A 57,392-nucleotide genomic window follows, 5' to 3' on the forward strand; every position below is an offset into this window, starting at 1 on the left:
TGCAGTGATGGCCTCCCACGATGCATTCTGCCTGCCACCATTTGCAACAGCTTCCACTTCTGTTTTGCCTCCAACAGCCTCTTGCCATGAGCGGACAAGCTCCTGACGGCCACCAAGCCCCAGCAGTGGGAGCACCCCATGTCTGGGAGCAGCTTCCCACTCGGGTCACTAGCCAGAGCTTCAGCTGGCCCCATTTATAGAGAAGCTGCTGACTGCAGCCGACCAATCACATAGACTCTATCCATATATGGCCATCAAACTGTCCTATAGCTATCCAAACGTCCATATATGGCCATCAGGTATGGTGACCATTGATTGTTCACATTTGGACAACTCCTCCCCAAATAATACAGGTGAGAAAATGGGGAAAGCCCAGGTGCATCCCACACCCGTCTTTCACCCTTGCAAAATCAGGACTCTGGCTGCAACCAACACTTGTAATCATAAATGTCCTTGTCTTTGGCTTTCTCCTCTTTGGGGTTTCCTGCTGTGCTCCAGACACGTGGGGCACAGCCCCCACTCCTCATTGGCAGCGCGGTTCTGCCACAATCACAGGCCTCCAGGAGCTGGGGCTTGAAAGGAAACACCCACTCCCAGGAGAGTCACGCTAAAATCCCACTTGGCCGTATTCATTTCATCCTCCCCCTCAGCTTGTGGGGACATCCCTTCCCTCCGGGATCGTGCCTGGGCCCACGAGCTCTTCTTTCCCTAAACCCCCTCCTCTCTGGGCACAAACCGACTTGGGACTGAGCACGAAGCTCCAACTCTTTGGTCTCTCTCAAGTCAAGGGGAGAGCTGGCATTGAGCCGTCACTGCCTCCCTCCTCTTCCTGCTCCTATATGTCAGTGGTATGTGAGCTGTTTTACTGAGACTTATACTTGAATGTAGTTATGAGAGTCCTGAGGAAATCAGTCCGTCCGTCAGTCCTTAGTGAGACACCTCACAAGTTTGTCTGTTATGAGATCACCCTGGCAGTTTCCTCACAAAGCCTAGTCTGACATCAGACCCCTAAGTCAAGACACAGGGCCAGTGACTTCATAGACACTTGGGTCTTCGGGCCAGCTGAGTACAACAGAGGAGCTCACTTATGTACGTCACAAAGCATCCCAGCTCAGTAAAGCAACCTCACGCAGCTCTCTGCAGTGACCTCCCTCAAGGCTTTTCCCTCACAACCCCTTTTAGCATTAGTTCTTCCAAGAGACACTTGGCCAACTTCTCAAGTCAGATTTGGGGATCAGGCTGAGCCTGAGAAGAGCACAACATGGCATGTCTAGGGAGACAGGGACAAGCAGAGGGTAGTAGTGTGGATTTGCTAAGGTGGGGTTGGCGGCTGCCACGTTGTGGCAGGGGGACGTCCTGTGCTTCCGGTAAGGACAGACCTCAGCGTGAGATAGGGGTAAAGGGAGAGCTCAGATGCAAGCAAGAGATGAGCGCGTAGGTGAACCACACTTGGTGACAACAGGGAACGTCATTTCGGTCCTTTTGTGACGGGGATCATTCAAGTGGCAGCAGGCTTCTTGCCCGTGAGAAGTCAGCACTGACCATGGCCACAGAAAGCATGTGGATTTGCTGAGATCAGAACGGAGAGGAGCGATGACTGAACAGAAGAGGACATCTCAGGGGATCCACTGACTCCCCCACTTCTCCGATTCAGGAGGCTGAATGCAGTGCTCCTCCAGTGAAAGGAGGGGATCTGATATTTCTCCAGAGCACCAGACCACTGTCTCCACTGCTCCCATGTCCTAGTCCCAGGCATCCACACGGCTTTTGGCCATCTTTGGCCATATAAGAAAACACACATACATGGCCAAACATGGCCATAAAAACCACTCAGGAGTCCCATGCCCATGTAAGGGAAATGCCCACAGTCATAATAGCTGTGTGTTCCCTATATGGGCGCTTGGACTGGATGGGGACCCTTCTGATGGCCATATATGGACAAGCCGAGTCTGGTTGGCCCCCGGTGAGTGATGACGTGGGACCGGGCTGGCCAGCAGCTCCCTTATAAAAGGGCCCAAGCGCTAAGCCCCTCTCTGAAGCCAAGCGCTTCCCGTCAAAGCGAGAAGCTCCTCGACAGTAGTGTTGTCACGAGAGAAACCACATGCGAATGGCTCGGGGGAAACGAGGCAGAAGGACCGGTGCAGAGAGGGGCCGCCACAGCTGCGGAGGGCAGAGCATAGGCTTGGAGAGAAGAAATGACGAAGAAGGATCTGGCTGGAGAAGAGGCCAAGGCAGGCACTCCTAAAGGAGGAGGTGGTGGAAGAGAGGCTGGACCTCTGTGTTTGGGACATAGATGAGGGGGCCTGTGGAGACAACAAAGCTCCTGCTTGGGCAGAAGCTGAATATCCTAACGAGGCACACCCCCGAAAAATGACCTGGAGGATACTGCAGCTATGAGAGTCTATTAGATGGACTGTGTGTGCTGGGGGAGGAGAAGGGGAGGAGACATTGCCTTTACACTCAGGGTCTGTGTGAAATAGGAAAATGCTAGAAAGAAAGAAGCCTCTCCATGCTCAGGGCAGGGAGCCAAACGGCGATACATCCTGCTGAGACAGGGCAATCAGGAACGGACCCAAGAGCTTGGAAAAGTCACTGGCACTAAATCTAACAGCAGAAACCCTCTTCCTGCTACCACGCAGCCACAAGAAGAGTGGCTCAAGACCAAGGCAGCACACCCAGGCTGCGTTTCCCGAGACAAAGTGGTCTTTGGTGGAAACTCAGAGTCTCCTGGACCTCCAAAGAGAAGATCAGATCCTTCTTGCAAATGTGTTCCCTGTCTGATCCTGCCAGCAGCTCCTGGTCCTTTCTGACCGATATCCCCAGAGCCTTTTCGTTTCATTAAATAAAGAGCATTTTCTCAGGATTGTGATCTTCTCCTTATCTTGTGTGATCATTCCTTGTTTTAATAAGAGAAATACAAATCAATAGACGAACTGTTCAGTTCCACTGTTTGGAGCAATTCTTGATAAGAGAGTGTCCTCCCGTGTGTCAGGCACAACTCGTGACATGGGTGCTTGTGCAATCGTGTCTGTCTTGTGGCACGGGGTGGGGGGACTACTGCAGTCCTGGCTGCTAAGCTACTGCCTTACCAGTTACCAATCAATCATGATTCACTCAGGGACCAGCTCAATACACAGGACCTGGCTACTAGTAGCTACTAGATAATTAGTCAGTTAGCAACCATTAACACCTACAAAACCACAGACTAAGGAGAGGGAATAATCAATACAATCAACTGCCCCTAGACTGAGACAGTCAGTCCCACAAGCACCCACGGCATGAGTTTTGCCTGTCCGCAGCTGGGGGTGCAGGGTCCCAGAAGCCCCTGCCCCTACCTCCTCCACAGCTGGCAGACGTTGTGGCCGCAGCAGGGGCTCGCAGGCTTGCAGCTATCGCCCTGCTGCGCCTTCACACACACACTGTCACCCATGGCATGAGTTTGGCTTGTCTGCAGCTCGAGGTGCAGTTCCCCCAAACCCCTGCACCGATCTTCTTGAAACTTGGCAGGCTTTGTGGCCTCCCCAGGGGCCACCACCCCTGCACTTTTCACTGCCCTGTGGTGCAACACATACACATGACAGGAGTTTGCTTTCATGAATTTGGGGTGCAGTTCCCCTCAAACCCCTGCACCTACCTCCTTGAAATGTAGCAGGCTTTATGGTCCTAGCAGAGGCTACTGTCCCTGCACATTACATCCAAATCAGACAAAAAAACAACAGCGTTATAGATATTTCATTGATTCCCCATGATACCCTATGGCCGGATCTCCAAAGCTTTTCCGAAGTGCTTTGGAAAGCCTAACGAACCCAGCGCTTTGATCCGGACATGCTGCTTCGGATGCCGAAGCAGCCAAAGCTTCTCCAGATCTGAAGCATGGTCCGAAGCCTCGCACAGCCCTAAGCCAACCTGTAACACAAGTGTCCCACTTGGAGGCAAGGCCCTACGAGGAGAGCCGGAGAGACCGAATCTCGTCGGCCGGCACCAGAGCAGGCTGAGAGGTGATCTTGTGGCTGCCTATCATTTCATCAGGGAAGCACAGCAGGGACTAGGAGCTGCTCAATTCACTAGGGCACCCCCTCCAGTAACTAGGAACAATGGCCACAAATCGAAGGAGAGCAGGTTTAGGTTGGACATTAGAAAGAGCTTTTTCATGGTGAGGGTTGCCAGAATCTGGAAAGGGCTCCCAAGGGAGGTGATGCTCTCCCCTACCCTGGGGGGCTTCAAGCGGAGACGGGACCAGACTTTATATGTGCAGTGAAATCCTCTGCAAGGCCCTGGGGATCCCTCCACTCCTGTGACACGATTTCGTCTGCTCCAGTGTATTCCAGGCTCAGCCCATACCTGAAAGGTCTTCCCTTGGCAATAAAATCCTCAATAAGGGCCTGGGGGTGGTTTTTAAAAGCCATTTACCATGTTGCACATAAGACAGGATGGTCCCTGCAGGATCCCAGGTACCATCCCTGTCCCAGATGACGTGATGTCCAGGAATCAGAGGGATCTTCAGGCCCCAAGGCTGCAGCAAGAATGATTATAACAACCCTGGCGACTGCCCTGTCCTCAGCACAAAGAGGACTTCCAGCCCCAGCCCCTTTCCCTCAGGGTACCTGGAAAGAGCTCCACATTTAAGGCCTGTGGAGGGGCACGTTTAACTCCATGGCTGTCTCTGGAGCAGCCAGCAGGGCCCTTGTTCATCATAAGAGTCACTTTACTGCATCCAGAAATCTTCTTGTGGCAGATCGAGTGACTTCAGCCACAATCCTGGAACAGGCACCCCCAAAATAGACCGAGTAGCATCCTCCCTTCTCTGTGCTCTCCCACAGTGATGACCACCCAGCTGAGCAGCACATCACCCCCATGCCTGCAGCAATGCCCAGGGGGGGTTTATTTAACAGACAGCAGCTGCACTCTGGGCAGAGAAGAAATCTGTCTGACGCCAATGATATCTACTGGCCTCGGTTGGGTGTAAATGGTGTGTTGACCCCATGGCTCTCAGACCATGGACTGGGGAGGACAAGGAAACATGGGACTGGAAGGGACCTCTTGGTTCTTGGCCATATCCTTGCCAGTGCAGGCAATCCCACTATATGATCCCGTGCTCAAATCCGTCAATCTGTATTTTAAAACTACTTGTTCCCTCCCACCGGGAACCTGCTCCAGAGCCTCCTGCTCTGATGGTTACAATCCTTCTTCTGAGCTTCAGCCTATTTGTATGTGTGACCCCTATTTCCTCACTTCTCCTGGGGCTGGCGTTGTCTTGTCTCTTGTGTGGCTCTTCTCCCTCTCAGCAGTATTTCCAGAGAGCGGTCAGCTCCCTTCTCAGCCTGCCTCTCCCTAGGATGAACAAGCCACTTCATCCCAGAGAGTCTCTGCTGCTCTTGTTCCACTTCTGGCACGTGGGGGCTCCGATCGCACACGGCCGACTTCCTTCCACAAACAGATGTCTCACATCTGCCTGCACTGCTGCCTCTGCTTTTGTGCGCATGCTTTTCAGCTGTACATTCCCAATGCTGGGAACCCAGGCCTATGCTGTGTGTGAAGGGGAGCTATGACATCACTTGCATGTATATGTAGCATGTACACACGGCAGGTATATCTAGCTAGCACATCACTTGCATGTATATGTAGCATGTACATACAGCAGGTACATCGAGCTAGCACATCACTTGCAGGCACATATAGCAATACCTCTTCTCCCCTGGTCCCAGGGTGTCCTGGATCTGGCAATGGGGGTTTTCCAAGAGACTGGAGGCAAATCGGATAGGAGACCGCTCACAGACACCAGCTCTGATCTCTCCCTCAGCTACTGAGGAGGTTGCGTGGAGCCACAGCCCCCAGAAGACCAGGGTGGCAGAGCCATGCTGACAGCCCGCTCTGCCTCTCCCCCCACTCCCTGCATCGGGCAGAGCTGGAGGTCGCTGCATCCCACAATTGCATCCTGGTCCAGAGAGCAAGTCACTGCAGGGAGACCGAGTGACTTCAAACTCTCCAGCTGGGAGGCACAACAGGGCTCATACCTCTGTTCACTTCAGAAACACCCTGGTTTTGAAGGCCTTCAGTGTACACATGTACGGGGAAATGCTTCAAATGTTACATCTGCCTGCACCCACAACGTGATGGCTGGAGAGCACTGTCTATAAGACAAAGCCAGGACAGCAAGAAACTCTTCATGAACGACAGCCAGCATTGACTTTGGCAGCACAGGGCATCTCTGTCTGAACTACCAGTCCCTTCCATTTTACATCACCTGGGGTGGAAGCATGACGGATGAGCAATGATCCTCCTTATACCCAGTAGTCTCACGCTGGGATCTTTTTGTGCTCACTGATGGGTCCCTGAGTTCCAGCTCTTGGCACGCAAGCAGATCTTAAATTTTGCATCAAGGGAACACATGTCTCAGGGAATAAGAGCAAAGAAGGTTTTGGCAAGGTTTGGTCCACGCAGAGATGACTCTTGAATCTGAGTTGTGTCTCTCTGTATCACAAACCCATCTGTGGCTTGTTGATACAAGTATTCCTGATCCTGCTCACTGGCTGCTGCAGCCAGTCCCTCCCACTCTGACTCCTAAATATGCACAAACAATTCAAGAAGTCTGTAAAAGCAGGAAAAGCTCATGTGTCAGTGACATAGGCCATGCAAACACCAGCCAGGTAGCTAGAGACATACTAGATCTGTAGTACATCTTCTGTGGAAGGTGGTGATTCGCAACCAGGTGCACAGACAGGCTCTGAAGCGTGCCCTCAGGGCACCTGGAAAGAGCTGCATATTTAATGGCTATGGAGAGGAAGGTTTAACTCTATTGGTGTCACTGAGGCAACCAGCAGGACCCTTTCCCATCGTCATAGGTGGTGGAAGGCTGGGGCTAACATAGCTTAGCTCTCACAAACGTGGCTCCAGCTGTGCCACCGCCACGTCCCACCACCACAGCACTGAGCCCAGTGGCATTGGCCTTTCACTTGCATGGCTCGCCTCCCTCTCAGATGGCTTTACAGAGAGCAGTCAGCTCCCTTCTCAGCCTGCCTCTCACTAGGATGAACAAGCCAGTACCTTCACTCTTTCTGTTCAGCAAGCTCCGCATTTCCCTGATCAGCCCAGGAAGTCTTGTCTGGACTCGTTCCACTTCTGGCACACGGGGGGCTCCAGTCGCACACGGCTGCCATACTTCCAGAAGTGATGCCTCCTGTCCCCTGGTCCCCTGGTCTCCTAGATCTGGCAATGGGGGTTTCCCAAGACAGTGGAGGCAAAGCAGATAGGAGTCTGCTCACAGACATCAGCTCTATGATCCCCCTCAGCCACTGAGCAGGCTGCACAGAGCCACTGTCCCCAGGACACCAGCGGTGGCAGAGCCACAACGACAGGCCACTCTGCTTCTCCCCCATTCCCTGCATTGGACAGAGCCAGAGGTCGCTCCATCCCATGGCTGCATCCCAGTGCAGACAGCAAGCCGCTGCAGGGCACCTGAGACATTTTAAAGCACAGCAGGGGCTCTGCCTCTGTTCCCAGCAGAAACTCCCCTTTTTTTAGAGTATTTTAGAGTGCAGCTACACAGTGAAATGCTTCAAATATTACATCTACCTTCACCCCTATGTGATGGATAGAGAGCACCATAGATAAAAGCCAGTGCCAGGCCTGCAGGTAAGTCTTCTTTAGTGACAGTCAGCATTGACTTCAGGAGCACTGGACATCTCTGCCCAAACCACCAGTCCCTTCAGCGGTACCTCACCTAGTGTGGAAGCAAGATGGATGAGCAATGACCTTCTTTGTACCCAGTAGTCTCGTGCTGGGATTTTTTTGTACTCACAGATGGGTCCCTGAGTTCCAGCTCTTGGCACACAAGCAGATCTTAACTTTTGCATCAAGGGAACTCATGTCTCAGGGAAGAAGAGTGGAGATGGTTTTGGCAATGTTTGGTCCAAGCGGAGATTACTCTTGAATCTGAGCTGTGTCTCTCTGTAACACAAACCCATCTGTGGCTTGTTGATACAAGTATTTTGGAGCCTCCAGATTTCTGCAGGCAAGTTGGCAGAGGACACATCTCCGTAAGGCCCTGACAGACATCTTGGGAGACACAAAAATAATAAGCAGCTCTGCCCGCACGTAGGGAGTGTAACAGCAGACGAGGACATGATGGGCCCTGGGCGGGGTGAGAAGCTGCATGCCAGGATCCAGATACAGCTCCTTTGTGGACACTCGAAGCTCTGCCTGGAGCCCAGCTCTGATGTGAGCACAGCCGCAGGGAGGGCAGGGGAGGTTTTTGTCACAGTGGCACTGTGAAACCCAAAATTGCCACTAATGCTATCATCTACACCACACCAGTAAGCGGCCTCATCAGCTGCTTGGGCGTCAGTGATGGTTAGATAGCGAATGGCACCGGAGCTGGAGACAGTGAATCGATCTGAGGCTCCATCCCCTTTGCTGTCTGAACCGTAGCATAGAAATCGCGGGGCCTGGTCAGGTCTCTGTTGGTACAACCAACACTGTAACTCCTGTACTGACTGCTCAGCATGCAGGGGAGTTTAAAGGTGTTTCCCAGGGACACAGACTCTGAGGGCGCCTGTGTCAGGGTGGGCTGCGAGAAGGAACCTGGAAGGACGACAGCCATTCATCTATTATCATAATTACACCTCTATTATGCAGCACATTACAATAGGATAAAGGCATGAAACAATGAAAATTAATTAAGCAAAGCAATGCAGACATGTGCAGAAGTGTTTTATGGGTTACCCAAGCAGTATATGAGCAGCACGAGGAGGAGCGGGGCCCAGGCCATGGCAGGAATCCAGACTAGCTCGGCTTCCCCAGCCAAGCGGGTTTGTGGCTGGGACCCTCTTCTCATCTGTCAAATCCCCACCGCTGAGATCAGCCCCTTCGTGCAAATCTGCCCCTGCTCACTGGCTCCTGCTGCCAGTCCTTCCTCCCTCTTACTCCTAAAACTACCACCAATACCTCCATGTTACTGTGAAAATAGGAAAAAACTCTGGTATTATGACAGTGTAGGACACAGAATGCAAGAGCTGGTTAGCCAGATGCATACATTATCCAGAGGCTATCCTCTCCCCAAAGACTACCCATAGAGTAAGATCTACCTGCTTCTTTCCTGCACCTTTGCACTGAATTCAAGCACAGGCTCCCAAAACCTTGGCCAACCACAGCCCATTCTCCATCAGGACAAGCTCTCACAGAGGTGTGTTGCACAGGTGTACAACTCAGGGCACCACTGCGTGTTTTAACTGGTTTTTTCTTGGCTTAGAAACAATTTGCCATTCCAGTGCCATGCAGCACCCCACGCCCACCCATTTTACCTCCCTTTAAACCAACTGTGGGCAGAGAAGTGGTTCAGAGAGGGAGTCAGAACAGAAGCATGTCCGATCTGACATGAAACTTCATGCCTCCCCACAGATCTGTTGCTCTGATGTTATGTCCTCATTAATGGGCTCCAGGGATTTGCTTATAGAAAGCTCTCACTCTGCAGAGAAGGGTACATGCATCTGTGGGGATCTGAATGGAGGCAAGATCCCAGCCCTGCACCGTCCTGTGGAGCATGGGAGGATTTTTCCTCTTTATGTAAGTTGCCTGAAGTCTTTTTTGAGAGAGGCGCCATTTACATCTAATAAATTAATAAATACAACATATTAAACAACTGGCCAAACTCACACCTATTCCTGGTAGGAAAAAATCCCAGAGGCAAAGCTCCAGCATGGACCCCACCATGATCCCAGAAAGGGGATGTGCCCCAGCCCTTCGCAGTGGTGAGAGCAAGGGAGACATGCTGGTGCAAGAAGGAATTTAGGAAATGCCATCTTTGAAGGAAGAGGACTTGAGACGGCTCATTCAAATTGAGCCAACAGGGGTGTTATTTGTTCTGATCTTTGGGATGAACTGGCTTTGGTTTTCCATTTCAGACTTCACGGCCCTGGAGTCTACCAATTCTCTCAGACCTGAGTGCATATGTGATGACACCTGGGCATCTTTATATGTGCCCTGGGATAATGGAGTGGTGGGGGAGGAAGGATTTGAATTAGAGCGGCTCTCAAGAGCCACCCTAAATAAAACACCAGCAATGTCTCATGTATTCAGCATCCTGGCCTTTGAAATGGTAACAGGGGCTCTTTAAGTAAACCTTGTTGAAGGAGTTTTAGTGAAAGGGCTCCCACAACCATTTTGAAATGTGGGGACACTACATACATGCGATGCCAAGGCTGCTGGGCTGCTCTCATTCGAACGCTGCAGCAGGCTCCATTTCAGAAGCCATCGATCCCCTTGCACATAGAGAGAGGCGCCCTGTGGGATCGCAGGCACCATACGTGTCCCAGATGGCTTGATCTCTGGGAACCAGATGGGTACCTGCGCACCACGGGTACAGAGAGAATTACTACTGTTGCATTTAGAAAGCAGGTTTTTAGATCAAGTGCCCCAAGAATTGACACAACACCCGGTTGTTCAATAGCAGAAAGGCTTTAATAACAATACCACAAGCAAACTTATCAAACCAAATGACAGAAAAAGACTCCTTCCCAAAATAAAAGGAGCTACTGCACAAAGTCCTAGTACGTATTTAGCAGCAACAGTGTTCTCTCACCAATGCCGGCGAAGGAAGTTGGTCCAGTTTTGCAGCTTTCCCCATGCAGGATCCGTTGCTGGTTAAGCTGGTTGCGATGTAGCAGTGATCTCTCTCTGCTTCTCCTGGAGTGCACACTTTGATGGCAAATTCTGTTAGTTCTTATATTGTTTCATTGTATAACTTCAAAGCATTTTTTCTTGATAGTTGGCCACTTAGAGTCCAGACAAACAGGGAGAAAAGGGTGTTGATCATCATACCACAACTAGTAATTGCCTGGCTCCTGTTCTTGCATTGTCTAGGGGTAAAACTTGTGCATCTCTGCAGACCCTATAATTGTAGGTCTGAGCGTTTGGATGGGCCTGAGCAGTTGGACAGGATACTTAGAGGTGTCACCAAACCTGTCTTGGGGTATCTGTATATCAGCTGGGCACATTTGCAGTAGCGTGTACAGGCGATGGCTTGTTTTTCAAACTCCACACCTGCACTGAATGGTTCAGACATTTTGAACGCCCTACCCCTTAGGATGTTTGTTGGGAGAAGTGTTTGTCACATACAGGACATGTTTTCTGTATCTTTTACAAGTTTCTGTTGAGATGCGTATTTAGCCTTTTGTTCCCTGTAGCTGCTATGTCAATTGAAATGTGTATGTAGCTTTCTTTTTGGGGTTTTAAACTTCATTGCAGAACCAGAAGGAAGTTTTTGTTACTTCCCCACTTGCCATCTGACACCTCCAGGGAAGGAGTCCTACCTGACCAACACAGCAAAGAGCTACTTGGCACAGCTCACAAAGACACTCTCACGGACCCAGAGGGACAGTCTTCCATCTCCAGCTCCCTCCGTGCAAAAATGAAGTTGATTTCCTACTTATAGGGACTCCTTACCATCTTGTACCACCTATACTTTTCCCAGAGCTTGACAAAGGGACTTTGATCCCGAAAGCTTGCAGAAAAGGACAATTTTCTTGTGATTCTCCAGTTGGTGTAACGAAAGATATCATTTTGGAAGGAAGAGCTCTAGTTTTTTGTCCGTCTGTGTAGCTTTCTTGCCTTTACTGGCTTCTGAGACACGCGTACATGTGATGAGCGTGGCAGTTCTCTGTTGACCATTTCCTTGATTTGACATAATCTAGCACAGAGAATAAGACCAATTGGGGGTGCTCTATTTGGCATGGTCCCAGCTGCCACTTGCATTTTTGTGCAAGATGCACTGTTTTTTTAATTTGATCACAAAGGTTTTATGTGTAGGCCTTGCTGTATTCCCATCAACACTACAACAACCCTGGTGGGCGCCCTATAAGGAGCTCCACATTCAAGACACATGGAGAGGGAGCTATAAGTCTATTGCTGTCTTTGGGGCAGCCAGTAGGACCCTTTCCCATCAAAATACTCATGCTCCTGCCTCCAGAAATCTTTTTGGAAGAGATTGAATGGCCTCAGCCAAAACGCTGGAGCAGCCCCCCAGAACAGACCTGGCAGCATCCTGCCTTCTCTGTGCTCCCTGCGATGCCCACCCCCGTCTCCCGCGCCCCTTCCCGGCTGAACAGCACATCGCCCGCACCCTAGCGCCTCCAGCACTGCCCCCCGGACCAGTTTCCTCCTGTGTAACACGCAGGCACAGAGCAGGCAGCCACACTCCGGGCAGGGAAGGGATTTGTGTGACACCAATGACCTCTCGTGGCCTCTTCCGTGTGCAACGGGTGGGTCATCTTTCTCTGAAGATGGACTGGAGCGGACAGGGCAACACGGGCCTGGACAGGACCTCCTGGCTCATGCCCACACCCTTGCCAGCACAGGCAATCCCACATATCAGCCCATGCTGAAATCTGTCAATCTGCTTCTTAAAATTAGTTGTTCCCTCCCACGGGGAACCTGCTCCAGAGCCTCCTGCTCCGATGGTTACAACCCTTCTTCTCAGCTTCAGCCTGTGTCTATGTGGGACTCCTATTTACTCACTTTTTCTGGAGCTGGCACTCTCCTTTTCTTCTGCATGGCTCTTGGCTCTCTTGGATGTAATCGCAGAGAGCAGTCATCTCCACTCTCGGTCTGCTTCTCACAAGGTAGGACAAGGCAGTTCCTTTACTCTCCTCTCGTACAGCGGGCTCCCCATTTCTCTGTTCATCCCAGGAAGGTCTGCAAAAGTCATCTGGAACACACGGCCTTTGATGAGTTACCCGAGCAGCACGTGAGCAGCACAAGGAGGAGAGGGGTTATGGTGGGAATCCAGACTAGGTCAGCTTCCTGAGCCAAGGAAGCTTCTCGCTGGGACCCTCCCAGTCTCTCTCTGACTCCCGGACCAAGATCTGTTCCTTCATGCAAATCTGCTCCCTGCTCCCTGGCTGCTGCTGCCTCGACCTCCCCCACTTACTAGAAACATCACAAAATGAGCCCATGTAGTTGCGAATGTAGCACGGTGATGTAGGTTATGTGAAACACCAGCTAGTCAGGTGGAATCACATTTACCCACAGTGTGTGTCTGCCTCTGCTATCTGCCTCTCTCTCGTGCCTTTGTAGAGACCCCCCAAACAAATCCCCAGATTTGGCCAAAGCCCACTGTCCCCCATGACAAACATCTCACAAAGGTGCATTTCCCTTATGAGCACCGGGGGGTATTTCAACTTTTGTTTAGTTTAGAAACTATCTGAGAGTCCAGCACCCTGCAGTGCCATCATCCACTGATTTTCCTTCCCTCCGACTGAACCTGGAAGACAGAATTTGCTCACCGAGTGTCAGGATGGAAGCACACGTGACCCAAGATGACGCTCCACATCGCTATGTAGTCATTGCTCTGATTTCTCATCCTCATCAGGACGTCCATGGGGTCCAATGCTTTGTCTACAGAAAACTCTCACCCTGCAAAGAAGGGCACATGCACCCAAGGGGTCTCAAGAGAAATCAGTTTTGAGTTGAAATGACACCTGATGGAGATTGGTCCTTTACCCGAGATGCCACCCTGAGCTTCTGAACGCTGGGTGAGCAGAGGGGCTCCCAAGCATACAGACCTCAGCAAGCAACAGAGGAGGGGATGAAGGAGTCTCCACCACGTACAGCGGAGAACTGCTAAGGGGAAGCAATGACAAGTTGTTTTGCCCCTTGGCAAAGGATGCAATGACAGAGCAGGACAAGATGGGACCCAGCAGGCAGCACGAGGAGGACAGTAAAAGAGGAGAGGTCACTCGTTTCTTCCCAAACGAGAATTCCTTTCCCTTTTATGAACCCCTGAGCAAGGATGTGGGACGAAGGCTGGATACAAATGGGATTATGTGTGATTAGGGATGACACTCTGCATAGCCCTTAATCCGGAGCTGGGATTGCCCTTTCTCCTCAATGGGTGTGTGGGTTTAGCTCTTTGCTTAAAGAAAGGGATTCCCTCTGAAGGGGGCACCACACATCTGTCAAGGAATCAGAGGGGAGAAGGCTGCAACCACACATTTTGGAGATGTTTCCTGAATCTGTGCTGGGTTTGTGTATCATGCATTCCCATCCTTCGTTTGCTAATAGTGGGTGTGGAAAGGTGTCTCCGAACCCTTAGTCCTTTCTACAAAAAGAGAAGAGGAGGAATATATGTTGACAGTCAAGGGCAGAGAGCTGCTAGGCAGGGAAACAGTGAAAAGCTGCTGTGCCTGTCCAAGAGTACGAGGACAGAGCAGGACAAGGAAAGGCCTGTTAGACTGCGAGTAGCTACTCGAGGAGCTAGCAGAGCTTGCTGACATGCAAACTCATCATGGAGCACAGATCCAAGCCACAAAGAGCCCCGTTGAGCCCAAGGGAGGTTTTTGTCTCAGGTCCTCATCTGACTGTGTCACGCTGACATACCCATAACTACCTCCAATCTTGTAACCTGCACCACACCTGGAAATGGCCTCATCTTCCCCAGGGACATAGGTGGTGGTTAAACAGCGTATGGCGCTGGAGTTGGAAACGGTGAATCGGTCTGGGACTCCATTCCCTTCGATCCCCTCGCTGTGCCAGAGAAATTGTGGGGCCTGGCCCTGGTTTTGTTGGTCCCAGTGGACACAGCAGTGCCTGTGCTCACTGCTCAGTGTCCCAGAGAGACTGGCAGTGCTGCCCAGAGCCACGGACTTTGCGGGCGCTTGAGTCAGTGCAGATGCGAGAGGGAACCTGGAAGAATGACAGGAATTAATCCCTTATCCTCACTGAGCCTCTGGTTTTGTGGCAGACAGGGCAGGACCAAAAGGCAAGAAACTGGAAAAAACACCTGTGGGAAGAGAGCCTGGGATTCATAAAGCCCAGGACGTGGCTGCCCTCCCCTTCGGGGTACCTGAGCAGCGTGTGAGCAGCACGAGGAGGAGCGGCGCCCAGGCCACGGTGGGAATCCAGACCAGCGCGCCTTCCCCAGGCAAACAGGTCTCTGGCTCGGACCCGCGGAGTCTCTCTGAACCCCCCAGAGCCGAGATCAGCCCCTTCACACAACTCTGCCCCTGCTCCCTGCCCACAGGGGCCAGTGGCTCCCAGCTGAGCTTGGCAGGAGGAGTGAGAGTATTCAAGAGGTCAGGAAGTGCAAGCACAGAGGAATTCAGATGTTACCAGGACAAGGGCTGCCTGGGGACCTGCCGGGGGAAGTCAGAGACCATCGGCCCCCTGCCGTGACAGCTCTAATGAATACGTGTGTGCCAGGCCCAGCCTGTATCGGAAATGCCTTCCCCCTGCAGGGGTGTGCTCTGCAGGGCCCGGGGGATGCTAATCCCTCCCTGGCCATTAGACGCCATTTATCACCTTGCACCTGTGGATCCCAGGCACCATCCTTGTCCCAGATGGCTCAACTGCAAGGGCCCAGATGGATCTCCTGGGCATAGGGATACAGAGAGACCTACTGCAACAGCACTGGTGCTTGGCCTGTCCTCGGCCCAAGGGGGTCTTCCCGGCCAGTACTCGTCCCTTAAAGGACCTGGGAGGAGATGTACATTTAAGGCATATTGGGTTGGAAGAGCTTTAACTCTATTGCTGTCTCTGGGGCAGCCAGCATGGCCCTTTCCCCTCATGATATTACCTCTCCAGAAATCATCTCGGGGCGAATCAAGTGGCCTTAGTGAAAACGCTGGAATAGACACCCCTAAAACAGACCTAGCAGCATCCTGCCTTCCCCATGCTCTCTCCTCTCGAATCACCACCCAGCCGAGCAATAGGACTACGCAAAGCTTCGGGTGGTGATTCGATTCAGAGATTTGGCCCAATTCGATGGCCAAATCTCCAAATCCATATCAAATCAGGGGACCAATTGAAAGGTCCAAATCAATACAAAGCTCTCTGAATCTTCAGAAAAGATTTGGAGAGCTTTGATGATTCGGGCAGTCCCCGGTGGCTGCAGCAGGGAGCTGCAGCTGACTCCGAACTGGTAAGTACTAGGGGCGGGGGACGGGGGGGATGCTGGGGGAGGGGAACATGGGGGGACCCCTGCCAACCCCCACAACCTTCCAGTTTCCCAGTACCACCCCGCCCCGCTCCCCCAGCCCCACCATGGCTGCCCCCCACATGGCTGCCTCCTCCACACACACACCCCACCTCCCCCCCCCCCCGGCTCAGTACTTTAAAGAAAAGCCCGTGCTGACTGGGTGCTGCTGGGCAGGGGCGATCCCCGCTGCCCCCCCACTGCCCCATGCTGCTGCTCCTACACATGTGGGAGGAGGCACAGTGATGCGTGTGTGTGTGTGAGAGGAGGCACAGGGGTGTGTGTGTGCATGTGTGTGCAAGCTGGCACAGGCAGTATCTGTGCAAGTGCATGTGTGGAAGCACAGGGGTGTGTGTATGTGTAAGTGCATGTCATAGAAGGCACAGGGGTGCAAGTGTGCACACGTGAGAATAGGCATGGTTGTGAGCATGTGTGTCTACATGTGAGGAGGCACAGGTGCGTGTATTTATGTGTATGCGTGAGAGGCACAGGTATGCGTACGTGCATGTGTGCACGTGCGTGTGTGCCTGAGGAGGCAAAGGGGTATGTGTGTGCTTGTGTGGGGAGGCACAGGGCAGTACGCACATGTGCATGAGGAGGAAAAGGTGTGTGTGCATGCGTGAGGAGGCATGGGAGAGGGCAGCAAGGCGGGGAGTCAGCTCCAGCCTGCATCCACACCCACCCTACGCACAAATCTGGAAGGCACATGCCCCCCATGTCCTCCCCAGGAGTGCATTCAGCAGCAGGGAACCAGTCCCCCTGCAGCCCCCCTGGTCCCGGGCTCCATCCTGCTCCGACTGGGGCCACACACAGCCCTGGCTGGGCAGCAGCCCCAGCCCTGCCCAGCTCCCTCCCTCTGTCACTATGGGGGCCGCAATTTCTGCCCCAGTGCAAGGCTTAGCGGGGAGCTGCAGGAGGTGCTCTCCAGTCTTGTGTTTGACACTCGAGGCTTCTCCCTCACAATCCTTTTTAGCATTTGTTCTTCCAAGAGACACTTGGCCAACTTCTCAGATCAGATTTGGGGATCAGGCAAGCCCCGGTAGGGCCTTGCCTCCTCACATGGAGAGTAGTAAAACACTAGAATAGGTTAACCAGAGAGGCTGTGGGATCTACATCCTTGGAGGTTAAGGCCTCGGTAGAGAAAGCTTTGGCTGGGGTGATATAGCTGTGGGTGGACCTGTTCTAAGCAGGGGGTTGGACTAGCCCAGGTGACCTCTTGAGGTCCCTTTCAGCCATCATTGTCTATGATGGGACAAGCCATGTGTCTTACAGGGAAGCTCTTTCCATCCCCATGCCTCAGCCCAGTCTGTCTGTCCACTGCAATCTCAGGTGTGTCCCTCCTGCCAGTACTGTGAAGCCCCACTCCTACCCCTTCAGAATAAAACCCATCACGAGCCACTTTTCCTTTATTATATTTTAATATAATCTTCTTGGGTGGATGCAAAACAAGGCTCACGTCATTCTCCAGACTGGGGGGCAGGGAACCCAGCAATGGGACAAGGACAGCCCTCACTCCTGCCTAAAACAGACCATTCCAGTACAACCCCCTCCCTCCCATTCATATAAATTAAGTCTCTCTCTCCTGGGAAAGCAGCAGGTGTAGAAGAACAGCTCTAAAAATAAACATGTCTTGCATTAGGCCCCTACCCCACATCTTCAAAGTTCAACCCACAACCATGCCTGCGGCCCTGCCCCCTCTACACGGAGGCCTTTGGGTGTGGGTGCACGTGAAGCTGTGCAGGCAGGTCTCTGAGAGGGGATGGGCAGGTCCTCGAGGAGCCTCCCCAAAGCAAGGTCACTCCCAGGGCCAGTTAATGCTGACCTGGCCCGAGGCCTCCAGCACCTCCTGTTTGCAGTCGAAGTCACCGTTGATCTGGCTGATGGACTGCTCCTCCACCACCCAGAGCTGGCAGCTGGTCTGCGTGATCAGTCGTGCATCATGGCTCACATTGATAACCGCTGTGAAGAGACAGGAGGCAAAGCACGAGCGGGCTGGGAGGCAAAGCAGAGGTCATTTCCATACTGAAGGAGAATGGAAAGACCCCACGTTTTCCCCATCAGCCACTGCCAGGACAGGGCTGGGCAGGGAAGGGCACGACTGGGACCCAACGGGGACCCTGGCAGGAGGGCCCTGCTTGTAGTATACAAACCCTCCCGTGGGACCCACGGGTCCACCCCCAGCCAAGTAACCCTTCTGCTTCCCTGCAGCCCCATGCCAGCCTAGATCTGACCCATGCACCTATTACTACCTTCCTCTGCCTGACAGATGGGACCCATGAGGCCACCCCAGCCCAGTATCGCCATCCACCCTTCAATCCGATCCATGGGCCCAGTATTCCCCCAACCCCAGCCTCCTCTGATCAGGGCAGTGGACACCTCCCACCGCGCTGCTTCCACTCACCTCCATGTACGTGCTGACAGCATCACCCAAGGGATCAATTGATTCAATGCACAGATCATTTGTGGGTTCATTCTGGGGAAGTGACAGATCCCAAAAAGAAGCCAGGAGTCCTGAGCCACAGAGCCTTCCTCCCACCCCCTGCCCTCCTTCCCTCAGCTAGAAACAGGACCCAGGAGTCCTCCCAAACCATGCCCCTCACTATGGCATGCTGGACAGCACTCCTTTCAAAGAGCCAGAGCAGGGCACAACCTGCAAGTCCTGGTCCTCACGCCTGCTCTGCTCTAACTCGCTTCCTTCCCAGAGCAGCAAACCCAACACAGCCCCGTTCCCATCTCCTGGGTCCATCAGGCTCCCTGCAGGTCAGCTCAGCAAACATCACATGGGTTTTCTGCCCCCCTGGCAAGGAAAGAAAAGGGCCCTGAGATAAGTGGGGTGAAAGGAGCGTCCAATCCCTTCTCCTTCCCCAAAATGCCAGGATCCAACTCCCCACCCACCTCCCTCCACTAAGAGGAGCTCAAGGTCCTGTGCTCCTACCCAGGGCAAGGGCAATGCGCTCCCACCCAAGGCAAGTCTCCGCTCCCCACCCCAGCTCTCCCCTGCATGGCCGAACCCACGGCACTCCCAGGGCCACAGCTCCAGCCTCTCCCTGACTTCTTCCTCAGTGGCCAGCCCTCACTCCTGGATTCCCAGCCTGTCTCCCCTTTGCCTCAGCCCTCACATCCTGATCAGCTCCCTGCACCCTCAGGCCCTAGCTCCTCCATACTCACCCTCTCCCCCATGCCTGGAAGCCCCAGCCCCACACCTGACAACCTGCAGATCTGCATGGTGAGGACATGGCTCTCAAGGCTGAAGCGCCCCAGACACTTGTGAGCATCCTGGTAGGGCAGGTGGATTTGTTTCGGCCACGTTCTCCTCCAAATTGGACTTGGTGATCTGGTGCAGAATGACACTAATTCTACAAGGCCGTGAAGTAATGAATCTTGCAGCATTTCATGTTGAGCAAGGTAACGGAGAATACCAAAGAGCGGTGGTTCCCCTACTGTAACGCACTTCTTTGATAGTAAAAGGTCTCTCTCTAAAGTACTCTATCGCTCACATATGATAGTGGATTTACATGACTATGCTTATAAACGTTTAAAATATTACACGTTTATAGCTAGATAGTATCAAGAAAATCCTGAGCCTTACAGTAGAATAGGGTAAGTCCTACCTGGATCTTGTCCATCATCAGGTATGAAAGGCCAGCTTCTTCCTCCTTTTCCCCCTCCCCCAAATCTGAACCTCCACCATCTTCATCTTCTTTGTACTCTCCTGGTGGACCAGCTTCATCTTCATCTGCTTCATCCTCCTCATCCCCTTCTGAAAGGCAGGTAAATTAATTCCTTACAGCTTTGCTTAAACCTCAAAGGCTTGTTTGTAAACTCATCTTAAATGAGCTTCTGAAATCTGACTCAATTCAGCTACAAAACCTTCTCCAGAAATCTTTAAAAAAAGACAGGACTAGAAGTAACATCCCACTTTTTCCTCTTTCTATAGGAAGAGAAAACACAGAACTGAATGTGCCACAGCATCAAATGTGAGTTGATGGGTACAAAAAAAAAAAGCAGCTTCTGCTACCAGCAATAAAATAACTGCTTTTATATAGTTATATCTCAGTGTAAAGATGTGTACTCACGTTTTCCTAAGTGCAGCTCTCCTTTAACTGTGCACAGCATCCATGACTACTCTCTTTGCTAGTGCATTGCCCGCCCCCCCCGCACTACCCAATAGGAGCAGTATGTGATACTGCCCTTCACCTGACACATGTAGCTGATTTGTGCTCCAGCAGTTCCACAGTCACTTTAGTCTGAATTTTATATTTAGATACTGACTGAATGGCATAACTAATGACTGCATGTTTAGAGAAGTCACCCTCATCATCTTCATCTTCTGAGTTGGGGGCCTCATTACCTTCCTGATCAAATCAATCCAGGTAGGTGATCTCCTGAAGCAGCTCAAAAATCCTTTCCCTGTAATCCTTCAGGTTTGTGATGTCACAGCTGAAGAAGTCCAGGTCTTCAAGATTTTAAGATTTTGCTGAAAATGAATTAAAATTGCTCACTGAGATGAAATAACTACTTGGTACGTCCAATACTGCACTGCTGCCTCCTAAATGTCACTGACTTTGCTGGCTACCTCCCACCACCTCTTCTCCGTTGCTGTTTCCCATCGTACAGAGCTCATGTAAGAAGTCTTCGTGCTGACAGTCAACATCCCTTCCCCGTAAGATCAGACATTCTCTCTACACTCCCTTTGAAACAGGTTTGACCCACTTTCCATCCCATTAAAATGTGTGTCTTTGCTTCTGGATGCCCCAAAAGTACATGTGTCTTCAGAAATACGATCCTATAATCACCCAGGGAGATGCAAAGCTCTCCCATTCTCTGAGGTCAGCACAGCCAACTGTCCCAGCGCCAATCCTACCACGCCTGGTGCACAGATAGCTTTCCATGGGGTGAAAACTGCAGGGGCGGTAGCTTTGCCGAGGCCATGAAGCCTGCCAAGCTTCAAGACGATTGGTGCAGGGTTTTGGGGGGAACTGCACCTCGAGCTGCTGACAGGCAAAACTCGTGACATAGATGACCGTGTGTGTTAAGGTGCAGCGGGCTGAAAACTGCAGCGATGGTGGCCCCTGCTGCGGCCACGAGGCCTGCCAGCTGTCAAGGAGATTGGTGCAGGGCTTCTGGGCTCGAGGGCCTGCACCTCTGGCTGCTGACAGGCAAAACTCGTGACATGGGTGCTCGTGCAACTGCGTCTGTTTTGAGGCACAGGACCTGGGATCACCGCAGGCCTGGCTGCTACCAGTTACCAATTAATCATGATTCCCTCAGGGACCAGCTCAATACACAGCACCAAGAACAATCCACTGCCCCAAGACAGATGCCTTCAGTGCACTTAACAAAAGATGAAGCCTCTTCAGACAGTCTACACGACGGGCTCACGGGTTTAGAGCCTTCAACCGGATTGGGCTAGAAGGTTCGCGTGGAAGGAACTCTAGTCCGCCTCTCTTCTTTTCTGTCTGTAACCGCAACTCAAGCAAGTTTTCCTGCCTGCACCGCGACCATCTTCGGTGTAAGTAAAATAATCTTAATTAACCACTAAGCTTCCGTGCCTAATTCTAGCGCACCGCCTGCATTCCCCGACCCGGCGTGTCTGGGCTACTGGCCACAGCCCGCTGCGCGCCCCCGAGGGCCTCGGACCGCTCCCGGCCCGCACAAGCTTCAGCTAAGTTTCCCCAAATACTCAATTAAGCCAGGATAATATTGTAATTGTTTTGTTTGTTTTCCCTTGCATGCCTCTTACTACTAGTACCACTATAAATTTCATATGCTTCACAATAAATAACTTTTATAGTCAAACTGGTGGTAACCAGGTGTATTTTTCTTTCTCTACTTCCCTTCCCCACTTGCTCTGCAGCAACGCTTCTTTTACCTAAGCCAAAGATCCCTGTGAAGCCCAGAAATACTGCGGGGTCCGCTCATCAAGAGGCTAGCACTACTAGGACAGTTAGGGCAAAAGATTGGGACGTGCTGAGTTTAGACATATAAGAGGATCAGCTTGTATAGGCTGATGGACCCACTTTGGCTCAGGCGTGCCCTAATGAACTGAAAGCTGGCCCATGAGGGTGTCAGCTGGACACCCAGCCGGATTCAGAGGGATTCTGTTCACTGTGTGCTGGTGTCTGACTGCAGTGTAGTGTTACCTTAATGAACTGATTCCTGGCACATGAAGGTATCAGCCTGTACATGCTGACAAACCCGGCCGGGTCACACGTGTCGTGTTAGAGAGAGTGAGTGAGTGAGTGAGTGAGTGAGTGAGTGAGTGAGTGAGTGTGTGCGCGTGCGTGCGTGCGCATTTGACTGATTTAGTGGCTGGAGGAACCCGGCCCCACTGAAACGGAGTCCTACAAGATAGCTCCATTGGGGGTGAGCTCTTGCAGAAGAGAGATACAGCTCCGCACAGAAACACAGGTAACACAAGCAGCACATTGATAGAATTGCAGAGACCCTAGAAATGTACCCCTAATAAATGAGCACACCCCAAAGTGACAGGCAAATCTGGTAACAGCTGGGATCATGGCTGGAAATCCATTTTGGGCCACCTCACACCATCTGGGCGAGGCAAGACACTGGTCATCAATTCAATCTGTAATCTCAGCCTAAATGCCCGGTCCTTAGTCAAGTGTGTATACTTAGTACCATGGGAATGGGGGGCTGTTAGTTGGCAGCCTGGCAGGAAGAAACCACGCTCTGGTCCGGGCCAGACTGGTCAGTGGTGTCAGGGAGAGTCCCCCGGTGCCATAGAGGCATGGTGTGGGGTGGCCCAAGAAGGATTTCCATCTCTAATCCCAGCCCATGAGAAATTCCTTCCTTGAGCCTGTCTACTTAGTACAGTGGGGATGGGGGAACTGGCCCAAACAGTATTTCCAGCCATAACCCCAGTCCAAAACCAGGTCCTTATTTGGGTCCATGTACTGAGTACAGTGGGCATGGGGGGCTGTCAGTTGGCAGCTTGGCATGCAAAAACTGCACTTTGGGCCAGGCAAGACTCTGGTTGGGGGGTATGGGATAGTACCCAGTGCCACAGAGGTGTGGGGTGGCCCAAAGAGGATTTCCTGTCGTCAACCCAGCCCAAAACCCAGTTCCTTATTCAAGCCCATATACTTAGGACAGTATTTGCGGGAGCTGCCAGTTCAGGGCCTGGCACAGCCAAACCGTGTCATCTCTAATCCCAGCCCAAATCCCAGTTCTTTATTCAGACCCCTGTAGTTAGTGGCATCTGGGCGGACTATCAGCTGGCAGCCTGGCACAGCCAAACGGTTTCCTGGGACGGGCTGCCAGCTGATAGTCCGCCCAGGAAACTGACGGGCTGCCTTGACACTGCCTCGTTGAGGTCTCGCGGGTATAAACCAAGCGGTAGCGAGCCATCCTTCTTTTGTGCGATCACGAGGCTATTGACCCAGGGTGTGTGGGCTTAGTCACCTTCATAAGGACTCTCATAGCTTCCAGCGTTTCGAGGGCAATCTTCTACGTGCCTAGGGTTGCACAGGGAATTTTTCTACACCCGTGCACCGCTGGTGGTACTGCCGGGTCGACACAGATGTGGTAGGTACCGGGAAATTGGCCCACCCCTTTTAAAACGTCCGGACATAGTTTGAGAAGGTCCGCCTTGGTTGCGGGTATTGCCGGGGCCATTCCGTGGACTCGTCTGATGAGGTCTCACGTGGTGCATGCCACCCTACGAGGTACTGATGGGTCGCTATTGTCGGTTAGGTAGAAAGGTACATCAGATTCATTAGCACCAGATTTGCAGCCTGCAATGCCTGCACCTTTTGGTTTCATGGGTGCACTGCCAAATGCGACTAATGTAACATGAGTTTGAGCCTTGCAGTTTTCCTGCAAAGCCTTTGCTACAGCTATCGGAATAGCGTTTGCCTCCCCTCCAGTATCTAACTTCAAATAAGCTGGCAAGCCAGCGGTCATCACTGTGCTATACCAGGGGTGTAGGTTGTAGCCGTGTTGGGCTAAGGACATAGGCAGACAAGGTTCCTTGGGTGAATTTGATATCTTGTATTAGACCAACCCAAATAGTTGGAGAATAGTTATTAAGCAAGCTTTAGGGTTCAAAAACCCTTCGTCAGGCTAGGGAGGTTTCAGCACTTGGTGTGTGCTCTTCCTGGATGGGATGAAAAGTCAAGAAGCCAGGGGCTGGGCTGGGCTGGGCTGGGCTGGGGAGTCAGTGGCCAGGCAGACTGTAACGTATCAAAACTCCTGTGCTATACCTGCGCTATAGCAGACACTCTGCTTATCAACGGTCGGTGAGTGCTGCTTGGCAGACACTGCGCCCATATAGAGGGTACTGACTCCTTTTGCAGATTTTGGAGCCTCTCCCTTTGATTTGCACATTTCTGCAAAGTGGTTCGCTCCAGAGCATTTGTAACAGGTTTCTCCAAAAGCTGGGCAGGATCTAGGCTTGCTTGTGCTTCCGCATCGTTTGCAAACTTTGCCCTTTTGCAGCTTGATGGCCCTCCTGTGAGCAAACTGCACCGGTGGTTTGCTTTGCTTTTGCAAAGTGCTATGGCAGCTTTCCTTCTGCTCAACTGTATGCAAGCTTGCTTCTGCAGAGAGCCTTTGGTCTGCCTACTCCGACAGGTCACTTCTGACACCATACAGTGTTGGCCTTGGCCTCGGGGTCCCTGGGACAGGGTACTCACTCAGACCTCCACGCCCCTGGGCTTCTGTCCTCGAGTCAGCGTTCAGCAGAGCGACTGGTGGGACGGCAAACAGCTTCATCTTTATTAGCAACAGGATTCAGCAACACACGCTCACAGCTTGCGGGTGGGAGAACAACAACAACCACCACCCGCACACCGCACCCACCGGGCATCAGGGGAAGGACTGGAGCGTGCCACCGCAGGCCCCTTCCAGGCGCACACCATGTACCGCAGCCATCCCCAGCATCCTCTGGCCCTGTGAGCCTGCACGACACCCCTCCCGCAACGTCTCCTGCCCAGCGAGTGCAAGGCACCGCGGTGCCCCTGCCCACCCAGGCAGTCCAGAGGCATGCCCAGATTCATTGCCCCCGTCTCTCGCTGGCTGCCAACCGGAGACAGAGGCGCCAGATTTGCAAGGAAGCCTCAGCCCCACGATGGCAGCATCTCACATCAACCCTCTCCAGTCCAGCGGGGCCCTGCTCCCAGCAACAGCTCTCTTAGCGGCACACAGGCACGCTGGGAGTCCTTCCACAGGGGCAGGGTTCAAAGGGGCAGCTGCTAGTAAGCTCTAATCCCTGAGGAGGAAGGGAAGGCGCGTCACTCGTCTATGCGAATGTGCTTAAACGCTGCGTGTAAACGCGTTTCAACGCTCTTAAATCGCTGAGTGTGAACGCACCTAATTGCATTTGAACACGCCTCATCATTGAGCGTGAACACGCTTTAACTGCTGCCTGTGAATGAGCTGAGGATTGAACCAGAGCAAAACCTTTCCAGTTTGGCGTGTGGGGCCTCTCCTCTGCTTCATCTCGGTTGCTCTCAGCGAGCTCACGCATAACAACAGTTAGACCGCTCGCTGCTGCGCGTGAACAGGCTTCGCTGTTTGTGTGCACACACTTCGTTGTGTGTCCACGTGCTTCGCTGTTGTGTGTGAACGTACTTCATCACGCAGGGTGAACGAGCTTTGTCACCGAGCGTGAACACGCTTCAACGCTGCGCAGGAACGAACCGAGAACAACGCGAATGCAGCGACACCTTTCCAGTTTGGGGCGCGGAGCCTGTGCTTTGCCTCGTTTGAATCGTTCCAGCGTGCTCGCACCCGACCGTCAGACAAGAGCCCCGCTCCCTCCGCTGTCACAAGCAGCCTCCGGCCCCAGGGAAAAATCCCTGCGGCAACGCCGCCCCCCGCCGTGGGGCCCACAGCACTGGCATCTGCCTTGCTCATGTTCCCGTCCCCTCACCGCCTCCCTGCCTCTCTCGCCTCCACGCTGGCTGTTGGAGCACAGGAAGCGGAGACGAGACGCTCTCGGCAGGAAGGCGGAGAAACGCCCCAGCGTGATGACAACATCCTGACTTGAACCCTGCCCCGGCACTGCTCTCCTCAGGACCGCAGCGCGTGGCTTCTGCCCGGCCCTGCTCTGTCCAGGGAGACGCGGGACGGACACAGGAGGCTGCCCCCGCACAGGAAAACTGCCCGTCTTGGAAGGCGCTGCCAACAAAGGGCTCGTTAAATCCCCAGCGGGAACGGACCGACCGTCAGGAGCCCTCCGTGGGATAAGAGGCTGTCAGCATGCCCGCTGCAAGCACCGCGGCACTGCTAGCGCCGTAAGCCATGCCCAGCGCGGTCGGTCGGTGATAACGCCAGTCCGGAAACTGCCTCCTGGGAGCCTTGAAGACGTGTGGAGCTTGTCAGTTCAGGGGCTGCTGCTAACAAATGCAACAGCCGCAGCAGCAATGCAATGGCACAGCTAGCGATGGTTGTGGGGCTGGGAATACTAAATACCGTGTAATGTCAACGGGAACACTTTGTCACACGCTCCGAGAAGTCGCACGTTACGGTGTCCTAAATAGCAGTGCTGACCCGCCCTGTGGTTTGCCGACAGAAAAACATGCGATCTCCCCAAAAGTCTAGACCCACTTCACACGTATCGGGGGAGGGAAAAGCCATGGCAAGCTTATCATATAATAGAAAAAATCAGCTCTAAGGACATGTGCTGTAAGAGGTACTTTTCAAATGTAAATCGTGGAACTCACCAGGCCGCGTAGATGAAAACAGGATACTTTCCCCGCAGTCATCTTAACGGGTACGCTTGTTTTACCATCAGGATCAACCTAGGAGATGTTTCAAAAAAGGAGTAAGAAAAGGAAAACTCAACGAGAACTCAAATGAATATAGGGACAGCACATAAGGAGAGTAAACCACAGAAAGCCAACCAGTTACGGCCATCCGACTGGCGGCCTGTGTGCTGCGTGCAGCTCCCAAACTCCCAGTCCCGAGTCTGCTTGCCCCATCGCTTCGCTGCTGCTGCTGCCACCAAAATCCCCTTCCCTAGCCCAGCATCTGCTTCCTGCGTCCCCACTTCCCCCCGCCACCCCTTCTGCACTAGGGCCAAGGCAGGGCGGCACAGTCCTGGTGCAAGGGAGTCTGTGGCTGGGGAGGTCCTGCAGACCCCTTTCAGCTCGTGCAGGATGCGGCTCTGGTGGGCATGCAGCCCCTACAGCATGCGGATAGGGGGGCTGCAGCCCCAGCCACTCAGAAATTGGACGGCTGTGTTGTCAAACAAGACGTTTCAGGAAGCAGCGGTTCTAAACAGAGAGCAGTTACTGGAAAACAAAGGGTAGGGAAGGGAGGAAAAAGAAAGGGGTAAGAAGCAAGCTAGCTTACAAAAGCTTACGCACCTCTGATTGACTTAGTCTAGGAGGTGAAAGCCTACCCTGCCGTGTAGCATGAGTCTTTCGATGTAGAAACAACGTAACAGAAGCATCTACAAAGCCCCAGCTGAAAAGGAGCTATAAGAGGGGTGGCAATCTACAGCCCACAGGCTTCATCTGGCCCACAAAGAGGTCTGATCTGGTACGTGGGATCCGTCTCAAAGGGTTGAGCGGCACTGCCCCTCCGCTCCGCAGCAGCGCGCTCCGCGACCGACCCTGCTGCTCTACCGCAGCGGTTCTCAGTTTGCGGGTTGTGTCCCAAAAGGGGGTCACAAGTGCCTATGAAAGGGTCACGAACAAACTTTAAAACTGGATCAACAAACTTTAAGAGTGGATTGTCTTTTAATGGAGGAAAATGTGGGCAAAGGTGGTTTTTCCCTTGCAGGCTGGCAGAGGTCCAGGGATGCTGGGGGACTATGTGTTAATATGAATCTGGAGAGGGTCTGGGTCAGAAGTACAATAAACCAATTTAATCTAAATCAGTTAAAGTCTAATACTACATCCATCCAGGCTTATCTTAAACCCGTTTCGGCAATCTTGAAAGTGGCTTACGTGCACCATCCTTCTGTTGTGTTCCAGATCTGAACCTGTTTCCAATCTCTTAGACCAGCTTGTGTGTAATTTCTGTCCCAAGCCTAACAGAGGAGTCAAGAATTTAACAGCTAACGACACTACTTGCTTGAAGAACATACCAAAAGCATCCAGCAAATGTACTTGTGCAAAGCATTTGCAAGTAACAATATACGTTTATATTTCATGCCTTTGAATGGATACGTTCCTTAGGGAACGTGCACATTTGATTTTTCAGCAATGAAGTTCTTCAAAACTAAGATGGGAGCCAGGTTGTTCCCTCCAGTCTGTGCAAAGTGGAGGATGAATGCCCCGATCTCTCTGCCAGGGGCCACAGAAGGGTAAATTTAGTATTAAGTAACATCAGCATCAACCACTCTTCAGCCAACTGACTACCAAACAAGGAAGCTGCTCAGACGTAACCCACTCGTTTCTCCAAATCAGTTCAATTTGTTGCAGTTTACCTGTGGGGAACAGGCTAGAGAGTCATCCTTCCTCCATGCATGAACTGCCCAGGAGCTCATCCACTGGGAAAAGACAGGGAGACACACACTACTCCTGCCATGCCTCAAGGGTAATTCCCTTTGGCTAAAAACAGACCCAGGACTCTTCCTCCCCCTCTTGGCTCCCTCAAGAGTCTTTCATTTGGGGATCCTAGAGGTAAAGTTCCCCACTCCCTACCATAAGTACCTGTGACCTGAGATAACAGGACTCCTGGGACAACTGTGACTAATCCATGCTAATTTTCATTCAAGCCTCATGTTTAAATGACTTCTCCCTCACTTCCCTTTTGATAGGAGTTAAAGACCAGTGATAAAGCCCTTGTTTGCTTTCTGCCTTAGGTACTTACTAGTGCTCCTCTCTCTCTGCACCTTTGAGGAGCCTGGAGCATTAGCTAACAGAAGAGGTTCTGCAGACTAAACAAAGTGTAGGATTTTCCATGCAGCATGTGTGGACACACACACACACGCGCACACACACGCACACGCAAGCTTGCAAGGTTTTCCAGCATAGCTCCAGCAGAATGACACTGTCAAAAAGTGGGATGCAAGGAAGGGGGAGGAAATGCAGAGAATTACACGGTCTGTGGATTCCCCAAGCTCAAAATGCATGATATTACTTCACTATAATTGAGCCAGTATTGTTCCAAAGACTAACTTAGGAAAAACAGGTGCAAAGGAAAGACCGATTCCTAAAGCGAACTGAAATTATTTCCTCCTCCGTAAGTTAACAAAAATAAAAGGAAAGAAGAAATCCCTTTCAACTGCAGTTTTGACTGTAGCATAACCTCCCCGGTGCCTTCCCGGGTTGCAAGCAGCGGTGACAGCCGGCCCCCCATCACGAGCTGTGGCTCCGTCCCCTCCACCCCGCATGGGCAGCACCTCCCTCTGCCTCCTCTCTCACCACAGGCGGCGTTGATGTGCACCCCTGCCACGCCCCTTCCCCTTCTCCTTCCCCTTCCCCTTCCACCAGACCGGACTTAACCAGCTGGAGGTAGCTGTATTGGAAACCAGATCGGTATCAGCCAATATGCCTCCTTAAATATCAGCTATTGATATCGGCCCCAAAAATCTCTATCGGTGTGCCCCTAATATAAAATCATAACTTTAAAAAAATATTTTAAAGGTATTATTTCGTTATTGTCCCAAATTTCATTAAGCTTCTAATAAACATAAGAGTATCTTACTACTCAGAAAGAGCTTAACTAATTTCCTTTTTCTCTAAAAGCTGTAAAATGATCAGCAATTAATAAAAAAGCACAGGTTTCTGGGCAAAGTCTTCAAAAGCCAGAACAACACTGCATGTTGTGTTAGAGTTTGATTGGGTGCGTCAGTAACTCAGCTAAAATGTCTTTATTAAATCCAAAAGCCAATAGCAGATGTATAGTGACTTTAAGCCAGTAGTTTTCAACCTTTCTTTTAGTAAGTGTACCCCCGGCAGCCCCCTTTTTAAAAAGTGTACCCCCAGGGGGGTGGGAGCAGCCGGATGCGGAGCAGGTGGGGGTGGCGAGCGGTCAGACGTGGCTGGGGGTGGCGAGCGGTCAGACACAGAGCAGGGGCACGGTGAGTGGCAGAGCAGCGGCAGTGCAGCTTCTGTGGGCCCTGCTCTCCCTCCGCCCTGGCCCTGCTCCTGTGAGGCAGCAGGTGTGCTACATCTGCGCCCGCCCCTGTACATTCCCTGGGACCTTTCAAATTACCTCCAGGGGTAGGCATACCCCAGGTTGACAACACCTGCTTTAAGCAACTGCTCTAAAACACTGACAAAGAACGTTTTGCGTTTGAAAGCTTGTCTAACTTAATTCCAACCATTCAGTTGGTCCAATAAAAGTGATCACACCCAAAAAATCCTTGACTCTTGCATACTTCCTGGATCATCACAGGTAGCACATAACTCTAAACAAACGGGTGCTCAAACCACGGGGTGCTCAAACATCGCTCTAAACAAAGGCATGCCAGGGCCCCATCCATCTGTGCAGAGGGAGGCAGGGGGCACGCCAGCCCCAAGACAGCGCAGAAAGGGGGCTTTGTCAGCCTCAACCTGAGCCCAAGGGGCTTGACAAGGCCCCACTACAGCAGCAGGTTTGGGGCGTGCCTGTCCCCACGGCAGTCCCACGGAAGGAAGAATGGCCAGGCCCCAAACCAGCCATGCAGGGGAAGAAGGCAAAGCTCCAGAAGAAGTGCAAAGTCCTGAACTTAAGACAGAACAGTCTCATGCACCGCTACAGGCGTGGGACCAACTGGCTAAGCAGCAGCTCCACAGAAAAGGACCTGGGGGTTACGGTGGACAATAAGCTGAATAGGTGCCAACAGTGTGTGCTTGTTGCCAAGAAGGCTAACCGCACACTGGGCTGCATTAGTAGGAGTGTTGTCAGCACTGAGGGAAGTCATTATTCCCCACTATTCTGCACTGGTGAGCTTACATGCGGAGTACTGTGTTCAGTTTTGTGTCCCCTACTACAGAAGAGATGTGAACAAGCTGGACATTAGGAAAAACTTTCTGACTAAGAGACTGGTGAAGTGCTGGGACGGCTTATCTAGAGGGTGGTGGACTCTTGGAGGATTTTAAGGCCCGGCTCGACAAGTCTCTGGCATGATCAAATTAAGGACGGTCCTGCTTTTAGCAAGGGGTTGGACTAGATGAGTTACTGGAACCCCTTTCAACCCTAGTTTTCTATGATTAGAAACATTTGGAAAAACAGCAGTATAAGAAACAAAATTGGCGATGTAGCATCCATGGGCATCTACAAGCAAACAGCATCTACGTCCCCATTGCAACACGCTCCCCTTGTATAGCGTGCCACTACGGTGAAGTAGTGGCTAAAAATAATCATGTGCCACACATACAGCACAGTAAAGTTGCCATAGTGACACATGTGGATGCGCCCTGTATGTTGTGTTAGAATTTGATTGAGCGTGTCAGTAATTCAGTTCAAATGTCTTTATTAAATCCAAAAGCCAATAGCAGAGATACAATTACTTTAAATAAATGCTCTAAAATAGTGACAAAGAGCCTTTCAGGTCAGCTCTTGTGGTGTGGTGGGTTAGCATGTGATACTTACAAAACAGCCCTGGGGAAGTGATGCCAAGGTTGTGAGTTCAAGCCTCACTGAGAACATTTGACTTTTAGTTGGGATGCTGAAGCAAGCATGTGCGTGCCCTTGGCTCCTGTGTGGTGGTAAGGAACCAGCAGCAGCAATAAGGTGACCTGGGCCAGCTGTAGGGAAGTGGGAAGGGGTTTTCTCCCATCCCTATTTAGTTGAGGGGAGAGCAGGAGGAGTCTGAACTGCGCATCAGCGTCATTGGCTTCAGACAGTGTTCAGGTGAGTGCACAGAAGGGAGTCTTAAGAGAAAGTTAAAGCATTGTGGGTTAGGACACATGGAGGTCAAGGGGAAAGGGACCTGGTGAGGGGGGTCTGCTACAGACCACCACATCAAGGAGCAGAGCTAGACTGGGAATGCTTGCGGCAGCTCTCAGAGGCCGTACAGTCTAGGGACATGGTTGTCATGGGGGACCTAAACTACCCTGACATCTGCTGAGAAGAGCAGTCAGCCAAATCCAACCGTTCACCTAACGCAGGAAGTATATGGTCCCACTGGACTTGGTGTTGGCTATGGGGGATGACCTGGTAGGGGAACTACAGATTCGTGGTCACCTTGGGGACAGTGACCACCACTCAATCAAATTAATCATACGGCGTAGAGTGGGTAAGATAATAATAGGATGGAGGTGCTTGACTTTCGGAAGGCTAACTTCAGTGTGCTCAGTTTAACCAGCGATGCACTGCAGGAGAGGAGTATTGGCGAGATGGGAGTCCAGGAAGGGTGGTCGTTCCTAAAGGAAGTGATCCTTCAGGCACAGAGGGAGATGATCCCAGTGCGAGGGAAAGGGGAGAAAGGGGACAAAAAATTTCCTTGGCTAAACACAGACATCCAGAAGAGCCTAAGGGCAAAAAAAAAAGAAGGCATATAAGTGGTGAAAGCAGGAGGAAGCTACCAAGGAGGAGTGTATCTACTTGGCCCGCACTTGCAGGGAGGCAGTTAGAAAGGCCAAAGCAACTACAGAGCTGAGGCTGGCAACACAAATTAAAGACAACAAGAAGTCTATTGTCAGGTATGTAGGGAGCAAAAGGAAGGCGCAGGGCAGCACAGGACCCCTACTGAAGAAACAGGAGCAATTAGCGACAGACAGGGGGGACAAGGCTGAGCTATTCAATGAGTTTTTTGCCTCAGTGTCCTTGAACAAGGGTCAAGATCAGTCTCCTAACAGGTTCTTAGATGGGATCAGAGGGATACCAGCCTACCAACTGTCAACGCTAACGTGGTGCAGAGTCACCTGGATGAACTGGATGTGTTTAAGTTAGCAGGCCCAGATGCGCTGCATCCGCGAGTACTGAAGGCATTTGCTGGTGTCATAGCAGAACCACTGGCACGGCTGTTTGAGCACTCGTGGCACTCGGGTCAGGTCCCAGAGGACTGGAAAAGGGCCAATGTGGTCCCCATTTTCAAGAAGGGGAGGAAAGAGGATACAAGTCATTATAGGCCAGTCAGCCTCACCTCCATCCTTGGAAGTCTTTGAAAATATTAAGGATCATATTTGTGAGGGTCCAGCGGGAAAAATAATCGTAGAATCCTAGAAGTTGGGTCAGAAGGGACCTTGGAGATCTTCAAGTCCGACCCCCTTCTTGGGCAGGAAGAAAACTGGGCTCAAATGACCCCAGCCAGGTAGGCATCAAGCCGCTTCTTAAAGACCCCCAGGGTAGGAGCCAGCACCACTTCCCTTGGAAGTCGGTTCCAGATCCTAGCCGCCCTGACCGTGAAGTAGTTCCTATGGGTGTCTAATCTAAACCTACTCTCCAACAACTTGTGACCGTTATTCCTTGTTATCCCAGGGGGCGCTAGGGGAAACAAGGTCTCCCCCAAACCCTTCTGGTCCCCCCTAGTGAGTTTATAGACAGTCACCAGGTCCCCCCTCAGCCTTCTCTTGTGAAGGCTGAAGAGGTTCAGGTCCCGTAACCTATCGTTGTAGGCTCTGCCCTGCTGACCCCGGATCATGCGGGTGGCCCTCCTCTGGACCCTCTCCATGTTGTCCACATCCCTCTTGAAGTGGGGTGCCCAGAACTGGACACAGTACTCCAGCTGCAGCCTGACCAGTGTTGCGTAGAGGGGGAGGATCACCTCCTTGGACCTACTTGAGATGCACCTGTGGTTGCATGATAAAGTCTGGTTAGCCCCGCCGACCGTACCTCGCACTGTCAGCCCATGTTCATCTTGGAGTCAATAATGACTACAAGATCCCTTTCTGCCTCCGTGCTCTCAAGAAGGGAGTTTCCCATCTTATAAGTGTGCTGCTGGTTACTACTGCCCAAGTGCAGCACCCTGCACTTGTCAGTATTGAAACGCATCCTGTTTTTGTTAGCCCACCCCTGCAACCTATCCAGGTCTTTCTGCAGTCTCTCCCTCCCTGCTAACGTACCCACCTCTCCCCATATTTTAGTATCATCAGCAAATTTGAAGATTGCTTTTCGCCCCGTCATCCAAATCGTTGATAAAGCAGGGCAACCAGCATTGATCTGTAGCAGGTAGATCATGCCTGACTAATCTGGTTTCATTTTATAACCAGGTCACAAAATGCTGATGCAGAAGTAGAGGTGAATGTTGTTTTTTGGGATTTTAGAAAGACCTCCGATACGGTATCTCATCCCATTCTCGTAAATAAATTAAGAGGCTGTGACTTAGATGTTTACACAGTCTGGTGGGTGGCAAATTGGCTTGCGGGTCACACCCAGAGAGTGGTAGTAGACGGGTCAGTATTGACCTGGGAGGATCTGGGTAGTGGGGTCCCACCAAGCTCAGTCCTCAGACCTGTACTCTTCAGTGTCTCCATCAGTGACTTGGATGTGGGCGTGAAGTGTCCTCTGTCCAAGTCTGCAGATGATACTAAATTGTGGGTGAAGTAAGCACTCTGGAGGGTAGGGAATGACTGCAGGCAGACCTGGACAAGTTGGAAAAGCAGGCTGAACACAACAGGATGCAGTACAAGGACAAATGAAGAGTACTGCACCTAGGACATAAAAATATCCAGCACACCTATTGGCTAGGAAATGACCCTCTCAGCAGCACAGAAGTGGAAAGGGATCTCGGAGTCCTAGTGGACTCCAAGATGAGCATGAATCGTCAGTGTGACAAAAACATCAGCAAAGCTAACTGCACTTTATCGTGCATCAGCAGATGCATGACAACTAGAACCAAGGAAGTGACACTTCCCCTTTATGCAGCACCAGTCAGACTCCAGATGGAGTACTGCGTCCAGTTTTGGGCACCATACTTTAAGAAGGATGTGGACAGCTTCAAGAGGGTCCAGAGGAGAGCCACTTATATGGTTAACGGTTTACAGCATAAGCCCTATGAGGAGAGACTAAGGGACCTGGACCTCTTCAGCCTCCACAAGAGAAGGCTGAGAGGTGATCTTGTGGCCAACTACAAATTCATTAGGTGGGGGCGCAGCAAGGAACCGGAGATGCTCTGTTCACCAGGACGCCTCTTGGGGTAACAAGGAACAACGGTCACAAACTGACAAAGAGCAGATTTAGGCTAGATATCAGGAAAAATTTCTTCACGGTAAGGGTAGCCAAAATTTGGAATGGGCTTCCAGGGGAGGTGGTGCTCTCCTCTACCTTGGGAGTTTTTAAGAGAAGGCTGGATAGGCATCTGGTTGGGGTCATCTGACGCCAGTGCTCTTTCCTGCCTAGGCAGGGGGTCGGACTCAATGATCTGTTGAGGTCCCTTCCAACCCTAGCATCTATGAATCTATTAATTTATGAATCTTGCATTTGAAAACTTATCTAACTTAATTCCAACCACGCAGTTGGTCCAATAAAAGTCACCACACCCAAAAAATCCTTTCCTTTTGCATACTTCCTGGATTGTCTCAGTTAGAACACTACTCTAAACAAAGAGTGCTCAACCTTTTTGTCCGGTGAGACGGATGGGCAGTGTCCAATCCATATGCAAGCAGTACGCAATCGAAGCCCATGGAGGGAGGAAAGGTAGGGGCATAACAAGAACCCAATCCATCAGCAATGGGCGGGGAGGGGGGTGCCTCACCAAAGGAAAGAGTTTAGACAGGTGAGAAACCGCCAAATTTCCCAACTGTGGGGAGCCCAATGGGGCAGATATCATAGCTCCACAGGCTGCAACTGGCCCAAGGACCACAGGTTGAGCACCCGTGCTCTAACACTATCATCAAAAAGCTATAACAATATTTATTATGCTTGCAAGCATTGAATCCGAACACTTACAGCTGGGCTCGCAGGAAGATTCTAGCTATCCCACGCTGCCTGACTCCCAGGGAAGCTCACTAGCAAAGAATCCACCTCTCCCACCTCTTCCCCTCCACCCCCAATCTCTCCCACTGTCATCTTCTTCCGAGCTAGCCCTTAATTCCACACACATCTAGCTTGTCATTCCCCAGACACATAACCTTCATTCCAGCCTGCCTGCAAGTTACTGCTTGGGTGACTGGAGGCAGCAGGCACACGTGTGTCTCTGCACACACATCCCCATGGCCTGCATGCACCCAGGCAGGGTCCTGGGAGTAGCACCAATGGCTAGATGCAGGTAAGTGTATGATCAGTGGGGGTTGGAGGTCCGGGACTTGGGGACTGTGTGTGTGTGGGCAGGGGGGATGGGTACCTGCCAGATATGGGGGAAGATAGCCGGGCGCCAAGGCTGCATCAGGGCAGGGGGGATGGGAGGGGTAGGCGCCTGCCCCTTCAGCAAGAGAAGGAGGCATCGGGGGGAGCTGCATAGCTGGGCTGGTGGCACTGAGCTGGTGCTCATACTTGTATGGGCAGAGCAACTGGGAGACGCTGCTGAGGGACGGGCTGGAGGGACGGCAGCCCCAGACCAGGGCAGGGGGGGCCACCACAGGCCTCCCCTCCTCCCTCCAGCCTGTGCTGGGGCTGGACTCTCTCCGCTGAAATCCGCACGAACTGCGGGACTTCAGCCCGAATGGCACAGGGGCAGCTGGGGGCTCCCTTTAGCAGGGCTGGGGGAAAGCAGGTCGGGACTGGCCACTGATCTTCATAAATAGGTCCTGGTACAAAAAAAGTTGAGAACCACTGTCCTAGACCTCCCATCTCTTTAACGGGTATTTATTTCCTTGCCATTGTACACCCACCTTTTCTCTTACATTAGCATATCACTTCATCCTGCCAACTGAAGCATTTGGATTGTTTGTCTGGCTGCCTCTCTCAAGTCATACATTCCTGAAACTGTCCTGCTTGAACCTGAGATGATAAAATAACACACTACCTATTACTTTACAGTTCTTAATTCCTAGATGTTTAATTTTTTTTTAAGTTACAGTAATCAAATTTTCAAATAAGTTAAGAGCTATGATGCTATGTGATTGCCAGGTCAAGGTTAAGTGCAGTTTTAGTAAAAAGAAAACCCTTCTTTCTCTAAATCAAATTTGCTTAGTATATAAGGGAACAGGTGGAAGAAATGGGGTGGTTTTTTTCATCCCAGACCTACACACTGCTCCTGAATTTAAAAGCCAAACTGACCTCTTGCCTATTTCTACATCATGACAGGTGGTAAAAGAAGATATTCTTACAGAATCGTTTTTCAGATTTTGTTCTGTTCAATCACTTCCCCAAAGTCCCCCCTCCATGTGTTTTTCCTTTTTGGTCCAAATCCTCCAACCAAGAGAGAAAGAGAACGGTCCCAAGGCTTAAAATTGTAATTCATCAGTATGAAGCTCACGTGTGTTTGCACAACAACCAGTGCAATCAGTGGGCTAATGTGGCCTACAAACAGTACCAGAATAAAACTAACCTGTAAAAACTCCAATATCCCATGCTGTATCTATTAAGTCTCATTTCCTTTGTTTCGTTTACTCTAGCTAAGCAAACGAAGTCATAATACTAGATTGATTAGCTGCTTTAAAGGTAAGACGTGCCTTAGCTTTGCTGTGTATTTGTAAAACTAGTTTCACACCCCACTTCTGCAAATGATTATGCAAACATTTAGCCTCATGCGCTAATAGTCTTACTGAGTTTAACAGCTCATTTGTCGAAAACTATGCACACACAGACTTCCAACCCTAATTTTCAATAATTCTGTTTAGCTTTGAGAGCTTTGAAGCATGGAAAGTTTCATTCAAGAAGTGAGAATTTCTAGTCAAGATTTTTCCCCTCCCCCGAAATGCAGGAGCACGTGAAATCAGATTTTACTGTCAGTATTTTTAAAGCATAATTACAACTGCTATTGCTAAATGAATAGATCCTACTAGAAAGGTAAGCCAAGCAACTTCCTATGTCAGGGAGCAGATATGTAGTAAATTAACTGGAATCAAAGTGGTTCCATAACTTCATCAAGCACTTTCTCCTTTCTTTTCCTATGTGCATGCATGACCATGCAAAGGGTGTGGGAAATGATGTTTCAACCCTCACCTAGCCAGATATTGTGCCTATTTAATTAAAATTGGTTTTAAAAAGTTATCAACACAAGCTACACCTAGAAAACCACCTGTGAATTGGTGTGCACTACTTAAATTGACCAGATTGAGTAAACCAGAGTTAAACTGGTTCAACTTTTTGTGTAAGCAAAGCCAGAGGCATAACCAGGAGCGTCAGTGCCCGGGGAAGACAGCACCGAGCGCTGGAGAGGGAGGTGAGGAGCGTCGAGTGCTGGAGACTCCCTGAAAACTGGCAGTTTGTTCAGTAACGAACTAACTGCAACTTGAGGCCTTTAGGCCTACGGTGAATAAAACAAGGAGACAATGTCAGTCCTACTTAATGTCTTCACTGGAGCATGTCTGAAATCAGTCCCCATTAACAGGCATGAAAAAGATATCCAGTTGCTATTGAAGATGCTGTAGAGAAAGCGATCATCGTGGCTTCCTGTACCTAGTACAGGGGTTTCTCAGCCTCTTTCGGCTCCAGGCGCCCTTCTGCAACTTGCCTGAGTTTTGTGGCACCTGCTTCTCAAAACTAATTTCAGTCATTTTTTCATTATGAAAAATAGTAGACTGACTCCCGCCCCTACTCACTCACTCGGTGTGTGAGCCCGTGCAGCCACGTACATGCATGTACGTGTGTGTGTACGTATATGCATGCACACGCATCTGCATGTGTAGGTGTATACACGCAGTGCACCTGTAGCATATAGGGTACAGCGTGCGTGCACGTGCATACTGCGTGTGTGTGCATGCAGGTGTGCGCAAACAGGCAGAAGTGTATGTGCACTGCCACACGCACTCTTTCCACGTATGTATACCGACATGCACACGTATGTGTATACGTGTACAAGTATATATGTGGATATCTACACCCCCGCCCCCCCTACAAACACCCGTGGGCAACCCCTTGCAGCCCAGGACGACCCTCTCTCACAAGGCCAGTCCCGGTCCCGGACTCCAGCGCAGCCGGGCCAAGTGTCTGCGCGGCGGGGGGGGCGGGGGCGGCTCTGGAGTGCTGACCAGACACACCGGGTTGCTCCTGTTCCCCCCCCCCCCCCCGCCTCCTGCGGCTGTGCAGAGACCCGGCCTCCATCGGGGTGTCGAAGCTTCCTCCGCCTCCTTCTCCTCCGCCACTGCTGCCCGTGACACACCCTCCCCCCCGCGTTTCCGGGGCGACGGACGTAGTCCCGGCCCTACCGGCAGCGGCGCGGGGGGGGGGGGCGGGGCCTGGGCGCGGGCACGTGACTCCCGCTTCCCGCCGCTCTGGCCCGTTCCCGTCGCCCAGCCGGCGCTGCGCTGCGCTGCGCACGCGCGAACCCCCTTACTCCTCCCCCCGCCCCCCTCCCGCTGTTGTGATGAGCAAGCTCCCCATTGGCCGCGGCGCAGGTGGGCGGGGCGGAGAGGCTGTTGAACCCCCCTCGTGTCCTGCGGGCGATGGACGCGCGGGGGGCGGGATCAGGGGTAGCGGTCGGTCAGGGTTGCGAGAGGGGTGTCGCTCCATCTGTGCGTGGGAAGAGCTTCACCCACTCCTGCAGCCTGTGAAGAAGTGCGTTCACGCTAGGGTGCCCTCCCCCACACAGCGGACTTCAAGTGACACCCGGGCACTTTTCTTCGCTGCCTCCCAGCTTTCTCCTTCCTCCTGGTCCAGGGGTCTGGTGTATGAGCCCTGAGTTGCAGGGAGGAGGAGTGCATTTATGGCTGGGGAAGCATTCCCTACCCTCCTCCCTGACCTCGCCTTTCCTCACCACCACATCACCCCTCTCCCAGACCTGCCCTGCCCAGTGGGGTCTGCAAGGACCTGCTTCTGCCACCCCCGGAGCCTTTTTGGCCTGTTTTGCTTTTCAGCCTGTGCAGAGCTGTGCCCCGCGGGGTGCGTGCTGCTCCCCTGCCCTCCTCCCCTTCGCTGGATTCTCTCTCATGCATTCCCTGCTACTAAAGCCCAGAACTGGACGTGCCCCCCCTGCGGTTGATCTCTGTGTCCTCTCCCGAGCTGTGCAGTGGGAACAGACCTGGGCCCACAACCTTTCCAGGGCAGATCTCTCTGTGACTTCCCAGCCCCTTCCCTTTCTAAATGATCCACCACAATCCAGAGGTTGTTGCTAACCCTGGGAGCAGGACAGGGTCTGATCCACCCACCCTGCTGCTGCCTGACTGGCTGCTCCCACCCCTTGTGCCCTCTTCCCACAGCAGGACACGGAGCTGGGTGAGCCAGCACCACAGCGTGAGCAAGTCTGGGCGAGCAAGTGGCAAGTGGCTCAACAGGTGCCCCAAGCCAGCACCGTCTGGCCTGTTCCTGCCCTCACCCACCACAGCCACCCATCGGCACCATGGAGGTGAGGGGGGAGTGGGGGGCAGCCTGTGCATGGTGCCAGCTCCAGGGGGGTGTCTCCCCACCCTTGGGAGAGCAGGTTCTCCACACCAGTGACAGCACCCCTGCCAGCATCCCTGCAACATGCAGTGCTGGGGCAGGTATTAGGGTCAGGACAGGTGGTGTGTGCTGGGCCTGGGGTGGGGCATTGGGCACCATCTGTCCAGCCAAGCATGAGGGAATCAGGCTGTTTGTCCCCTCTGAGGGTTGATGGGTTGCACCACCTTGACCTTGTGCAGATGCTGGTGTCTGTCCCAGACCCAGGGGCTGTGGTAGCTGGCAGGGGGTGTTACACCCTCACACCCACTGCAGGGAGCACTGCAGAGGTGAGTGCACATCCAGAGCCCGGTCGGGGAGGTTATATTGCTCATGCCATGTAGGGGCAGGGGAGTGTTATGCCTGCATGCTTCTGCAGTGGGTGCTGGGAGGGTGGGATCTGTGTTCACCTGGGGCAGATGTGAAGGGAGCCAGGGTAGGGAGGGGTGATACCTCATTGCCCTGCAGGGGCATCATCACTGGGGGGCACAGCTCCACTTGGGGTACGTATGAGGCACACCTATAGGGGAGACTGGGGGGTCCACACTTATGTGGGGCAGGTGTGATGGGGCTGTAATGGGGCAGAGGGTGCTATACCATCATTGTCCAGCAGGGGGTGCTGTGGGGTGCCTCTGCTCACCTGGGGCAGGCTGTCATGGGGTAGGGGGATGGGTGGACCCCCATCTCTTCCTCTCTCTCCTACTTGCACTCCCCAGCCCTGTGCCCAAAAAAGCCCAAGCCCCACCGGTGACCCCCCTCCCTGCAGCCCCGGGGCATCTCCAGGGGGCTCGACTCCGTCCCAGGGATTCCTCCTGAGCACCAGGATGGGTCTGACCCCCTGGTCAGACCAGGACAGACTGGGGAGCTTTGCCTGCCTTCGTACTGTGATCCTGGCCTCTGCCTGGGATCCCTGGGGTGTAGATTAACAACCTGTCGCAGCATCCAGCGGACGAGCACCGTGGCCCCCTGCTTTTCCTGGGGCAGGATCAGGTGCGATGTCTGCTGCGGTGTCAGGCTTGTGCAGTTTGGCTAAGAAGTTGGATGCTGGGTTTGTCTGGGCTGGTTTGGACAGGGCTGATGCTGACTCAGGCGGCGGCTGGACTGGAGGTGACCTCTGCAGGCCCCCTCAGCCCCTCTCTTCTAGGATTTCCATGATGTGAACGTCCCCTAGAGCCGCGGCTCCCAACCTTTTTAGACTGCGGGCTGGCAAACCGCAGACCAAAAGCAGATCCTTTCATAGATGCAATTGCATGGACATTAGGGCTGGGGGGACCTGGTAAGATCACCCGGTCCAGCCCCCTGCCCCGGGGTAGGAAGTCAGCCAGGGTCAAAGGATCCCAGCAGGATAAGTGTTTTGTGAAAGTGTCTGGAGTAGGTGATTGCACCATGTCTGGGGGAGCCTATTCCAGGCCTTGGGGGCTCGGATAGTGAAGAAGTTTTTCCTTATGCCACCCTAAAGCAATCTTGCAGGAGTTTGTGACCGCTGGACCTTGTCATCCCCTGGAGTGGCGGCAGCAAGCGGGGTGGCGGCAGTGGAGGTGGGGGTGGCGAACACTGCCCGGTGGTTGGCAGCAATGGTGGTGGCCAGCAGTGATCAGAGGGCTGGATCAGCACCTGGCTGGGGGCGTCTGGCCCAGCGCTCTTTGCTGCCCAGGCAGGGGGTCGGACTCGGTGATCCGTTGAGGTCCCTTCCCACCCTAGCATCTATGAATCTGAATTAGTGCTTCAGGTGTACCATTTTATCAGCCTTCAGACCCATGAAACTTCACATTGTGTCAGGAGAGCACACTGCCAATCTCCAAGGTGTTTAGCACGTGGGCACTGCTTTATAGTTACTTTTTTAAATGTCTGTATGAACTGGTCACCTCAAGCTCCCCAAATGACTTTTTATTCTGCTACTTCACCCCCCTTTTCCAAACGAGGCCATGGAGCCTCTCTAACAAATGGAGCATGTCTTTCACTCTTCTGTGACAAAACGGGTTTGATCTGATCTTCTTATGCTGCTGCTCCTGTCCCTTTAGTAGCACACCGAGAGGGCACCGAATCATCAAACCCGGGACTGGAAGAGACGTCGGGGCCGTCCAGTCACCCCCTGCTCGAGGCAGGATCACCCCTACAAACCCGGCCAGCCAAGCATCGACCCTGTTCTCACGCCTTGGCAAGCATGGAGATGGCACAACTCTCTGGGTAGCCCGTTTCCATGCTCACAAAAACCTAAAAAAATCACCCTCATATAGTGCGAAAGGTCTTCTATCGAACCTAAATGTCCCCTGCTGCAATTCTTGATTTCCTCTGAGTCTGTTTCTGTGGCTGAAGAAAACAGGACACGTCTCTGTCCTCTCCATGGCCACTGCTCAGGGATTTGAAGACATCGAGCTCTTGAGGACTAATCTCAGCACACAGTCGCTCAACCAAGATCCGTCCGTCTTCCAGTCCGTTCATCTAAAACGAAAGAGATAGTGCCGTTATGGTTAAGGAACCAGGCAGGAAAGGTAAAATGAGGATGGCAGAGGAGCACTACCTCAAGGCGCAGTAAGCATGTGATATCCATGAAAGATCCTCTTCAGCCGCAGCTCTGGTGCACAGACAATAAATGGTGTTTGTTAGGAGCTGTTGTTGGAGTCCCTTTCCTCAGCCGCTGTCACAGTGCCCTGGAGGGAAACCCTGGCAGGGTCTAGTCCTGGTTGGAGTCCCTCTTTGTGAGCACCATCAGGTTGTGTGCAAGCCCAGCCCTGTCTCACACCTGGAGGCTGACGCAGCGTGTCTCTAGTGGGTTATGGAATAGAGAAAATCCCACACAATTTACTGATTAATTTTGATGCACTGGCTGAGGGAGTAGTTAGCTGATTGCACGATTTCACAAGGATTACACACTTAATTCATACAACACAATTTTATTTTAAAACTCTTTGCTACGCATATAACACTGCTTAGCTTTAAGAAACACCACAAACATTAAAAACACAATAATTACATATATCAGAAACAATGCTCCAAATGCACTTCCTTCCCAAACAATGCTATAAGAATTAGTATTACAAAAACTACAATTACAACTAAAAGTTGAATTTGAATCAATACTATTATTTTTCATATTATACTTACAATCCTAGAATTCCGAGAAGCCAAACACCTAAATATGGTTTCATTCCTCAGTAGTACAATTTAATGGGTTGGCCTCAGTAGTACAGTTCAATGGGCTCACCTCAGCAATACAATTCAATAGGCTGGCCTCAGCAGTGATAGGACTAAGTCCCCTTCCTTCAGTCCCTTTCAGGTGCTAATGAACTGAAAGCTGGCCCGTGAGGGTGTCAGCTGGACACCCAGCCGGATTCAGAGGGATTCTGTTCACTGTGTGCTGGTGTCTGACTGCAGTGTAGTGTTACCTTAATGAACTGATTCCTGGCATATGAAGGTGTCAGCCTGTACATGCTGATCAACCCGGCCGGGTCAGGCGTGTCATGTTAGCGTGTGTGTGTGTGCATTTGACTGATTTAGTGGCGTGTGTGTGTGTGTGTGTGTGTGTGCGCGCGCGCGCGCACATTTGACTGATTTAGTGGCTGGAGGAACCCAGCCCCACTGAAACGGAGTTCTGCAAGATAGCTCCATTGTGGGTGAGGACTTGCAGAAGGCAGAGATACAGCTCCGTACAGAAACACAGGTAACACAAGCAGCACATTGATAGAATTGCAGAGACCCTAGAAATGTACCCCTAATAAATGAGCACACCCCAAAGTGACAGGCAAATCTGGTAACAGCTGGGATCATGGCTGGAAATCCATTTTGGGCCACCCCACACCATCTGGGCCAGGCAAGACACTGGTCATCAATTCAGTCTGTAATCTCAGCCCAAATGCCGGGTCCTTAGTCAAGTGTGTATACTTAGTACCATGGGAATGGGGGGCTCTTAGTTGGCAGCCTGGTATGAAGAAACCACGCTCTGGTCCGGGCCAGACTGGTAGGTGGTGTCTGGGAGAGTCCCCCGGTGCCATAGAGGCATGGTGTGGGGTGGCCCAAGAAGGATTTCCATCTCTAATCCCAGCCCACAAGGAATTCCTTCCTTGAGCCTGTCTACTTGGTACAGTGGGGATGGGGGAACTGGCCCAAACAGTATTTGCAGCCGTAACCCTAGTCCAAAACCAGGTCCTTATTTGGGTCCATGTACTGAGTACAGTGGGCATGGGGGGGCTGTCAGTTGGCAGCTTGGCACGCAAAAACTGCACTTTGGGCCAGGCAAGACTCCGGTTGGGGGGTGTGGGATAGTATCCAGTGCCACAGAGGCATGGTGAGGGGTGGTCCAAAGGGGATTTCCTGTCGTCAGCCCAGCCCAAAACCCAGTTCCTTATTCAAGCCCATATACTTAGGACAGTATTTGTGGGGGCTGTCAGTTCATGGCCTGGCACAGCCAAACCATGTCTTCAGGAAGGAGAGAAAGGGGATGTAGCTCAGTGGTAGAGTGTGTGCTCTGTATGTATGAGGTCCTCGGTTCAATCCCTAACATCTCCACTTTTCATGGGGAAGCAGGGCAGGCCCTACAAAGAGAGGCTAGATGGCCTGAACCTATTCAGCCTCCACAAGAGAAGGCTGAGGGGAGAGAGCCAAGGGGGGATCTGATGGCCATTTACAAACACCCCAGGGGGGACCAGAGAGAACTGGGGGAAGCTCTGTTCCCCCCAGGCACCACCCAGGGTTACTAGGAATAACACCCTCAAATTGTTAGAGAAAATGCTCAGGCTGGACATCAGGAAACATTACTTTACACTTAAGGCTGCCAGGCTCTGGAATGGGCTCCCAAGGGAGGTGGTGCTCTCCTACCTTGGGCGTCTTCAAGAGGAGGCTGGGCAGATATTTGGCTGGGGTGATATGATCCTGGCACCCATTCCTGCCTGAGGGAGGGAGTCGGACCTGATGAGCTGCTTAGGTCCCTTCCACCCCCAAGTACTATGATACTATGACTCTGGTCAGAGATGACCAGGAGAGTCCCCAGGTGCAACAGGGACATGCTGTGAGGTGGCCCAAAACAGATTTCCAACCATAATCCCAGCCCAAGATCCACTTACTTACTCAAACCCACATATTTAGTACCGTGGCTGGGGGGAGCTGTCCGTTGGCATCCTGGCAGGGCCAAACCAGGGCAAGCTGTGGTCAGAGATGTCCAGGGGAGTCCACTGGTACCACAGAGTGATAACGCAGGGTGGCCCAACAAGGATTTTCATCTCTGATCCCAGCCCAAATCCCACTTCTTTATTCAGGCGCCTGAAGTTAGTGGCGTCTGGGCGGACTATCAGCTGGCAGCCGGGCACAGCCAAACCGTTTCCTGGGACGGGCAGGACTCTGCAGAGGTAACCAGGAGAGTCCCATGTGCCACAGAGGCATGGCGTGGGCTGGCCCAAGAAGGATTTCTAGCTGTGATCCCAGCCCTAAATCCAGGTCCTTATTTGGGTCCATATACTCAGCACAGAAGCTGGCACGCTGTCGGTTTGCAGTCTATCACGGGCAAGCCGCGTTTTGGGTCGGGCAAGACTGGTGAGAGACGTCCAGCAGAGTCCCCGATGGCACACAGGTCTGTCATGGGGTGGCCCAAGAAGGATTTCTGGCTATAATCCCAACCCCAAAACTAGTTCCTAACTCATGCCCATATATTTAGTACAGGGGCGGGGGGGTGTCAGCTGGCAGCCAGCACGGCCAAACCGCACTTTGGGCCGGGCAAGACTGCGGTCAAGGTGCTTCGGGAAAGTCCCCTGTGGCACCAACAGGCCGTTTGGGGTGGCCCAAGAAGTATTTTGCCCCATAATCCCATCGTAATCTGACCTTTATTTAGGGCTCTGGACTTGATGAAGAATATTATTTTGCATATTAATTAGCAAATATGCAATGAAATTCTCTCTATTCAAAATGTGTAATTCATTTGTAACAAGCTTTGATTGGGTCTAGATTAGCTTTGAAAAGGGAACTGGGAATAAGCAACCACCTTCAGCCTGGCAGGCGGGTTGGAGGAGCCGGGGCCCCGCAGGCAGCTTTGGGCTTCTCCCCAGCCCCCAAAAAAGCAGCCAGAGATTTATGTATTTATTTTTAAAAGGATTTTTACCTCCCCAGAAACTCACCCCCGACACAACCATGAAATGCACGGAGGGCGAATTGCAGCGGGTGACCCAGACTCAGAGTTAACTGAAGAAAAGGGGAGGGGAAAAGAAAAGTCGTTCACCTCCATCCAGCGCAGAAAACACACCGGCTTTCAAAAACAGGAATGCTATATAGCCAGTCACGATAATGACAATACTATATAAAGAATAATTATGATAGAGCAGTACCGCAATAATAGTGATGCCCAGCCCAGGGTTTCTAGCGCCCACGCAACTGTTTTGGAAGCTGGATATACAGAGCACGTTTTTCACGCCCAATAATGTTAAAAATCATCTTATTAATGTAACGATGATCATGCACCGCTAGAATGAGGAATAATTAGAATAGTAAGCAACATGAGCGTTAATTAGTAATATGTAAACGTACGGTAATTAGTGAATAGCCACGTGTAAAAGGTAACACTAAGCATCCAGGAGGCGCTGAGAAGGGGGGTCCGCGGCTGCTCTGGGGCTGGGGTCGGGAGTGAAGAAGCAGGCGGCCCCGGGGCCCCCGCATGCCGGCTCTGGGCACGTGCAGCGCCGTGTGGGCGGGCGGGTGGACGGCTCCGCGCTGCCTCCCCGGCCGTATCTTGAGCCCCTGCCCGAGCCCGGAGCTGCGCTGCGCCTCCCGCCGCCGCTGCCCCCGGGCCGGAGCGCCGCGCTCCTCCGCGCCCGCACAGCGGGTCGCGCACCCTTGCCTAGGCCACGCCCCCTGGGACGGAGCTCCGCGCCCGCACAGCGGGTCCCCCACACGGCGCAGGCGTCCTTTGGCCAAGCCACGCCCCCCGGGTCGGCAGGTAGGGGGCGGGGCCAGGGAAGGGGCGGGCGCTTAATCTTTCCATGCCGGCGTTCATTGGCTGGGAGGCGGTGCGCGGGCCGGCAGCCGATTGGGTGCGGTGGACGCCCGTCTGGGCTGAGAGCTTTTAAATACGACTGTAGCGCCATAACGCGCCACACGGTCGGGGGAGCTGGTTGCGGGCGGTTGTTGGTGCTGCGCCGCAGCGGCTCCGGGGCCCTCGGCTCCAGATGGGCTCAGGCCTCCAGGAGCAGAGTGACCAAGTGTGTCCCCAGCGCTTGAGCGTCCCCCAGCCGTGCTGCAGCAGCGCGGCTGTGCGGAGGGCGCTTTCCTTAGATTTTTATTTATTTATTTACTATTTTTAAGTATTTCTTTTCAAAACGTGGGTTGGAAGTTGTATCTAAACCAGACAGGGGCCAGAATGTCCTGTTTTCCCCACGCCGAGCTGTAGAGGAATAAAGAGCAGCCAGGAGAAAAATGACTCTGTGCGGGGGAAATGGCAATGGAGAGTGGCGTTCTCGGTAGTGCAAGGGACTAGTACTGTAGTAAAAATATGCTATGATATAATCATTATGATTATTATAAAAGCTTTGAGTAGCAGCTGTGTGCTTTGAGTAACAGCTGTGTGATAAAAATATCTCATGGACCTTTGTGATAGCTGCACAAGGTCTCACAGTTGAGTTATGGGCTACTTTTTGGCTGCTTCTTCTCTTCCTCTTCCTATAGTAGATAAACCTTAGACCTTGTCATAATAAAGAATAATTGGGATAGCGCTTGGCAAGGCTCAAGGCTTCCTGTTAAAATACGAAGATTGATGCTTGCTCTGCACCTAATTAGCCATTATCCTTATCTAATGTCCTAAAGTTACACTAAGATATAAGACATCAATTTGGCTGCAATTCTGTCTCAAGAATTATGAATGTATTAAGCTTTGCCAAAATGTATAACCAATCATATATCGCTACGCAAAAACCCTTTGACAAGAAGTATAACCAATCATGTATTGCTACGATTAAAACACCCCCTATGTTTATGTGAACTATAAAAATGGGACTTAGAGCATAGTCGTGGCCAGCTCCGCTTTGGGTAAATTAACCCCTCAGTCGGCCTGTTTGTACAAACAATAAACATAAGATGGACTCAGCCTGACTGTGTGCGACTCTCTCCTTGAGGTGGATTGGAAACAGCTTCCAGCGGCACGAAACCAGCCATTTCGGCAACAGTACGATCAGAGGACCTAGATGATAAATGCCTTCGAGGTAATGACTGCAAGCGTGTATCAGGTGTAACGGTGAAGCAGTGCGAAGCCTCTAGGGAGAGAGAATATGGTCAGGGTTACCCAAGCAACAAAGCTTGAATGCCAGAAATTAGGAGGCTGCAGTACATATTGGGCCATGAAGACCTAGACAGAAGTCACTAATGTGGGTATCAAAGGAAAAAAACGGTTTAGTGATTACTCCAAAGAAGGCAGCGGGTTTTGCCATGATCTGATACAAGGGTCCAGAACGGCGGTTCTGAACCTTTTTCAGTTGACGTACCCCTTGGTCTCCGAGTGAGACTTCACGTACCCCCTTTCTATGGGAAATTAATTTTTATGTCAAACTACATGTACTCGTGTATTATAAAAACAGCAAGATACTCATACAAAGACTTCTTCATTTTAAACAAGGTTCATTTATTCAATGCACATAAAAAGTTGTACAAAAAAACACCACTTGGTGTCAAATGGCAAAACATGCCCAAACTTATTAGTGCAAACAGTGCTGCTGCTTACTATCAACCAACATTTTAATTCGAGGCAACATTTTCGAGAGCGCCACATGCACGTCATGTTCAGCTTTCAGTTTGTTCCTCGCTTTGGTTTTTGCAAAAAGCACTGAAAATCCCAACTCGCAGAAATGGGTTGTGACAAACTGTGCTAGAACTTGGTAAGCTCCCTTGGTCCGAGTGGGATATCCCCCCCCAAGTCTGCACCAGAATCGATCCAATTTCATTGATTCAAAATCGACACGAAGTTTCCGATTATTGCGCAAATCAAGTAGCAAATGTTTTGCCAGGTCGGCATCACTGATTTGTTCAAGAGAAGCGGTAAAAAGGCTCCTTACCCAAATGTCAGCTGCCTGAATAGTTGGGATAATTCCTTCTGTGGTGACTTTCAGATTTTCAAGATGCATAATAATACTCTCGGGGTGTAGGTTGTATATGTGTTGGTCTTCGTTCCATCCAGGAAGAGCTCACACCAATTGCTGAAACTTCTTCAGCCTGACAAAGGGTTTTTGAACCCAAAAGCTTGCTTAAATTTTTTTTCCAACTATTTAAGTTGGTCTAACAAAAGATCAGATTCACCCAAAGAACCTTGTCTGCCTAATAATACTCTCACGGACTCTTGGTTCCCCTGGATGCACTGGATCTAAAGTGATTTCATCAAAGAGAGGAAAATTGGCCAAGTTACTGGAATTCCCTCTTCTTCCCCAGAGAGCCAACTTCTCTTGAAAGCATTTGACTGTTTTGTCCTCCAAGATAGTACTTCTTCACCTGGGACTGAAATGTTCAACGAGTTTGGACTGAAATGTTCAATGAGTTTAGAATTGTGAACACATCTGCGAGGGATGGCAAACAACCCACAAAGTTCGGACCTATGAAACACTGAAGCAGAATTGAGCTGTTTTCATGCAGAAACATTTCAATTAAATCTCAAAGTTCAAAAACTCTTGTCAGAACTTTTTGTCTGGATAACCAGCGCACTTCTGTGTGAAGCAGAAGTACAGTGTGTTCAGAACCACCCTCTTCCTTCGCACAGCGCTTTGAACATGCAGTGATTCAGTCCCCTTGCTCTGATCAAGTTGACAGCCTGGAGATAACAACATCCAACATGTCTTTCAAATAAGAGGGAGGAGAATACAATGACTAGAGATCACATTTGGATTCACCTTTTTGACGAGAGCGGTGAACTCTGAATATTTCCCCAACATAGCAGGAGCACCATCAGTACAAATAGCTCCTACAAGGTCCTAGGAAAGGCTGGAAAAAAGGAAAAAATTCATTCATCATAGCCATAATGTCTGCTGCCTTGGTTGTTTCTTTCAGCAGTTCACAAAAGAAATTCTTCTTTGACATGATTCTCATGCACGTATCGAGCAAAAATGAGAAGTTGTGCGCAATTTGAGACATCAGTTGATTCATCCAACTGCAAGCCAATTTTACCAGACTTTTCTTGACTTGCTCCACTACTTGTTTGTGTATGTCTTCTGACACGTCCTTGATTCGGTCGTGAATGGTGTTGTATGGGGGATGTGTGCTATTTTTAGTTGTGCATCTTTACCAGACATCAGCTTGGCCATTTCCATGGCACGGTTTCACCAGGGTCTCTGCGATGGTATGCAGCTTTTTTTTCTGTGGCTATCCTTAATGCCACGCGATAACGAGCCTCCAGCGTTGGCTTCTGAATGCAATCTGGGGAGTAAATCCATGATTGGAAAGTGTGCTCTTGTTTCAAGTTGTGATCGCTTGATTTTTAATAAAGCTTCTGGGTCTTTAGTATTTTCAGAGTGAACAGTCTGAAGGTGCTCTTTAAGTTTAGATGGCTTCATATATCCATTGCAAAGTACCTTTTGAGCGAAGGAAGCATTGTGGCTTCTGTAAATCATCTGTATGAAGCATAAACGTAAAGCCAAACTGCACATGCAAATCCTAGTAATAACACTTCTTTGACATGATAAATCGATGGACGAAGCAAGAATTCAGTCCCTGAAAAATAGTGCAAAGTAAAACCCTTAAAATATACATCATAGGTTGGTAACAATTTAAAATTGAACAAAGGTACTTACCAAAATGAAAGGAAAAAGCAGATGTATACTGTTACTTGCGTGGAACCGCCACGTGCATAAAAAAAATGACGTAAAAAACTCAAATGCAAACACGACAACTTCGAACGCACAACCACGTTCAAAGACTTGACTCTACACGACTGAGTGACAGGTGTTTGGAGCAACGTTTCTGGTGCAAGGTTGAGGCATGGAGCAGGAATACGATATCTGGTTTCCATGTGCATGTGCATTTTAACGACACTAAGGCCCCAGCAATTTCAAATTGTCAAGACATTTTTTAGGCTCTTCGACCTGTGTTAGACGGTGTATGAAATCTATCTCACGTACCCCCGATGAGGCTTCATGTACCCCCTGGGAGGTACATGTATCCTGGTTCAGAACCGCTGGTCTAGAACTTGATTCTCAGTCGGGGGCCGCAGCAAACCCAATTCACAAGAGAAAACTAGACATTTCAAATGGGAATCTGTAGTATTAAAAACAGCTCTGCCCTGCCTGTGGCGATTGATCTTTCTGAGCTCTTCGCAACAGAAAAATTATTCTTACTTATGTCAAAAAATGAGCGAAAGTTAATCGCTGGCATCCTCCATGGGGGGCCTTGAGTCTAATGGCCAGTACTTGGGCATCTAGTGTGTGAGGTACTTCAAATTGAGACAGGAGATGAGTTTCACAGATCTTCCAAGTAAACTTTTTAGAAATTCTTGCAAGCTAGCTTGTGGTATCATACCCTGCGATGGCATGAAAACCCAGCAGTCCGTCCCTTAGTTCATCACAGCACTCCACCTTGTGCACAGCAATGTATTGTTAGTTCTTGATGGGCTTGCTCTCATCCACAGCTCACTGCTGAGACGAGGCCAGAATGCAATCAGTAGCAATAGGACATCGGTGTCACTGCTTGTTGTTGTGGAAAACACGCAGCAAACTTTTGGGTCAGGTCAGCAGAAGCTTTATTTGGATAGAGCTACCACATTGTGACAATGACTGTGTTATATCCTTCTGACTTTGCTTCAGAAAGAAGCAAGATCACGCGGGTGCCTGCCACCTCTTGTGCGGAGTGGAGGTGGGCCGTGTTTCTTGCAGTTGAGGAGGCAGCATAACCATCATTACCACCACTGACTGTTAGTTCTTTGTCACCACATAATGTTTGCTGTAAGCGTTCCCTTTTGAGGAACCTAACAAGTGTTTGCATGCCTTGTTTTCCTTGGATTCAATCACTGTTCTCCATTGCACAGGCAACATGACGTCCCTGCTGCTAATTCCAATTCTTATTTTCTTCCTTTCCAACTCGACACTTTCTAGTAACATCCTTGATCAATGGGTCTTTGTAACAGTCGAACACAACATCTACCCTGCTGCAAGGTTCCTTGAACTTGGACACGATATTCACCGCAAAAGCATCCACGTGGTCTCCAAAAGTCACTGCATCCTTGGGTTTTCCCATGGCCCGAACCACAGCCACACCATCAATCACTACACATGTTGGAGTCAGGGCTTCTTTCAAACTTGGCTACGAAATACTCTTCCAAAATGGAGAGTAGTTAAGCTTTGTTTGCTGGTCTCAAGTTTCCGTTTGTTGTAGCCAGTGATAGCAGTACAGTAGAGAGTTCTTGCCTCAGGAGGTTATCGACATCCATAGATACAAGCAGGCGTCTGAAAAGTTCACGATCAGCTCTGATGACTGAGGTCTGTTGTTTTGTGTTTTTCTGTTGCTAACTGTACTGTATATATGGAAGCAAGAGATTTTGACTTTGAGATTGGTGCACGTATGGTGACAGCTTTATGCACAAGTTGATCAGCAACAAATGTCTCTAAGATGTTTTGTCCTAACTGCTGTGCATTCAGCACGCCTTGTATAATTGGTTCTTGGGGAGTGTCACCAGTAGCGAGGCACACCAGCTCTGGGGATTCCCTGTTGAACACTTTGAATAACTGGAACTCAGTAGACAGCTTTTTAACATCTTCCTCATCCCTTGTCTGTGCTTTTGCCTGTCCATGCTATAACTGCTTGTGCTGCAAAGAGCATTGCGTAAGCGTTGCAATAGCTGGCCTGCTTAGTCCTAGGCCTTGACATATTCTTTTTTCCTGCTCGCCTAAGTGGCCTTTTTGGACATCTACAGTGTATTTTTAGTATTTGCACATCCAGAGGCACTCTGGCTCTGGGTGCATAGCCACACACATGTGGCTGACTATCCAGACATTTTGCATCAGATGGCTGTTAGATCCCTGACTCCATGCAGAGCCCAACAACTGGGGAGACGACAATCCAGTTGTGCGTGGATCCTGTTTGTCACTAGCCAGAGCAAGCAGGGAGCAAACACCAGCACACATTGCTCACAACAGCTTTATTCAACATGGAGCCAGCTTCAGGCCAGGTCCCAAAAAACACAACCAACTGGGATCTTGCACTGAACAGCAGGGTTTTTTTACATTTTACACACCTTGGTTCATGCCCGTTAACATTTACTCCACCTTGGTTCCTCCTTTGTTCCACCCATATCTCCTCCTATCTCAAGCTCCGCCTCTGTTTACTTCATTAGCATGCAATTACCTATGCATTTCATGTATTTACATTCTTGAGAAAAGCTGCTCACAGCAATACGTGCTGCCAAACAGTGCAGTGAGCCAAAGTGCATGATTCAAGAGATTTGGGAAAGAGTGCCATGTAACGTATTCACTAGAACATGGCAGTAGGTCACGTTTTGCAAAAGCTCTCTTCAAGGCACCGTTATTTGGGATGTCAATCAGTGCCATGTGGAACGTGTCAGGAGCATCGGTGGCATCCGCTCCAAATGGATCTGCAAACAGCTTCAACTCATCGCTGCGTTCCCTGAAATCCACAAATCTTTGTTTGAATTCATCTAGCAGACGGCCGATCAGTGCAGAATACTTGCCATGGGTCACAGTCTCAGCACATCTTGTTAATAGTATTGCTGATGAAGTGGCGCTGGAGGGGATCAGGCACGGGTCAGATGCCCAGCTGGAAACATTGACAAGGGCTAGCTGAACGAGATGAGGGAGGCAGAAGGAACTTGATGAGGCTGGAGAGCCTTGGTAGTCTGGAGGAAGGCACTGTTTGTATTACAGCCTGGAGGGAGAAAGGCTGAGTACTGTTTATTAGCCTGGAGAGGGAAGTTTTTCTGTTTGACTTCCTTTGCTGAGAAGCCTTCAAATCAAGGACCTGGTTTGCAAGTTAGAAAGAAGTGTGGCTGACTCAAGTGAGATGTGCTGGTAGAAAGCACTACAGCTCCCAGTGTTGAGTGTCTTCATAACAGACTTAGTTGTGCAGGGAAAACTCCAGTTCCGGTTTTGGAGGTATTGTAGAGGAAGTAGTAATATGGGAGTATGTCTTGGCCGTGTGGAACAGGGAAATGAACGGTGGATGATGCCTCCGATTCCTGGCCCGGTTGTGAGGAAGACAATGGTGTTGTTGGCTCTGACAAAATAGGTGGGGAGAGACTGAGGAAAGAAAAAAAGTTCAGTTTTGGCCTCGTTACTGGGTAAATAAAGCAGTCAAACTTATAATAAGTTGGCCCAAGTTGGGAGACTAGATTTGAAGGGTTGTTGACTGTAACCATGCTGATCTAAGGCCACAGGCAGACAAGGTTGTTTGGGTGGAAGGCGGCATATCTTTTATTAGACCAACTAAATTGATAGCTTAAGATATCACATCTGTCCAAAGAACCTTGTCTCTCTAGATTTGAAGGCCCGTTCTGTTACAGGGGTAAAAACCTGTCCCAGATTGTATGCTTTGTGTGTCCACAGCTGGCATTTGTAAGGCTATTGTTTCGCGTCCACGCCATGCAGTTCTCATGCTGAAGAGTCTACCTGACACATACACCTCCTCCCAAATTTTCCTACCGTATACTGGTATTCTCCATTCCAGATGTCTGGCAGTAACATCATGAAGCAAAATAGGTTGTATACCAAGTTCTGCAGTTTTTCAATACAGACAATTGGAAATTTTCTGAGCCAAGAGTTTCCTTAAACATGGTTGTTCATTAAACCCAACGTTTCATTTTAAAAAGTCAAGGATTTCTGTGATATCTTTTGTTGGGCCAGTGCATAGTTGGCAGACCTGTTGGACAAGCCTTTGGTCATGGAGGCTAGGGACAGAAGTTATAAGTGATTGGAAACCAGTTCAAATCTGTAACACGACAGAAGTTCAGTGCACGTAAACTGCTTTCAAAATGGCCAAAACTGGTTTAAGATGAACCTGGATGAATGTAATATCAGCCTGAATTTATTTAGGTGAAATTGGTTTACTGAACTTCTCTCCCAGTTCCCCTCCCAATTCAAGTTAACTCAACCCCCCCTGCACCCCGCTACCCCCCAGGGTGAGAGGGCTAGCCTTGTGCAGGCTGTCTGTTCCAGCCAGGCAGGGAAACATCCCTTAGCTTCGCCCGGTTTCTGGCCTGAGCACTGCAGACATACGGCTGCATTTCCAGAATCAAAATGAACACCTGTTCACTTGCTTATTGGTTCAGTCTAATCTGCAAGGTTGAATCGATTCAGCCTTGCGGTTTTGAACAGTCTTTTCTTGCCCAAGTGCCCTTCCTCAGGTCGCATTTTAAACCTGTCCAGTTTGGCCCAGTCTGGCTGAACGCGTAGCGACCCTGCCTGGATTTCGCAGAACAGAACTCGGGCTAGGAGGGATCTCCATAGGTGACCTAGTCCAACCCCCTGCCTGAGGCGAATCGTCCTTATCTGAGCCCCCCTATGCAGATCCATAATGCAGCCTCTCAGTAAAACTACCCCCAACCCTGACGCCACACAAGCCATAAGGCCCTAACCTGCCACAGGTAACACATGGGGGACGTGGCGGCCAATGTCCTGCTTCTGCAAAATGTTAATATTCACTCGAGAGATCTCCCATGCCCCCTACTACAGAGGAAGGCAACCCCCACCGCCCCCCACATACCAGTCTGACCATGGGATCAAATTCCTTCCTAAGCCCAAATAGGAGTCGGTGTGACCGTGAGCGGAGGGGCAAGACCCTCTAGGCAGAACCCACCAGCTTTAAGCTCCAGCAGGAGCACTGGCACGCCCCAGCCAAAACCCCCAGCCTTGACTGTAGCCAACACTCAATGCCTCTGAGGAAGGCTTCCAAAAATCAAACAAAGCCTGACGCACATAGCAGAAAGGGTGGGTGAGGGGGTAGTGGGGTGGTGGAGGGATTCCCTCCCAGTCCCATGTGGCAACCAGGAAAGCCCAGAAGCCGGGGAAATATCCATAATAGAACGAGGCATCCCTGCACCTAGATCATTCCTGAGCCGTGGTGTCCAGCTTCTTCTCGAACATCTCCAGTGACAGGATCCACAGCTCCTCCAGGTGTCCGTGCCACTGTCTCACTGCTCTGAGAGTGAAGAAGATTTTCCTGCTATCCAAGCTAATCTTACTTTCCTGCTGCGTCAGGCCATCTCTCCTCCCATGACTTGCTTACCATCTTTGTCGCCCACCCCTGGGCCCTCTCCAACTTCATGCTTGTCACAACGTGGAGCCTAAAACTGCACATGGTGCTCTAGACGAGGCCTGACCAGCACTGAGGAGAGAGGCACCATCTCCTCCAGGGTCTTGCACCTGATGCTTGTATTGATGAATCCCTAAACTTCATGTGTGCAAGAGAAATGCACAGTGAAAAGGAGTTCCCGCCACTCATATGTAAATTTGTTCCCCGCTATTGGCTAGTTCTAAATTATTCCCACATGGCGGCTAGCGATTGGCCTGCTAGCCGTATGAGAGGCTTGAGTGGTTTCCACCCAAGTTGGAGAACTCCAAGGAGAACCCCGCAAGGGAGAACTCTGAGGAGGAGAAGCAGGACTTCACATCCATCTTGTGAAGAACACTAAGCGCGCTGCAGAGTTGATCAAACCCAGCGTGTGCTTAGAGGAGGATACCGGGGCCTGATCAACCTCTAGCCTCTCTCCGTCGCCATACGATCCCTCGACGTACCCTTCCTTGCGCACTCGTCGGGAGTCATCTTTCAGACTCCCATTGTGTATCCAGAGCTCTAATCCAGATTGTTCGTGTTTGTAACTGTAACTTAAGCGAAGTTTTCTCCTGCCTGCACCGCGACCATCTACGGTGTAAGTAAAATAATCTTTAATCAACCGCTACGAGTCCGTGCCTAATTCTAGTCCGTCGTGCCGCCTCTCCCCGGCCCACACGCCGGGGCTGCTGGCCACAGCCCCGCGTGCCGCGCGCCCCTGAACGCCTCGGACCGCTCCTGGCCTGCACACTTTGCACCAATTCAGGCCACTGGTCCACATCCTATCACGCCCCGTCTTTAAGTGCCTTTTCGGCAAGATGAATATGCTTAGCTCCTTCATCCTCTTCTCGTATGATTTGCTTTCCATGCCCTTTGATCTTCTTTGTCGCCCGCCTGTGGG

At 51.2% G+C, this 57,392-nt stretch overlaps 3 long non-coding RNA genes across 11 annotated transcripts; 1 reads left to right on the top strand and 2 right to left on the bottom strand.

Moving 5' to 3' along the window:
* Positions 1–11,165: 11,165 nt before the first annotated feature.
* LOC132246425 (uncharacterized) lies at positions 11,166–39,156 on the bottom strand. 8 transcript variants are annotated; one of them, XR_009457687.1, is made up of 7 exons: positions 39,058–39,156; positions 36,577–36,685; positions 26,650–26,727; positions 20,316–20,441; positions 17,787–19,724; positions 12,511–13,407; positions 11,166–11,683 (listed from the first exon to the last, which is right to left on the bottom strand). It is a non-coding gene; the product is annotated as an uncharacterized LOC132246425 (long non-coding RNA). The 8 variants fall into 8 exon arrangements; XR_009457688.1 differs by lacking the exon at positions 36,577–36,685; XR_009457686.1 differs by lacking the exon at positions 39,058–39,156 and having other exon boundaries at positions 36,577–39,049.
* A 200-nt stretch (positions 39,157–39,356) lies between these two features.
* LOC132246498 (uncharacterized) lies at positions 39,357–42,873 on the top strand. The gene is made up of 2 exons (XR_009457818.1): positions 39,357–40,193; positions 42,286–42,873. It is a non-coding gene; the product is annotated as an uncharacterized LOC132246498 (long non-coding RNA).
* Positions 42,137–47,077, bottom strand: LOC132246497 (uncharacterized). Of its 2 annotated transcripts, none has more exons than XR_009457816.1 (3): positions 46,775–47,077; positions 42,786–43,030; positions 42,137–42,706 (listed from the first exon to the last, which is right to left on the bottom strand). It is a non-coding gene; the product is annotated as an uncharacterized LOC132246497 (long non-coding RNA). The 2 variants fall into 2 exon arrangements; XR_009457817.1 differs by lacking the exon at positions 46,775–47,077 and adding an exon at positions 45,080–45,458.
* Between the last annotated feature and the right edge of the window lie 10,315 nt (positions 47,078–57,392).

Source organism: Alligator mississippiensis, chromosome 16, assembly GCF_030867095.1.
Source record: "Alligator mississippiensis isolate rAllMis1 chromosome 16, rAllMis1, whole genome shotgun sequence".
Lineage (NCBI taxonomy): Eukaryota > Metazoa > Chordata > Crocodylia > Alligatoridae > Alligator > Alligator mississippiensis.